Source organism: Myotis myotis, unplaced genomic scaffold (assembly GCF_014108235.1).
Source record: "Myotis myotis isolate mMyoMyo1 unplaced genomic scaffold, mMyoMyo1.p scaffold_m19_p_4, whole genome shotgun sequence".
Lineage (NCBI taxonomy): Eukaryota > Metazoa > Chordata > Mammalia > Chiroptera > Vespertilionidae > Myotis > Myotis myotis.
This window is the reverse complement of record NW_023416346.1, coordinates 40,891,910-40,955,291: the sequence shown is the minus strand read 5'-3', so window position 1 is coordinate 40,955,291 and position 63,382 is coordinate 40,891,910. Positions and strand designations below refer to the sequence as shown.

General features: G+C 39.6%; 1 protein-coding gene across 2 annotated transcripts; it reads right to left on the bottom strand.

The window, feature by feature from the left end:
- Nucleotides 1–15,102: 15,102 nt before the first annotated feature.
- On the bottom strand, nt 15,103–54,741 carry LAMP2 (lysosomal associated membrane protein 2). Of its 2 annotated transcripts, none has more exons than XM_036304117.1 (9): nt 54,549–54,741; nt 42,783–42,901; nt 41,480–41,693; nt 37,425–37,583; nt 36,072–36,259; nt 35,130–35,252; nt 26,566–26,629; nt 25,841–26,005; nt 15,103–15,682 (listed from the first exon to the last, which is right to left on the bottom strand). In XM_036304117.1, exons 1-9 carry the CDS (start codon nt 54,610–54,612, stop codon nt 15,543–15,545), a joined length of 1,236 nt encoding a protein of 411 aa, XP_036160010.1. In that variant the 5' UTR covers nt 54,613–54,741; the 3' UTR covers nt 15,103–15,542. The 2 variants fall into 2 exon arrangements, with proteins under 2 accessions (XP_036160010.1, XP_036160009.1); XM_036304116.1 differs by lacking the exon at nt 15,103–15,682 and adding an exon at nt 20,743–23,173.
- Between the last annotated feature and the right edge of the window lie 8,641 nt (nt 54,742–63,382).

The following is a 63,382-nucleotide window of genomic DNA, read 5'->3' as shown; positions in this document are numbered from 1 at the left end:
GGGACTTTTCTAGTATTCTGCTGAGTTCCTCCCTTGAGAGGGACAGCTGTCCTGGTTGCCTGAAAGGCCACTGGGTGACTGTCCTAAAGAAGGGCAGTGCTTCAGGAGTGTTGGCTATACACTCAAGCCCTGATCCTCGGCCACTTTCATCGCAAGTCCCCTTCCAGCCAAGAGTGGATGAAGAGCAAAAGGAATTCCAAGGCCAGACATTGCACTTCTCTTGGGAAGGCTAACTGGGTTAAAAATAGGCTGGACTGGGTGGGACAGGCACTCTGGAGAATGCTCCTTCCACTTGGTGTGTTCTGGACAGGCTCTCCACTCCTGAGGCAGCTGCTGCAAGGGGGCAGCCAAGGTGGAGCCGGGGGTGGGGGCAGGGAGGAGGAGTTAGATCAGCCTCCTGTTTGAACAAAAGGTGTCCTAGAGTTTCCCCCTTGAGATCTGCCCAGTTCATGTTCACCCTTTGTTGAGGTTTCTCTGATTCTAACTAGAAATAAAGCGTGTGCACTTTCCTGCTGTGTCTTCTGGGTAGTGTGCATCTCAGGGCAGGTTTGCTCAAAGGCTGCAGCTTAAATCTGCATCTTCCCTCCATCCCACTGAGGTGAAAGGTCAGTCTCATTCACTACTGAAGGGCCCTCCTTTTCCCGAGAGTTACTCAAGAATGGGAGCGGGAGCCCTGGCTGGCATGGCTCAGTGGTTAGAGCCTCTGCACCAGAGGACTGCGGGTTTGATTCCTGGTCACAGGAACATACCTGGGTTACAGGTTTGAGCCCAGTCCAGGTGTGTGTGGGAGGCAACCAATTGATGTGTCTCTCTCACATTGCTGTTCCTCTCCCCCTCCCCACCCTGTTCTCTCTCACCCCCTCCCCTCTTTCCACGCTCTGTAAAAATCAGTGGAAAAAATATCCTCACTCCTAGGGTGTCCAAGTTCACATAGTCCTTCAAAGGTGGGCATCTCTGCTGCTCTTGGGCCCATGGGGCACAAGAGATGAGGTATTTTTACCTAGACTCGGAGACCTAATGCCTGGGGTCCAGCCTCCCCACGTGCACCCAGAAGCCATTTCCCCAAGGCCCGTCCCTATTGATAGAAAGTTCTCTTCTGCATTTCTGTTTTCCATGGCACTGTCCCCTCCTTCCTGCGCACAATCCCATTAAAGTGCGCAGGATTCTGAAAAACAGCCAGGCTTAAAAATGCTCCCTGAGGCAAATGACTACCTGCTGGGTACAAGGGCAGCAATGGGGCAGAGCACAGAAGTGATCCTGCCCCACCAACTTCCTCTCTTCCTTCAGAGGCCTGATTACCTGGATGCTGTGGTTACTTGGGAGGGCACTGGGGAGGAATGGAATCTTCAGGAACATCAAGCCAAAGCTCCGTTTTCAGGATTGGGGCTGGCTTTCTGATAGTCTTGCGTGTGCTGATAGCTTCCTGGAATTTGGGGAGGATGGGACACAGATAAGAGTTGGGAATGTTATAGTACATTTTAAGCTGGTGGTTCTCAATGTGTTGTTTCTGGACCAGCAGCATCAGGATCACCTGGGTACTTGTTACAACTACAATTTCTTATGCTCCACCTCAGACCTTCTGACTCCGGAAGTCCTGGGCGTGGGGCCTAACATGTATTTCTGATGCCCCCTGAAGTGTGAGAACCTTTGTTTGTAATCCATAGAATAATATTAACAAATTTCATGGTTGGTTAATTTTAGGGCTTCACAACACACTCTGATGTCCATTGAAATGAATGTCTGTAGATCTCTGAAAGCAGAATCATCCCTGGGCATATCTGTTCCACAGTTCAATCTGATTATCCAGTATTTCAGAACTCACTTTTTCCATAGCAACCTGAATGAATCTTTGGCCAGAATCATTGATATTGGCTGTCAATTATCCCTTCGTTCTGGGCTGGACACATACAGGTAAGGACAGTAAGTTATATAAGGGAAGAGTCTGCAGCCAGAGTGGCCTGGTTTTGTATACCTGCTCTGGCATTCACTAGCTGTGTGACCTTGAACAAGCCACTGAATTTCTATGATCCCCCCCAAAGTATTGGCTCCTTTCCCCTAACCTCAGGGTTCTTCTGTGATGATTAGGTAATGCATATAAAGGATGCCCATTTAGTGCCTGTCATACCACTAAGTGCCTACTATGTGATACTTTATGACCATAATCCCATTGGCCACTATCACAGCCCTGTAAAGTATAGGTATAATAGATAGCTTTATTAATAGTTCTTCAAGGATATTTTACTCCCATTTTACAGATGTGTTAACTCAGTGATTTACCCAAAGTCACTCAGTTGGAAGTTAATGAAGCCTGGTTTCTAACCCCAATTTGCCTGGCACCAAACTCCACTAACTTTCTACGGTATCACAGTGCTTCAACCTTTTGCCCTCACCAATTAATAGCAGTTAACAGGGTCTGTCAATACCTTGACCAATAAAACTGATTATAATGGAAGGATTCTGAGTCATAGAGGCAGTGGGGGAGAGGAAAGTGGGTGGAGATGGCAAAAGAGTCAGGCAGGCGTGGACACTGTGGAGTGTTGGTGCTCAAAAAGAAGATCCTGGAAGAAGATGATTGTGGACATGGATCCTAAAGATGTCAGCCTGGTGAAGCCAGCAGAGATAGAGATGCAGGAAACAGAGTAGCATGTGGTGGTTGGTAGGTTCCCCATCCCACCTCCACAGAGCCCCTTGCCATCAACACTTCCACTCCTATTTATCTCAGATACTAAGTAGTGGTTCCAATCCTGACCCTTCTTGTGGGGACCTCTGCAGGAGCATGTGCAAAAGTGTAGGGATGGGGAGCAGCATCTCTCAGGTGCCACAGGAGGCAACAACAGACCAGTGATAAGTGTGCCTCTGTATCCCTTTGAGGGCCAGAGAGCTATGCATGATGTATGGTAAAGGCAAGGTGACTGGACTAATGAGCAATGTAAAGTAATTTTTCTTTATAAAAACACTAGTGGCCCGGTGCATGAAATTCGTGCATGGGGGGAAGGTGTCCCTCAGCCCAGCCTGCACCCTCTCCAATCTGGGACACCCACAGGGATCAGGCCTAAATCGGCAGTCGGACATGCCTCTTTCAATCCAGGACTGCTGGCTCCTAACGGCTCACCTGCCTGCCTGCCTCATCACCCCTAACCACTCTGCCTGCTGGCCTGAAGCCCACAACTGTCCCCCCCGCTGGCCGGCTCGGCCCCAAATGCCCTCCCCACCAGCCTGCTCACCCCCAACTGCCCCCTCTGCTGGCCAGCTTGCCCCCAACTTCCCCTCTGCTGGCCTGATTGCCCCCAACTTCCCCCCTGCAGACCTCACCCCACTTGTCTCCCCCTGTTGACCTGCTCGCCCCAACTGCCCCCCCCACCAGACTGCTTGCCCCCAACTTCCCCCCCTGCCGGCCTGATCTCCCCCAACTGACCCCTCTGCCAGCCTGATCACCCCTAACTGCCTCTGCCTCGGCCCCACCACCATGGCTTTGTCTGGAAGGATGTCCAGAAGGTCTCCCAGTCTAATTAGCATATTACTCTTTTATTAGTATAGATGTTTCAAATAAGGGGAAAGCCTTCATACCTGTAGGAATGGAGGCTTTGTCCTCTCTCAGAGCCAGCTGTCCTTTATAAGTAGAATGCAGGAGAGAACTAGGAGATTCAAAACCCACTCTCCTGGGAAATCATTTTCCTGTGGCCCTTTCTGATTATCAAAGTAAACTGGATTTACCAAAACATAAATGTAAAAAACAAAATCATCTATGATCCCAGTACCTGGAGATGACTGCTGTTTATATTTTAATGTACTTACTTTGTATATATACACACATGTACATATCTACGTATACACCAAGTCAGGATGTGGTACATACTTTTTTGTAGCCTCTTGGGCTTTAGTAGTGGCTCCAATGTGGACCCTCCCTTTAGTGGAGTCTGCGCCCAGCATGGGGGAAGGGTAGGAATAAGGAGAAGCACCTCTTGGGTGGCAGATGAGCAGTTTATATATATACAAGTATATATATATGCCAAAACAGAATGGTACATTTTCTTTTCAACATTCCTTTTTTTAGAATTTATTTTATTAATTTTTTTTACGGAGAGGAAGGGAGAGGGATAGAGAGTTAGAAACATCAATGAGAGAGAAACATCGATCAGCTGCCTCCTGTACGCCCCCTACTGGGGATGTGCCCGCAACCCAGTTACATGCCCTTGACCGGAATCGAACCTGGGACTCTTCAGTCTGCAGGCCGATGCTCTATCCACTGAGCCAAACCGGTTAGGGCTCTTTTCAACATTCTTAACAGTAAGACACAAATATAGTCTCATATTTGTATTATTTGAGAAAGTGATTTTAAATGGCCATGTAACATTCTGTCATGTCAATGTTTCAATTTGCTTAATTAGTTCTATTTTATTAGGCATTTAGATTGTTTTCCAATTTTTATTTTCACTCTCAACATTATGTTAGTGTACAGTTTCCTTTACTGTGGCCAAGAGTAAATATCATCATTAAAAAGACCTTATCTAGTTTAAGGATATATCATTTTAATTTATATTTCTTTGCTTACTAGGAAAATGGAACATTTTTCAACTTACTTTTCTTGTTGTTGTTAATCCTCACCCGAGGATATTTTTTCCATTGATTTTTTTTATGTTTATTTATTTATTTTTTATTTTACAGAGGATGGAAGGGATCATCCCTGGGCATGAGGAAGGAAGAGGGGCGGGGAGGGGGGGGGACATCTACCAGTTGCCTCCTGAATGTGCCCTAACCAGGGCTGGGGATCAAACCCGAAACTCAGATACATGCCCTTGACTGGGAATCAAACCTGCAACCCTTAGGTGCTCCCGCCGGCGCGCTAACCATCTAGCAACACTGGCCAGGGCTCAACTTATTCATTTGTATTTCTTCTGTCATGATTTAGCTATTCATGTCCTCATTCAAGTTTACTCATGGAATATTTATTGTATCTGATAGTAAGGATATTAACCTAATCCTTTGTCATACTTAAGATTGCAAATATTTTCCCTTATTTATAGTTTAAATTTGTATCTGGTAGCATTTTGATGGTCAGAAGTACTAAACTTTTATATATTGAGATCTTTCTTTTCTACTATCATTTTATTTTATTCTTAGGAAGACCTCTATTTTGAGATAAGATATACAACCACCTATATTTGATTCTATATCTTTTATAGTTTAAAAATTTTTTAACTCTTTAATCATCCTTGAGTTTATTTTGGTGTTTATTTTGATGATGATGTTTAAATGTATTTTCCTAAAGAATAATTAACCTTGTATCTCCGTATCATTTTTCAATGTTCCATTCTTTCCCTATTGATCTGAAAAGAACATCTTTATCAAATGCCAAATACATAGCAGTGTGTGTGTGTGTGTGTTTGTGTGTGTGTGTGTGTGTCTTTGTGTTGTCTGTTAAACTATTGGTGTATTCTTATATTCATCTAACATTTAATTATGGCTTCATAACATTTTAATAAATGCAGTACAAGTTGTCATCACTCATCATTCATCTTTTTCTAAACTTTCCTGGTAGTCATCACCTGCTTATTCTTTCAGTTGAAGCTTTATAATTTAACTCTCTATTTTTTTAGAGCCTCGGATCTACTTCCTTCAATTGGATACTGTGAGACTTACCATATAACTTTAAAATTCTTTCCTTTGTAAAAACCAGTTTGAGTGGATTTCTGTTCCTTGGGGTTTTATCTCAGCCCTATTCTCATTTCTTCACTTCCTCCTTTTGTGATCTTGTCTAAATATTTTACATCTATTGTCTTTAAGAAAAAGATCCTGATTTATATCATTAAAAACAGCTCACAGTTATTACTTACTACCATGTACTTGGTAGCATTATGTTATTTAATTCTCTTTAAAACTCTACAGGATGAGAAGTAGTATCATCTCCATTTTACAGATGGAGAAACCTAAGCTTAGAGAGGTTAATAACTGTCCAAGTTCACACTGCTACTGTGTAGTAAAAGCCAGGATTCAACTTCTATTCTGATATACCTATCAAACTATACTATCTAGCACTTCAAAGAAGAACAAAGGAATAGTACATATTGTCTGCTTTAAAGTTGAAAATTATAGCAACCACGGATACAGGATTCTGTTTTTGGAATTGAAACTGACACAAGAACCAGTATATCATACTAAAGGGAGGCTGGAATCGTAGAGTGCTTAAAGACTTCACCTCCAACGGCTTGGCTCTGAATCCCAACTGCATTAAATGGAATAAATGGTAGATGATATAATCCATACACAGCAATCTCCACAGTGCCTTAGAGTACAACTCTAAGATGTACATTTTTTCACATTTTAACAGGGTTGAAACCAGTAGGCCTCTCATAACCACAGTTTAATTGGCAATATTTATGTTACAATTGATGGCATCTTAGATTTGATGAAATAAGGTATTAAGTGCTTAATAAATGTTTAGCTATTACACAAGATAACCAGTCATCCATTCAGCAAATATTTATCCAGTGTGAATTATGTGGCAGGCATTGTTCTAGGTACTTGGACAGAGTAGTAAACAGAAAAATTCCTGCTCTCATGGGAAACATACATGGAACATGGATTAAGTAAAATATATAGTGTGTCAGATGGTGATAGATGATAATAAATGAACTAATAAGGGAAATGGACGTCCTGGAGGCGAGGAGTGCTATTTTAAATAGGGCACTCCTCACTGATTGGGTAACATTTGAAAAAAGTTTTGAATGGCATGAGAGGGTAAGCATTATAGCTGCAGGATCTTTCCAAGTAGAAGGCAGAGCAAGTACAACGGCCTTGAAGTGAGAGCAGCCTTAGGATTTGTGAGGAATAGCAATAGGGCCAGTATGGCTGGAGTGGAGTGAGTACAGGAGAACAGTAGATGAGGTGGTGAGGGTAGCACTGCAGACTAGGGTTGGAAACTTTAAGTATGTGGGTAAGGATTCCTTGAAATCTTTTCTAAAAGGCTCTAGATCAGCGGTTCTCAACCTGTGGGTCGTGATCCCTTTGGCGGTCAAACGACCTTTTCACGGGGGTCGCCTAAGACCATCCTGCATATCAGATATTTACATTACAATTCATAACAATAGCAACATTACAGTTATGAAGTAGCAACGAAAATAATTTTATGGTTGGGTCACAACATGAGGAACTGTATTTAGAGGGCCAGAAGGTTGAGAACCACTGATCTAGATCTAAGTGTAGAAACTGTGTATTGGGACTCAGAACCATGCAGCAAGGATTGCTGTCATGGCTATACTGCACTTAAAGCCACAGGATGACTTGGGGTGGGGATGCATTAATTTAGGGAAAGTGAGGAGAGAAATAGTTCCATTTAGTCTCTTAAACATACTAATGCACCGTCAAAATGACTCATGGTGCAGAACAGTTTGAGGGCAGAATCATAAGGTACGTGATCAGAATAACCAGATGAGGCTACTCTGAGAAAAGTGACATTAAGGGCTTAAGCATTACTGATGAGGCACAGCACAAACTGGCCATGGTTTGTTCTTTCAAAAGGCATGCTGCCACAACATCTGTCTGCCCCTCCAGTGAGCAGAACAAAACTCGTTATTTTAAGAATACTGAAGAATATTTATGGGTGACTACATCATACAGGACAGAAGAGTACAGAAGTCCGATTTCCATAACCATTTAATATAAGGCATAATTTTTTTAAAAAATTGGTTGTTTCTTAAAAACCAGGATGCAGAGTGGTTTTTTCCTACTAAAAATGCATTGCTTACCAAGATTTCTTCTGTTCATTATGCATAGGTCTTAAAACAAATGGACTGAGTACATAAAACACTGTCATCAAAATACAAACAGTAAAAGCAAAGAACCCTGGCCTGGTGGCTCAGTTGGTTGAAATGTCATCGGGTACACCAAAAGGTTGCAGGTTCAATGCCCGGTCAGGACGAATATGGGAGACAACCAATTGATGTTTCTCTCCTCTCCCTTCCTCTCTGACTAAAATCAATAAAATACATATCCTCAGGTGAGGATTAAAAAAATACAGATAGTAAAAGTAAAGAGAAAGTAGAACATTTCTCTAGAGTTCTAAAGGTAGTTCTAGCACTCAGAGTGTATGCATCGAACTTAAGACAAACAACCAATTTGACTTTTTAGATACATGGTAACCCTTATAGTGATATACAGGGTGGGGTCAAAAGTAGTTTATAGATGTGAGTACATAAAACACAAGAGCTTATTCTTGTATTATTATTTATAAATTATTGTATTATTTTTCCCTACAAACAACTGTAACCCTACTTTTGACCCACTGAACCACTCTTCTTGCTGTCAGTAATCTTAAAGTGGTCCTTACAGAGGCCCTGAGAGGTGCATGGACTTGTGAAGTATATTCAGTGAATTAGCTGAGACAATAAAGACAGGTTCTATTGAGATCCTCCTCCCCAGTCCCACAAAGCAAGGTAAGGCCATTTTTTTTTCTTAATTAAAAGTCAGTAAGTGTCTAACAATCAGAATACAAAACCCTATTACTCAGAAACTATGGAGAGAGCCAATGTTTAAATCTTTCTGCCACCAAAAATGTCCCTTATTTAAAATGGAGTGTGTTGCCATTTAATCCAATCATATAACACTTGAGCATTAGACTATGTTGTAAGGCAGTGGTTCTCAACCTGTGGTCACGACCCCTTTGGGGGTCGAACAACCCTTTCACAGAGGTTGCCTAAATACATCCTGCATATCAGATATTTACATTATGATTCATAACAGTAGCAAAATTACAGTTATGAAGTAGCAACAAAAATAATTTTATGGTTGGGGGTCACCACAACATGAGGAACTGTATTAAAGTGTCGCGGCATTAGGAAGGTTGAGAACCACTGTTGTAAGGAATTTGAAGACATTTTCAGAAAATGGATAGCTCTTCCTTTGCCTGGCTACATCACTGAGGTCTACCAGTATCTTGGTCAGGATGGCATGAACTTCAACAATGAGAACGGTTCATCAATGCAGATAGATATACGCTAAAAGTACATTTATATAGAAGCTGTTACATTTGCCAGACCCAGATTTGATTCAGAATGTTTTCTAGGAATATTCATGATCAGATAGGCCCTCATACTTGAGGTATCTGAACTAAAGGTTCTAATGCCTTCTTAATGATGGCACTTAATTTGCAGGCCTATGAGATCATATGATTCCTATTGACAATTCAAAAGACTAGAAATTGAGGAACTTAGATTACACAAATCAATCCAAGCTCTTAAGGCCAAGTATATGAATAAAAATGAAGTTATCCACAGTGATATGGATTGTATGATCTTTATTATTTTATAATCCATTGATTATAAAAATCACACATATCAGATCGAACCGGAGTACCACGGTATGCTTTATTTTGCAGGTATTAATTAGTTCCTTAAATTGATATATCCAAAACTTTAGTTAGCCACAAGCATCAGTTCTTCCAAAGAAGCTTAGGTGAAAAACAATTCTTTTTATTCACAAGCTCAAAGTCCTACTGTCTGATCTACTGTTGTACTGATATAAAAATGAACTCAATAAGCAAAGTTAACTGAACACTCATATCACAGATTTGGGGCTTCCTGTATTTTATTGGAGTTGAAGCAGTGTTTGTTTTAACCCTCTATTAATATTTTGTATTTTAAACTTAATTCTCAAACAAGATTAAACACACATTTGGTAATTATTTAAAATAAAGCCATGAAACTTAATGAAGAAATAGTGGTATTAGTTCCCTACCCAAAAAGTAGAACACTTTTAAACAAACCTATAATTTTGAATGTATTTGAATTTACAATTCCTATACTTACTAAGGTCACAATCTGATTTAAATAACCTGGCTTCTAGCTAATTATCTCAAAAATGTTTATTGAAATGAAGCCACTGTTCTTTATGGTGCCTTCATTTTGGCCAAATAACAAATAAGCAATTGTTTTTACAGGAGAACATTTGAAAATAAAACATTCTTTTTTGTTAATCCTCACCCGAGGATATTTTTCCATTGATTTTTAGGGAGAGTGGAAGAGAGAGGGAAAGACATAGAGAGAAACCTCGATGTTAGAGAAACACATTGATTGGTTGCCTCCTGCACCAGGGCCCAGGCTGGGGAAGAGCCTGCAACCCAGGTACGTGCCCTTGACTGGAATCAAACCCAGGACCCTCTAGTCTGCAGGCTGACGCTCTATACACTGAGCCAAACTGGCTAGGGCAAGAAAACATTCTTGATATACTTAGCAAATAGGGGAGAGCTTGACTCTGCAAGTCAGAACTAGAGTGTTCGAAGGGAGAAGTGATTGAGCAATCTGACTTTCTGCTCCAGTTTGGAAATATGCTTTTGAGATGCACATATGGTAAGATAGTAAAGAAAGATGTTGATGAATTTTCTTTTTAAAAAAGTGTTATAGTTCCAGTTTTTGGCAGAGTTCTGGCAGCAATAAATGGCAACAATACAGTGGTAAGCATCTGCATTGCACTGAGAGGTAGATGGGAACTTGATCCTTGGATTTAATAACAAACTAACTTGAGGTTTAAGCTTAATTATTCCATGGAACATTTTTGAAGTGCAGGCAGATCTTTGGAAACTTTTGTTTTTAGTCATATAGAGAAAAATAGCTTGATAAAATAAACATCTGCCTTATACTAGCAACAGGTGTGCAAAGCAGCTACTTGGGCCCTAGAGAAATACCACACAGTGCTTCTAAATCAAAGGGAAATCAACAGCCTTGCCAATCAAACAGATACTGGGATGAGTAGTCTCTAGACTAGAATCTTACCCCCAAAAGCTAGAGGTCTCTACAAGGATATAAATCTATATTGAGATCAACAAATTTACAGAATAATCCCAGTCCAGCTTTGGCTAGGCAGCCATCTAACTGATGACACATCAGGGCCCACTAGCCTCTAGACTAGAGTCAGCGCTTGCTGCTTTAAGAAAGAAAGAAATACATTAAAAGTATCCATTAGAACTTATTCACATAGGGAATGGGAGAGTACAGGAGGCACACAAAGTACAGACGTTTGTTTTTAATGATGGATTAACTTTCTGAACAAGTTAAGGCTCTAAAGGAAAAAAAGTCTAAATCATAACCCTAAAAAAACCATAACCCACTCTATATCAACACCTTTAAAAAAAACCAAAGATCTTACTTCATCCTTTGGCATAAATGTCAAGTCTGTATAATCAGTATATTCTAAACTCCAAAGGAAAAGAAAAAAAAGGCATCCTCATTAAAAAATAGTAGCCACTAACAGTGAAGAAGAGAGCCAGACTTTTGCTATTGAACACAGTTTTGTGAAGCCATTTCTTTCCTTCCTTTTTTAACTAGCAGAAAAACACAGATTTAAATAATTCTGATCAGGAAGTTGGGAAAGGAAGTCTTATTATGAACCAAATTTTATGTTTGCCTCCCATGAAAATGAATTCATTATTTTCTTGAATTTCTTTCCTGAAGCAAGTTAAATTCTCTAACAGCTTTGATTCTGCAAATAATGTCAACGTAGCAAAATACAAATAATGGCAACATATAAAATTATACTTCAGTAGACATGCTGCTTTCATAATTAGATCCAGAGGCTTAAAATTATTTCTTACTAAAAAAACATATTCTAAGCCACACTTTTTCTTTCAATTATACTTTAACAAAGGAAGGAAAAATAGAAAAACAACGGAAATGGGTCTTAATACTTTTTTTTCTTAAGTAAGTGCTACTCATGCCCAAGTTAGCTAGCAATTCACTGAGGTTAGTCTGCAAATCTCAATCAGTTGCACTAAATTTAATTGGCTACACAGACTGATATCCAGTACGACTTTTCCTTCTTCCAATCATATAAGAGATAAAGACAACAAGTATAAGGAAGCCCAAGGCCACACCCACTGCAACAGGAATAAGAAAGTTGAGGTCAGAGTCCACAGAACATTCTTCAGCTGTTAGAAAAGGACAGAAAGCAAGAACAGAAATTAGTAAGGAATGAAATTAAGCAGAAACAAGCAAACAAGCATTTTGAAAGTGTATGTAGGTTAGTCTTTTAGAACATTACCCCAATTCTCTTTTCTCTGTATCCACCCGAAGATTTCTAAGCAGCTGATCCCCTTATATCTCTCATCAGTTCATCTCAGATCACACCAAATGTCTCAGTACACAAAGCAGAAGTTAAGAAGGGGGAAAGGTCCAAAACACAGAATCGTGCTTGCCTAACATGGGGAGACTTGATGTTTAATTATGCAATGGCACTGGGGAAAAGAACTATCATCTACACTTAAGACCACTGCCTGAGTATTTCCCCACTTCCTTTCTCCCTTGCCACAACTATCATCCTATATCAGTGATGGCGAACCTTTTGAGCTCGGCGTGTCAGCATTTTGAAAAACCCTAACTTAACTCTGGTGCCATGTCACATATAGAAATTTTTTTATATTTGTAACCATAGTAAAACAAAGATTTATATTTTTGATATTTATTTTATATATTTAAATGCCATTTAACAAAGAAAAATCAACCAAAAAAATGAGTTCGCGTCACCTCTGACACACGTATCATAGGTTCGCCATCACTGTCTTATATAATAAAAGCCTAATATGCAAATTGTCCCCTTGATCAGGAGTTCAACTGCTTGCTGTGATGTGTGCTGACCACCAGGGGGTGGCACAGAACATGGCGGGCATCAGTGGTGCAGTGCTGGTAGTGGGTGGCAGTGGAGGCGCTGCCTGCCCTGACGGCCCACCCCTCCCTGCCCCCGACGAGAGCGGGACCCCGGTGGGACGGTGGAGCAGGTGAGTGGGTGGCACCACTGGGCAGCCTAGAGGCCCATGCTGAGCTCTGGCCCGTGGCGTCTGATAGTGCTCACCACAGGTGCTGCCCAGGGCCCAGAGGTCAGACGCTCACGCTTCGATCACCGGCCAGGCCGAGGGACTGTACCCGTGCACAAATTTCGTGCAGTGGGCCTCTAGTCCTATATAATAAAAGCCTAATATACTAAGTGTCCAACCATTTGACCGTTCGACCAGTTGCTATGACGCACACTGACCACCAAGGGGGCAGATGCTCTGACTGGTAGGTTAGCTTGCTGTTGAGTTCCGACTGATTGGGACTGGGCAAGACATGCCGGACATGCCCTAGAGCCCTCCTGCAGTCCCTCCACAGCCCTGATTGTGTACCAGTGGGGTCCCTTGGCCTGGCCTGCGCCCTCTCGAAATCCAGGATCCCTCAGGAGATGTCAGAGAGCCAGTTTCAGCCCGATCCCCACAGGCCAGGCCAAGGGACCCCCACCAGTGTAGGAATCCATGCACCAGGCCTTTAGTTAAAATATAAATAAGAACTCTGTATGAATAAAATTTAAATTGAAAAGGACTTAGGATAAAAAAATGCAGTATAAATTTTTCACACAGGCAATAGGTAATTACAGGATTATATACAGTTATTTAGCTGAGCAGTGGCCTGGAAGAATAACAGAAGAATCCTATACATTTCAGTTCATTCCACTGGACCACCCAGAAGGCAATGTGTGCCACATAGATTTTGAGCTCTGGATTCGGACAGAACTGAGTTTGAATCTTGACTCCATCGATTACTAACTAAAGGACCTTGGTCAAGTTATTTAAACTTGGATTCACTTTTCTCATCTGTAAAAGGGGGATAATAATACCTATTATAAGGTATTTGAGGATTATATATAATTGCATTTCTAAAGCATCTGATACACATCAGGTGATCAACAAGTGTTCTTTCTCTTCCGTTTTCCTCCCATGTTTGAGATCCTGTCCAAGGAGGTTTAGGTTTTGAAGTAGCAAATAGAGATCAAAATAGGAGTGTTTCAGTATATTATTATTATTATTATTGAAAAAGCAAATATTCACTGCTTTAAAAATACTTAAAAGAAGTTGAGATCCTGTGTTATTTACTCAAAGTAGTACAGAAGTTCAAAGTGCCTCATTCTGATCATATAATTTCAAGTTTAAACTAGTTTTACTATTCAGTGACTACATTTCACTGGGACAATTTTTATCAAAATACTAATAACGGTTTTGTTGACCACTAGATATGTAAATTCATTGAAGTTACTTCCCTTTCTGTAAAATTATAGGGTTAGAGTAAATAATCTTTAAGGTCTTTTCCAGTATAAGTCTAATGCAATTAATAAAATGTGATATTTGGTATGATTTATGATTAAATAACTTGCATTTTCCTCTAAGTTTATCTTTTCCTCCTCTTGTACTTTTGTCATTCATAAAAAAAGAAAAACAGTTGCTAAGGTTCTGAGTATATGAGTTTAAGTAATTACGGTAGTGTTTGTTGAAAGGTTTCCTGTATTTTACGTAATGAAAGCCTTCAGAGACTGATAGCTGGGTACCAAAATACTGTAATAAGTGAGTTACAGAAATTCTGAACAAGCCAATATACACATAGAATGAATAAAATAATCATTTCAATGTGGCAGTCTTCTCAAGTCTATTGATTAAGAGTCCTTCTTGTTTTTACATTCAATGTCTGTGCTGCACTTATAGTAAGGAATATGCTTCAATAGGGGCGGATTATCAATAGCCCCTATTGAAGCATTTTAATAATGCCAACAGCTTCTCTCTACCCTCCATTTATGCTCTGCGCCCCAGGGACAATCATGAAGAAGCATGCTTCACTGCATCCCTTCTGAGATTGCTGTTAGCTTACATTTCATAGGTGCCGGTCTGATGACAACACTAAATAGATTTTAATGCTCTAGAGATCAACAAAATGAGGTACAGAAACACAACACAATCTGTCGTAATTAGTTCATAGAATATTTCCATCTTTCAATGCTAATCAGGCATCCAAAGACAAGAAAAACAAGAAAAAAAAGGCAAGTGGTTAAATATGCTTGAATCTTTTCAGTGTCTATTGAGGAAAAGGAAACATTAAAAAAAAAAACACCAATTCTCAGGCCAGGTTAAGTTCTGTTGTGACCTTTTGGTTCTATTATTTACCTAGAAGGTAAAAGTCATAAGCCTGAGAGACTGACTTCATCTGTAACTTGGACTCAAAGAAATCAACAAAAAATCACATAACCTAAAAAATGCTGATGGCCCTGAGGACATTCAACTGAAAAGCAAGTTTGAGTATATCTGATAGACAGTCATGCCACATCAATATTTAATGAACTGTATGCAAAGACACTGTAATGAGTTTAAAGCAGTATAGTTCTTATACATTGAAACAGAATGCTAGTAGTGAAATAGTATTTATTAATCCTATTAAGAGACAGCTACATGTTTTATTCTTATAATGACCATGTTAATAAGTTTAAGGCATTTTAGGATCAAAATTTGGCCACGGCTTAAGACAGACCTTAAAATATTGCACACCAATGTTCTTTTTAACAAGTTTATCTTCCAGATCAGCAAAAACATTTTTTATTTTAAGCTGATCAAACATACGTTTTTTATTTATAAAGATTTATCTCAAAATGCTAGCACTGATTTAATAATTAATTTTAAGGAGTAAAATGTTTCAAAATTAAGAGGCAAGAAAATCTTGTTATGTGCATGTATTTTTATATAATCAATCAGATTGCAGGTTCTAAAATTGCTCATATCCAGTGTGATGGTGCTTGAGGCCAATTAAGTAAATCAGCAACACTAGAATAAGTACTCCTGCCAACGCTGCTCCCACTGCTATGGGCACAAGGAAGTTGTCTTCATCTGCACTGCAGTCTTGAGCTAGATGTGGAGAAAGGAAATTGAGACAGAAAGTGACAGAACTTCAAATCTGTAAATTTCAAGTTAAAATGACAGCACTTCTCAACACATATTTGTTTTTTTACACCAAAGTAATAAGTCATTGGCATTCATTACCAGCAAATTAGATGTCCCACAAAAGTGATTTTCCAAGTAACAAAATCACACATTTTTAAGCACCCCAAAAATGCAGTCATTTTGGATGAAAGTTATATAAAATGATCACATGCTTCCCAGGTTTCTTAAACAGAAGATAATGGATAAATATAATTAGCTTTTCCTTGATGATCATGCTGTGAGCCTACAGAGGCAAACTGTTATGATGTTGAAGCACAGTGGAACACTGCAGGTTGTAAAGTATTAATGAAATGAACCAAGTGAACAACGATACTATGCAGACCTAAGAACTCACTGCATAACAATCTGGAGTCATTTAATAGTGGGAAAAGATGCAAACTAGCCCTGGTGGCATAACTGTCTGTCTCAAGATAATCAGTCCAGTGTAAGAGTCAGACAGGAAAATCAGTGATTATAATTTTAAAATGGGCTGTAATAGAGGCAGGCAATACACAAAGTGTCATGGAACTGTTCAGAAGCATACTCAACTCAGCCTTGTTACACAAAACATACTTTAAAAAGAAGTGACACTGGAGCTTTTTTAAAATAAGCTGATGAACAAAATAGATCCAGAGACATAGAAGCATGGAACAGACCGATGAATCTCAGATGGAAGGCAGAGGTGGGTGGGTGGGAAGAGATTACCCAAAGAACTTGTATGCATAATCTATGGACATAGACAATAGGGGAGTGAAGGTCTGGGGCAGGGGATGGGTGGAAGGGGTCAATGGGGGGGAAAAGAGGGACATCTGTAATACTTTCAACAATAAAGATAAATTTTAAAAAGAAGAATAGGAATTAACCATGCAGATAGTGAGAAAAAGACACTCCAGGTATAGGGAACAGCACAGACAAAAATAAGGAAGGTATGAAAACGTAGCACTTCAGGGGAAACGCAAAAAGGTTGGCATAACTAGAACATCGGATCAAGAGGTACTCTTGGCTGGAAAAGCAGTAGGAAAAGGGTACTAGGACCAGCTCTCAAAGGCATTGTATGCTCTAGTAGTTTTGGCCTTACACTGACAGCCAAAAAAAAAAAGTGCAGCAGGAGTTTAGGCAGGAAGTTATGGCAGATGGAAGACTGGTACTATTAAGTTAGGAGGCACCTCTATTGCTAGAGTTTAGATATCCAATAATATGGTCCTGAACTGGGTTAACAAAGTGGAAATGCATAAGGGACAAGCTAGAGATCTGATTAGAAGGCAGAGTTGACCAAATGGATGTCAGAGGTGTGATAGGAGGAGATAATTTGAATGGTTTCCAATTCCACACATAGCTTGAGTGACTGGCTATGTAGATACCGGTGCTAGTTAATGACGATAGGGAATACAGGAGGAAGAATATATGCATTTCAGTTTTGTTTGTAGTTATTTTTGTGTGGGGGTTATTTTTTTAAATTTTGTGTATGGGGGAGGATGGAGAGGGATATGTGCAAGATGGGGATGTTCAGTGTTAGATCTGCTGAGTTTAAAATACCTGTGTCTGAGTCAAGTGGTTGATGAACCTAAGTGGTAGTTAACAGACAAAGATATTTCTCAGTGACAGAAAGTAGTAAAAAGAGGACCAGAGGCAAAGCCCTTGGGAACACCACTATTTGAGGGATCAAGGAGCAGGGGAAAAAAGTAGAAAAGGCAGATAGAAAATAGTGCCACAGAAGTCAATGAAGGAAACAGTTTTGGGTAGTATGGGAGAATAGTGTAAAATATTAGCGAAGTCTGAAAAATTGCAATTGGATCTAGCAATATGGAAGGTGAGGGCTATGAGTCAAATTGCTGCAGGTTTAGGAGTGAACAAGGAGTGACTGGTAGGAGATCAAGAACTTGGGATGGGGAACACACAATACTCTTTTCAAGAAGTTTAGGAGAACAGAGAGGACAATAGGGAGGTAATTATAAGGGGATATGGGGTCAAGAAGTGATATCTTCAAGGTGTTTATAGGATGAGGGAAAGGGCCATTAGTATTTGACAGGTTGGAGATGCTGAAGAATACAAGGTTTCCTAAGAGGTAGAAGAAAAGGGATTCCAGAAGCATTGACCAGGAAAAGAAAACTTACTGAGACTGGAGAAAGGAAGGAACAAGTGGTTCAGATAGGGATACGTTTGCAAAAAGGGAAGGATGAGATGTTGAATCACCACTTCTTACTATTTTTCCATTTCCTTGACTCTTAATGCCCTAGATCTCCTCCTAGCTTGCAATTTACCAGGGATGTATAAATCAGATAATTAAACTTATTAGAATTTGTGTCAAAAATAAGAATGAACAGGCTGCAAGGCAATTCTGAGTGTGCTTGTATTTAAGAAATGTGCCAGGCTAGCCTCTGGGGCAGTAACTGGGAACAAGATGCAGTCCTGGAGTTTAGGACTTTATGACATCAACTGTGGCTACCAGCTCAATTATCTTTATTACCTGCTTCTCTGTTCTATTAAAAATCCAGATAAAGGTTGCTAGATGTGACTTGTAAATAAATGGTGTTTGTTAAGAGCACCCAGTTAGCTCATCCCCTTCCATTTCCCAAATTATCACCCAGCACATAAACTATTAGGTAGCATACATCTTATAGTATTATGCCTTGGATTTAATATAACTTGGGTTTTTAAAAAAATTCATTAGTAGATTAGTTTTTAATTCTGGCAATGGATTCATAGTCATCTTTCCCAAATTGGCTATTTGACCTAGTACTGAAACAGTTTTCATAAATAGTGCTAATAAAGCTTTCATGTAAGACAAATATTCCCAAAGTAGATCAAAAGGCAATTGCACCCTTACAAAGATCTTTCTAAATGCTGTCACTTATTTAAAATGTTCTCAATTAGCATGTGAAGTATTAATTTATAATAAATAATGATTTTGTGCATTCAACCTTTAAGGATTCTTTAAGTAATGGGAAGATATTTTGGTAAAACAGGAATTTTAATAGGATCACATACTGAAGAAAAGAAAATCTCATTCTATAAGTCATTTTGTTCCAATTTTAGTATATGTGCTGCCAAAGCGAGCACTCTATAAGTCATTTTGAACTGATCTATTTGCCTAATGTACATTTGAGACGGTACTGAAAATATTTTGGGGAAAAGGAAAAGTGTATTTTTGGAAGAGTTTAATAGTCAGAGAAGCAATTAAGATTTTTAAAGATAAACTATTCATAGGCATTGAAATTTCAACTAAGTTTCTTGTAGATTAAAAAAAACCTGATTGGGGGAAGGGGTAATGAGGCTATAAGGACATATATGTAATACCTTAATCAATAAAGAAATTTTTTAAAAAACCTGTTATCTTCAAATTTCTGTTCAGAAATCTTTCAAAAATAATATTCAGTGTGAGTTGGAAAGCTGAGATACACATTTTTTGAGATACACATTTATTAAAAAATGTAAATCAAAAACTCCTCTTAAAATCAATTGTGTCAAATTTCTCTTTGTAAAAGTCAGTGTTAGGAATTACATTCTTATGTGACATCTTTTTTAAATTATATATCTTTTAGATCTATAACCAAACTGAACTATATAACATGAATCTGAAAAGATACTAGCTATTGAGTATCACCCAAATATGTCTATACTACTTTCAAAAACAAAATATGGCAATTTTGATGCAGAAAGTTAGCTACCACGGTAATAGATAAGGAAATGGGTGGGAGAGAGATGAGCCCGAGCCAATTTAACATTATCTACCTAAACAGAGATGAAATGCTATAATCTTAAAGAAAATATGTGTCTTATAAGAATTCCTCCTAAAAAAGAAAAGAAACAAGATGGTGCATTTTACACTGTATGTAAAGTTATGTTCTTGATACATAACAAGGAGCTTCTTATCAGATCCCTTCTACTGGTAAATATACTCAAATCTTCACTAACATGGAAAACTACCATTCAAAAGAAATAGAGAAATAAAGCCTTCAACTTTACGAGACCCCAGAAGTTAAGCAGCTTGGCCAAAGTGACATGGCAGCTAGTAGCAAAGGTGGGAGCTATGATGATTAACTGGCAGTCACATGGCTTAACTGGGTAATCCAGAGGAAAGTTATGAGCCAGATTGCTAATTTTGTGTGTGTGTGTGTGTGTGTGTGTGTGTGTGTGTGTGTGATATACACTAAGGTTCAAACATTTTAGAGTGAAAGATTGCATGCACACAATCCTATTTTGGTTCAGATCAATAGTTTGGATTATATGGCTGCAATGCACAGCTGCTATGTATAGATATGAAATATCAGCCTCATTTTAGGAGTTGAGAAAAAATGCACAAGATACTCTGATGCTTTTTAATATTAAATAAATATTCTTTTTTTGTTGTTGTTAATCCTCACTTGAGGATATTTTCCCATTGATTTTTAGAGAGAGCGGAAGGGAGGGGGAGAGACAGAGAGAATAATCGATGTGAAAGAGGCACATCAATTGGTTGCCTCCCGCACACACCCTGACCAGGACTGGGGAATCAAGACTGCAGCCAAGGTAGTGCCCTTGACCAGAATCAAGCCTGGAACCCTTCAGTCTGCAGGCCAACGCTCTATCCACTGTGCCAAACCACCTAGGGCTTAAATGAATATTCTTGATTGCTGGTTCCACAATTGGCTACACACCAGATCTGGCTGAGGAACACACACACACACACACACACACACACACACACACACACACACACGTCTTATCTCAGACCTGCTAAATTAAATATTAAATACTCTAGGAATGGTGCCTGGAACTTGAATTTTTATAACAAGTTTCCCAGGTGATTCTTATACTGTAGCCAGCCCAGCATCAGTAGAGACCCATGTATTGGACCATTCTTCCAGATAATAACACAACAGGACATTTTGGAAATAATTTAGTTCTATTTCTAAGCATTTGTAAAGTTTTTCCTTTTGGAAGAAATTGACATTATGTGATATACAAAATCTTGACTTCAACCAATGGGAAATAATGTGAGCAAATTTCCTTAAGAAATAAAATAACCTTTATTGTTTGTTTTAGAAGCAATATGTGGAGCAAATGGACAAGCAAATATCTAGAGAAATACCATACATCAACTAGTGGCTTAAACATTTGAAAGAAAAACATGAGAAGTATTTACATGGACCAGTTTCTTTATATAAATGCTAACACATGAAAAACACTCAGAACCATAGAGTGTTAGACCATCAAGGTGTAAACCCAGTAAAGCAAATGAAACTACAAAAGGTACAAAGAGCATGAGGCTTAAATGACCGTATATAAACTGGCCCACGTAAGATACAAAAATATTCAATGAAGTCAGATTTTCTAGAAAACAGTGTTAATTAGAGATATTTTCATATGAATCAGATATATAATTTAATGTAGAAACTTTTAGAAACATTAACAGCATTAAGCCAGTGCCACCCACTTATGCTTTAATCTCTTTTTTTTAAAAGCTGCTTTGTTTTGACTTGTGAGAAACATCTAAGACCTACGTTCTTATAAGCATTATCCATTCTTTTAAGGTTAACAATCTTACACTAACATACTATTTAAATAAAAAATAATTTTTAAAAATCAGATTTATATTTTTGTCTTTTGTCTTTTAGAAGTGCCTTAAGCTGGCAATGCAGCTCATTGTAGCTTTAAAAGAGGGGTTGATCAGGAATCTGATTCTGAGCCAGTAAGAATTTCAGGCTACTCTAAACAGAGAGCAAATTTAAGTGGGAAAAAATATTCAGCACTCCAATATAACTCGAAAGATAGTTATAGACATATATATGTTTACAGGCAATTGCTTGTGTGTGTGTTTTTAGTTAGACTACCAAATTAATTCAACATCAATAATACTTTGGAACCCAGATATCTCATTTTGTAGTGAATGGGGGTATACAATCTCCTACCCCCCCCCCACAAAAAAACTCAGGCACCTTTGGTATATGGCTGCATATTAACAATTTCTAAATATTTGCTCAGCCGTTCCAATAAAAAAACACCTAGAAACAGCACGAAATACTTGATATGTTAACTATGAAGCTGAAATGTTTTGCTTTCTCATATAAACATTAGGTGGTTCACGGTAGATGGACAACTGGTGCATCTCCCCAGAGGACAAAACTGAACACAAAATACATGAATTAATAATGATTCTACCATAATGAACAACAATACTGTAAGTTTTGATTAGCATATAACCATTTAAATAGGAAAGCCAAATTAGTAAATGTTGTAGTAATCACTTTAAGCTGGAAACAAAGAACAACTCTTAAAAACAAAACAAAAAACCCCAAACATTTTAATGGAGAAGACTGAGACTTTTGGGTTATGTGCAAGTTACTTTATAGGTATAAGTGCCCTTCTTTTCTAGGTTCTAGGACATACTGGCATTTCTTCTTTAAGGAAAAGAAAAGATAAAAAAGGAATAAAAGATACTACTACCACCAAGGACACTGGAAGTCTACATTAACTTTAGCTCTGCAGGTAGAGACCAATTTACAGGTAAAATGACTAAGGCCCGAAATTGGCACTGCCTAGCAATTATCTATAAAGCACCTAGAAAATTGAAATGCTCAGCTGGAATAGTCTTGTATCTTGCAATTTAAAAGATTGAAATATCTAGGTTTTTTTAGAAGGGATTAAACAATAAGCTTAACACCTATTCTAAAATTTCAAAAGCTTTGCATCTTTTGTCATTACAGCCACATTAAATACAAATGTATTCAAAAAGCATTAGGAAAGCAGTCATTGCTACAAACATAATATTAGACTGTTCACATCTACTGCCATATCTCTATTAGGTCAAATATATAGCAATGTCAAAGCAGCTAAGTTAACCTGCAAACAAAATCACAGAAAAAAATGCAAAGGGAGCAAGTACAAATCCACTGTAGAATGTACTGTCTCAATTCAACCACATGCAAGAAAACAAATCTCTTTTAAAAACCTGTTTTTCCTAAACTGTATATCTCTAGTCAGAATGACTAAAGTAAAAACACTGAAACACTAATTTAAGCAAATAAAATAGAACCTATAATCCAGGTGATTTTGCACATGCCTTTGGCTGAAGAAACAACAGATTTAAATGCCTTGGTTAGGAAAACCAAATTCACATAACCAATTTGTAGTTAATAGTTTTGGGGTGTTTGTATTTATTTAAGTACAAAATCCCCCATACCACTGGTTCTAAGATCAGAACTAAAAGTAAATATATCTTAAATTGAATAGTATTGCATGTTGGAACTTGTACTTGCTTTATTAATTTGGAACAGAGATCACATATGCATTAGTGTTACAGAGTCTGATATCCAGCATAACTTTTTCTTCTGCCAATTAGGTAAGCAATCACTATAACGATAATCAAGCCTGAAAGACCAGCACCAACTATAATTGGTATTAGAATGGTGTCATCATCCAGCGAACACTCCTGGGCTGTAGGTGAGAAAAAGTGTGTAACAAATAATGAGTATAATAAAAAAAAAGAATGTCCAAAAGTAAAAGATGTTGACTCAAAAGTCAGAAGTGCTCTTACAATTTCAACTTTAAGTAATTAAGACAGTATATTTTAAAGATAAAGCTATAGAATATTATAGATTGCTCTAGAATTAAAATCCTAAAACTCATTTGTTCTTTTATTCGTATATGATTGTACGTATATTCATATATATGAACACATATATATTTGTATCTATGAGTAAATGCATACATGTGTACATGTTTTTTTAATTTATATTCAAAGTCCTTTCCAAAACAGGAGTATTACTTTATTTAAAATGAAGTGAGCTAATCTAGCCCATTTCACATGGCAAGACGAGCCTCTCAGTGGTAGAGTGAATGTCTTTTGGGAGACTGGGACCAGATCAGGATGGTTTAATCATGGGATTAGGATGGCCAGACTAGTTCTGGAATCCTTTAGACAGAGAACGGCAAACTAGCCCATGGGCCAAATTTGGCCCAAGAGCTAAAAATGGCTTTTAAACATTTTACAATGGTTTAAAAGAAACAAAAAAGAATATTTTGAGACATGAGAATTATATGAAATTCAAATTTCAGTGTCCACAAATAAAGTTTTATTGGAACACAGCCACACTCATTTGGTTATTGCCTATGGCTGTCCTTGTGCTACAATAGCAGAGCTGACTAGTTGTGAGAGAGACCATATGGCCTTCAAACCTTAAACATTTATTGTCTGGGCCTTTATAGAAAAGTATACGGATCCCTGACTTAGAGCACATGATTTTAGTGGCTGCAAAAGTCAAGAAACTGGGACCTCTTACTACTTTGAGTGTGTTTATTACATTAATCATACATTTATCAATCTGGTCAGGATTGGCAGTCCATAGAATATTTTTTTTTCTTTTCCTAGGGAGTAGTCTGATCCAGTAAAATCCAATCAATATTCTTTTACCTTACTACAAGTTTATTTCTTTCTCCTATATAGTCACGTATTACCACTGTGTTGTATTTATAGGCACCTATAGTCAAGAACATAGCCCAACAAATTGGTGATACATTCATCATCAAGACAGGGATTGGCAAAAGCAGATTACAGTTGTTCATATGGAAAAATACAAAATAATAATACAAGAATAAACTGTTTCGTGTACTCACAACTATAGACCTACTTTTGCCTACCCTTATATTAAATGCTGTATACTCCTTTGGGTGAGATTTTAAATTACATGCACATAAACAGCAAAGTTTCAAATTAGAGAATTTACAGAGCTCATCTCTATTACAACTGACTAGATATACAGGCTTGAGCTGATATTATACTGCAAATAACTTTAAATTCTAAACACATATCTGGACCTAAAATTAAGGTAATAATGTAGAGGAGCTAGATAAAGACTCAAGAAGAAAATCATTAAAGGATCAAAATAATTGAAGTAAAAAAGAAAAAAAAACAAAAGGGAAAATAAATGTTTTTAAAAGTTTAAAGTGTGATTGACCTCTCTTATCGCAAGAATGGTAGTAGGGCGAAGAACCCAATTTATTGTGACCTAACCAAGTCAGGCTAGGTGTTCAGCACTACTGCAAAAGTAGCTGAATTGCTCAGAGCATATTGATTTTTAAACACAGCTTCTACATTTTTTTCTAAACCAGGGGTGGGGAACCTTTTTTCTGCCAAGGGCCAGATGGATATTTATAACATTCGTGGGCCATACAAAATTATCAACTTAAAAATTAGCCTGCTATATTTGGTCAAATATTTATTTAATTCACCCTAATGCCTAAGCAGGGCCAGACCAAATGATTTCGTGGGCCTTATACGGCCCACGGGCTGGACGTTCCCCACCCCTGTTCTAAACCATGGAATTAATAGTTAAAAATGCTGTGGATGACTGGATAGCTGTGCTCAGTAGAGCTGCAATTCACAAATCAACAATTTTAGGTACAGGGTTTAAAAGGGCAAGTCAATTAAGGAATTTTATGTACTTTTTCCTTCATGCAAATTTTAATCTTGCAATGCCAAATGCATCTTTCATACTCATATAAACACTGTAGTGAGCTGCTTGCAAAGGTTTCATTAAAAATCTGATAAACACTATCATAAGGACTGAGTAGATCTTCAAAAGGGCTCATTCACACTGGCACATGATTTTTAAATTCTCCAGATCATTCTGGCTGGCCAAAGCATAGTTCCTGATATTTGAGGCTTTGCTACCATAATCTTTTGTCTCAACAAAATATGACCAAAATGCTTTTATTCAAGTATGAAAATGTTTCCAGCTGGAAGATGGCCCCAAGGCAGAAGCCAGATGCTCAAAGCTGCTGTTCCCAAGTGCCATCCTTCTCACAAACTAAAACCTGGGGCAACGTCCCTACCTTACGTAAATTTGGCTCATGTAAAGCTTTTATCAGTTTTTAGCTTTAAGAAGTTTGTTGCAAATGGTTTTCAGATAACACAAAAATCTATGTTGAGCAAAATGATGAGCCAAATATAGAGTGACACAACTTGCTCAAGGCTTTGAGAACTCTACCATGGAGTCAAGAGGCGAGTTTATATTTCTCTAGTTCAATGCTTAAGTATTCATGACTCAAAGGAAAAGTCAACATAAGACCATCAATTATTAATAATTCTGGTTTGACTCTTACCTGTAGAATACTTTCCTTCTATCACATTGAAAGGCTGAACCCTTAGATAAAAGGTATTTATCTGAAATGCTCCAGACACTGAAACCGTCTGCTCTTTGTTGCACATATAAGAACTTCCCAGGGGGGCATCCCAGTAGCTAAGGTTGTTATTTGCAATGCTGAAAACTTCAAAGAAAAAAATACGTTAGTAACATCTTATCCTATTAACATAAAAAGTGAGACTGAACTCAGAATTTTTCAGTGAAGTATAAGAGCTTGGGGTACAAAGTCTACCTACAAAAAGCAATTCTTCCCGTCACTAGATTCCCTTTCTTTCCTTTTTTTCTAAATTTAAGTAGAGTTGGTATACAATATTATGTTAGTGATATTAGTTTCATGTGTATAATATAATGATTCAACATTTTGTACCTTATAATATAGTAGTAATCAACTCACTAATTCTATTCATTATCTGTCACTGTTCCCTGCTTTTTCTATAGATGTTTCTATAGTCTAAAAATCAGTCACATCCTTAACTATTACCCACCATGATTTGAAAATATGGTATACTGCAAAAGATAGACTACTATAGTTCTAAGTTACTGATTTTAAGTTGTAAAGTATGATTTTTCACACAAAATCTTCTGTCCCATTAGGTAAGGCACTATTTGGTAACAAGACAATTATGGTTTCTATTCCTTCAGTGTAACACACACTCTTTACCCTGAGGCCAATATTTTGCTTACCAGAGCCATTAACCAAATACATGCTGACATTCACTTCCTTCAGATAGAATCGGTTTTCATTTTTCTATTAAAAAAAATGAGTTTGCAGTTAATCAACACATCATAAGGACTGTTTCATATTAGAGAATCTACAGAGCTCATCTCTATTACAGCTGACTAGATATACAGGCTGGAACTGATATTATACTGCAAATAATTTTACAGGTAGTTACTATCTACAGAATAAAATCAATCAAATACCATTACCCAAAAGATACAACTATGAATTAAAACTCTATTCAACATAAAGTATTATTCTACAGGTCTAATTGCTGTGCTCGGCAGAGATGCAATCCCCTGGGGGTCTTGGAATGTTTCAGTGGGTGTTGGAATTTAATATTAGAAAAAATTGTAACTAAGTAGAAAATATAAAATGGGACAGAAACCCTTTCCCTCTGCATTTTGTTTCCAATTTTTGGACCAGAGATATGGTTCTCAGACACTCAATTCATTTCCTCCATTTTATTCCTCCTGTCACTTGCTAAGCCCTCCCCACCTCTAGCTTGAATCATAATAGCCTCTAACTGAGCTCCCTGCCTTTCAGCCTCTCAAACTCAAGCTTTCCTTCTCTGCTATTATTTTTCTGAAGCACTCATCTGATTAGCCCATCATTCCAATTATGTCAGTGCTTAGTATGTACAAGGTAACATATTGAAGTGCTCCAGGGAGCTAGCAAAATGAACCAGATTTAAATCCTGCACCCCCCGCCCCACCCCTTGCCCCGTTTGCAATCTGCCAGGGAAGATAAGATGAATACAGTAGTCCCCCGTTATCCAGTTTTGCTTTCTGCAGTTTCACTTTCCACGATTTTAGTTGTTCATGATCAACCCCAGTACACAAATCTTAAATGGAAAGTTCCAGATATTTGTAGAGAGAGAAATCACATTCACGTAACTTGTATTACAGTATATTGTTCTAACTGTTCTATTTTATTGTTTATTGTTAATCTCTTACTATGGCCAATTTATAAATTAAATTAATCATCAGTATGTATGTATAGGAGAAAACACAGTATATATAGAGTTTGGTGCTATATGTAGTTTTAAACATCCCCTGGGGGGGGGGTCTTAGAATGTTCCAGTGGGTCTTGGAATGTAATATATTCACTGGCCATATAGGTACTATAACAGAGGAATGATTTGAATGTTAGAAAAGGAAATATTTTTTGTAAACCTTTCTAAAATATAATTAGATATAATCCTCAATTATTCAGCATATATTCCATAGAGAAAAAAGGTTTTATGTTCAAGAAACCTAGTTCAGATATGAAACAATTAACAGACCTAAATTTATATATATATATATATATATATATATATATATATATATATATATATACTGTACATAAATAACCATATTACAAAAAGAAAGTGATTAAGTTATGAAAATGAAAAGGAGAAAAATTACTTCCAACTAAGGGAGGAGCAAAAGTAATGCAAGCTTAAGGATGGGCCATTTGAATTGGGTAGGATTCAATTAGAAAACAAACAGAAAAGGGTATTCAAGAAGGCAACAACATGAGTAAAGGTAGAAAATAAGTGTAATCATGCCCTAGCTGGTTTGGCTCAGTGGATAGAGTGTCAGTCTGGGGACTGAAGGGTCCTGGGTTCGATTCTGGCCAAGGGCACATGCCCGGGTTGTGGGCTCAGTCTCCAGTGAGGGGCATGCACGAGGCAGCCGATCAGTGATTCTCTCTCATTGATGTTTCTATCTCTCCCTCTCCCTTTCTCTTTGAAATCACGAAAAATAAATTTTAAAAAAATAAGCATAATCACAAATATACTAGTACCTGAGAATTTACTAAGTGCTAAGCACTGTTCTTAAAACTTTACATATGAAGCTTCATTGAATAATTACACCACCCCATTTTGAGATGGGGTAATCAAAGTGAAGAGATGTTAAGTAACTTTCCCAGAGGCTATATGGTTAGTAGTCAGTGAGCTGGGATTTGAATCCAGGAGGTCTGGCTGCAGAGCCTGTGTGCTGGTTACTACCTATCTCCTACCTCACTGGATTGTGTACAGAAAACAAGATGAGGAAAGCATGAGATTCATGAAGAGGGAACGAAGGAAACAAAGCTGGATTGCAGGTTACATTTGCACAGTGTCAGGGAAGGAGGCTAGAACTAACTACCCTGCCAGGGATTTAGATGTTATCTTATTGGCAAAACAGAACCACTGGAGGTTTCTGAGGAAGAGATGTGCTTCAAGAAGATTAGCCGATGCAGAACATTGAGGGAGGAGAGGAAGAAGAGGGATTAATTAAGAAGACTGAATAGTCCAGGTATGAGGTAATGCAAGTTGGAATCAGGACAAAGGCAGTAGGGAATGAAAACGAGGGGGCAGACTCAGAAATTTCAGAAGGAAGCATAAAGGAAGACTTGACCACCTCTTCACATCTCTCCTCTGCTTAGGCTATGTCCTGGCTCAGCATTCAAGGCTCTCCATAATTTGTCCCAAACACTATTCCATATTTATCTTTTACTAAACATGCTACATGCCTAATTTTCTTGGCTGGTCTTGACTGGGTTCCTTTATCCAGAGATAACCTGTACTTTTGTACTCACTCTCCTTGTGTACAAATCTGACCCATCCTTGAAGGTCCAGCTCAAATGTAATCTATTCCATTAAGCTTTCCTAACTCACCACCAGCCAGAGTTAACCACTCCAGCCTCTGTACTCCCATAGCACCTTGTATTTTCCTCTGGTCTAACACTCATCTCACTTTGTATGTACCTTCTACAATACTCTATTGCCCACAGAATCAAATTCAAAAGTCTCAGCATGGCATTCAAGGTCTTCCTCAAAACAGTAATTACTTGTCTATTTCTATCTTTACCACTAAACTGTGGGCACCTTGAGAATATATGCCTTCTTTGTATCCCACCATAGCATCCTGCAAATAATACACTGGAATTCAATAAATTCTCCTTTGGAAGCATCTATCATGAAGGTGAGATGGGCCCCACTGAACTCTAATGATATTACAGGTTTTTCCAGAATTTTCAAAGTGCCTGTAGCATGGTTAAAATAGAACTATTCTGGATTGCACTTTAAAATAATCTGTTAGGCAAATTAAATATTGTAATTATTAAATATTTTCCCATTAGAGTCAGAAGAAACCATGGTCCTTTTAGGATCTTACCATATATAGAAAGATCAAACTCAATCCCTCAAAAGGGAATAAACCTAAAATATTAATTTCCTCATTCTTAGTGACTATAGTATAATCACCATGCAACTTTAAAAGATAATGTGTCACCTGGCTGGTGTGGCTCAGTGGCTGAGTGTTGACCTATGAACCAGGAGGTCATGGTTTGATTCCAGATTAGGGCACATGCCCGGGTCAGGGCACATGCCCAAGTTTCAGGCTCGATCTCCAGTGTGGAGCATGCAGGAGGCAGCCAATCAATGGTTCTCTCTCATCATTGATCTCTCTCTCTCTCTCTCTCCCCCTCACTCTGAAATCAATAAAAAATATTTTTTAAAATAAAAGAGGATGTGTCTGGGGAGGCCTGCTCTTACCACATTGAAAAGGAGAAGTGTAACTAAATGGTTTTAATAGTAATTCACTGATCATATCCTATCTAATAATAGACAAATGTGGTAACTGACTGTAACTTCGCTACACCTCCCATTGGCTAATCAGTGAGATATGCAAATTAACTGCCAACAAAGATGGCGGCTAATTTGCATACTGCAGGCAGGGCAGGACAGCGCAGCCACCAGCGATTGGTGTGAACTACAGAGGAAACACCTTTTCTGACTACTCATTGGTTAAGCTCCCTGTAAGCCACCGGTAATAGTCTTAGTAACTTGGGTAATAAGAATCCAAAAAGGTGATCTAGGGTTTTTTACCACACTCCTGGCGAAAGAAACGAAGGTCGCTGCTGAAGGGCTAAGAAATGTCATATCCTGCCCTAGCCACTTTGGCTCAGTGGATAATGCCTTGGCATGCCGATGGCAGGGTCTGACTAAGGGCATGTACCTAGGTTGCAGGCTTCTCCCTGGCCGGGGCCCAGGTCAGGGCTCATGTAGGAGGCGACCAATCAAAGTGTTCCTCTCACTTTGATGTTTCTCTCTGTCTTTCCCTTTCTCTTCCACATTCTCTAAAAATCAATGGAAACATATCCTCAGGTGAGGATAAAAAAAAAATAATAAAGAAATTATTATTATATGAAAGACACATCTTGAAAATGCCTAAAGAGAGTTGTCATTTTTTCATGGTAAAGGGACTGGAGTCCGTGTTGTTGAAAAAACCTTGCTGGCTGCGGTGACTGGCAGTGGCTGCAGCAGCGGGGTGATGGGGCTGGTGCCTTCCCCTGATCATTCCAGTCACCTCCCACAAAGGTGGGCCAGACTGCGGCTTAGGCCCGCTCCCCAAGGGGAGCAGGGAGCAGGCCTAAGCCGTCACTAGGACATCCCCTGAGGGCTCCCAGTATGCGAGAGGGGGCAGGCTGGGCTGAGGGACACTCCCCCTCCCCAGTGCACGAATTTCGTGCACTGAGCCCCTAGTACAGTGATGGCGAACCTTTTGAGCTCGGCGGGTCAGCATTTTGAAAAACCCTAACTTAACTCTGGTGCTGTGTCACATATAGAAATTTTTTGATATTTGCAACCATAGTAAAACAAAGACTTATATTTTTGATATTTATTTTATATATTTAAATGCCATTTAACAAAGAAAAATCAACCAAAAAAATGAGTTTGTGTGTCACCTCTGACACGTGTCATAGGTTCGCCATCACTGCCCTAGTATGTAGTATAACAGAGGAATGATTTGAATGTTAGAAAAGGGAAGATTTTTGTAAACCTTTCTAAAATGTAATTGTCTAATATAATCCTAAGTTTCTTGGCATTATATTCCAGAGAGAAAAAAAGGTTTTAGGCTCAGGAAACCAAGTTCAGATATAAAACAATAACAGATTAACTTTTTCTATATCAGATGTCAAGACTATTTTCATATCCCTTAGATACACACACACCCCTCTAAAAATTGTGGGAATAATAACTGCTTCTGAGAAGGTGAAAATAAAGGTTCCCAATGATTCATTTATGCTAGCAAGAAGTAGAGAATGTGTGCTTAACTTGGAACTTTCTGTTTAAGATTTAGACCTTGATACAAATATGAACAAAAACCTCAATGCTGCCATTATAAACTGTCTTGATTTAATTAATTAATGCATGCAAAGTATTTATACACAGCCTTATCGATATCAATTACTCAAATGTAGCTGTTATTACTGGTACTATTACAAATAGTATAGCTTCCAAAATGCCTAATATATTATAGTACACAAACATGAGAGTTTTCTAACCAATAATAGAGAAAAATAGTATGGATATTACTTTATTTTTTATATCTATACTAGAGGCCCGGTGCACAAAATTGTGCACAGGTGGGGTCCCTCGGCCTGGCTGGTGATCAGGGCTGATCGGGGCCATCTCGCCCAGTCCTGACCAGGCTGATCGGGCCGCCAGCCAGGGGGAGGAGCCACGGGAGGTTGGCCGGCCATGGGAGGTTAGCTGTGGGAGCGCACTGACCACTAGGGGGCAGCTCCCGCATGAGTATCTGCCCCCTGGTGGTCAGTGTGCATCATTGCTACCAGCCGGTCATTTGGTCGTCTGGTCCTAATGGTCGCTTAGGGTTTTATATATATACTAGAGACCCGGTGCATGATATTCGTGCACTTGGGGGAAAGGGTCCCTCAGCCTGGCCTGTGCCCTCGCGCCAGCAGTCAGACATCCCCCAAGGGGTCCTTAGTGCTGCTGTGGAGGTGGGAGAGGCTTCCGCCACTGCCGCTGTGCTCACCAGCCATGAGCCTGGCTTCTGGCTGAGTGGCGCTCCAAGCACTGACCACAAGGGGGCAGCTCCTGCATTGAGCGTCTGCCCCTTGGTGGTCAGTGCGCATCATAGCGACCAGTCATTCTGCCATTTGGTCGATTTGCATATTAGCCTTTTATTATATAGGACTAGAGGCCGGGTGCACAAAAATTTGTGCACTGGAGGGGGGCGGGTCCCTCAGCCCAGCTTGCCCCCTATCACATACTGGGAGCCCTAGGGGATGTCCTACTACCCGCTCCCTGCTCCCCTTGGGGACTGGGCCTAAGCCACAGTCTGGCCTTTCTTTGTGGGAGTCAACCGGGCTGATCAGGGGAAGGCACCAGCCCCATCACCCCGCTGCTGCAGCCACTGCTAGTCACCGCAGCCACCAAGGTGTTTTCATCAGCACGGACTCCAGTCCCTTCACCATGAAAAAATGACAACTTTCTTTAGGTATTTTCAAGAAGTGTCTTTCATAGGATATGACATTTCTTCCTTTCTTCCTTCCTTCCCTTCCTTCCTTCCTTCCTTCCTTCCTTCTTTCCTTCCTTCCTTCCTTCCTTCCTTCCTTCCTCCTCCCTCCCTCCCTCCTTCCCTCCCTCCCTCCCTCATTCCTTCCTTTCTTTCATTCTCCTCACCTGAGGATATGTTTCCATTGATTTTTAGAGAATGTGGAAGAGAAAGGGAAAGACAGAGAGAAACATCAAAGTGAGAGGAACACTTTGATTGGTTGCCTCCTGCATGAGCCCTGACCTGGGCCTGGGCCAGGGAGGAGCCTGCAACCTAGGTACATGCCCTTGGTCAGAATTGAACCCAGAATCTACGTTGGGCAGGCCGAGGCATTACCCACTGAGCCAAACCAGCTAGGGCAGGATATGACATTTCTTAACCCTCCAGCAGCAGACCTTCCTTTTTTTCTCCAGGAGTGTGGTAAAAAAACCCTAGATCACCTATTTGGACTCTCATTACCCAAGTTACTAAGAATATTACCAGTGGCATACAGGGAGCTTAACCAATCAGCAGTCAAAAAAGGTGTTTCCTCTGTAGTTCACACCAATTGCTGGTTTAGCCCTGGGCCGGGGCACCCCCAGCTCCCCACCGCTGCCACCATCAACGATGGCTGGCTCAATGATCACTGGCTGGCTCCTCCCCGGCCCAAGGCTAAAGCCTCAGGCCAAGGTTTTAGGCCTGGGCCAGGGCACCTCCAGCTCCCTGCAGCTGCTGCCGCTGCCATCAAGGATCGCTGGCTGGCTCTGCCCTGGTTCCCCACCGCTGCAGCCATCAGTAATCCCTAGCTGGCTCCTCCCCGGCCCAAGCCTAAAGCCTCTGGCCGAGGCATTCGGCCTTGGCCGGGGAACCCCCAGCTCCCCGCCGCCGCCTCCGCCATCAACAATTGCTGGCTGGCTCCACCCCGGCCCTGGCCTAAAGCCTCAGGCCGAGGCTTTAGGCCTGGACCAGGGCACCCCCAGTTCCCCTCTGCCGATCGCTGGCTGGCTCCGCCCAGGTTCCCCGCCGCAGCCGCCATCAAGGATCGCTTGCTGGCTCCACCCTGGCCCAAGCCTAAAGCCTCTGGCTGAGGCTTTAGGCCTGGGCCGGGGCACCCCCAGCTCCCTGCTGCCGCCGCCATCAAGGATTGCTGGCTCAACGATCGCTGGCTGGCTCCTCCCTGACCCAGGCCTAAAGCCTCAGTCCGTGGCTTAGGGATGACATATGCAAATTAGCTGCCATCTTGGCTGGCGATTAATTTGCATATCTCGCTGATTAGCCAATGGGAAGGGTAGCGAAGTTACGGTTAATTACCATGTTTCTCTATTATTAGATAGGATATACTAGAGGCCCAGTGCACAGATCGTGCACTGGTGGGGGCATGGCCTGAGAGGATCAGCCCGCTGTGGGAGCAGATGTTCATCCTGGTCAGCAGAGCAGTGCTCCTACTGTGAGAGCACACTGGCCACCAGGGGGCAGCTCCTGTGTTGAGCGTCTTCCCCCTGGTGGTCAGTGCACGTTATAGAGACTGGTCAACTGGTCATTCTGGTCGTTCTGCTTTTCAGTCACTGGGCTTTTATATATATATATATATATACACACACACACACACACACACATATACGTGTGTATATATATATATACATATATATACACACACATATGTATACATACTTTTTATATATGGAGCGATTAGACAGTTGTTTTTTTAAATATATTTTTATTGATTTCAGAGAGGAAGGGAGGGGAAGAGAGAGATAGAAACATCAATGATGAGAGAGAATCATTGATCACCTGCCTCCTGCATGCCCCCTATTGCAGATCAAGCCCACAACCCGGATATATGCCCTGACCAGTGACCTCCTGGTTCATAGGCTGATACTCAACCACTGAGTCACACTGGCTCGGCTAGACAGTTTTTTTGATGTGGGTTGATTCTTACTCCTACCCTAAGATCTATATAAATGCAGAATAGCCACAATTGGTGAACATTAATGTAAGAGTCCAGCCACAGACCATTGAGGTGACCCTGAGGGATTAACAGGAATCAATGGACTACACTCTATAATTAAGTAGTGTTGAAATGGAAAATAGAGCTAATTATCTCCCCAAAACACACACACACACACACACACACACACACACACACACCTATTTATACTTTCAGATGTCTTTCTGAGAGAATAAGCCTAATTTTAGAAAAATCTATTACTCACCACAGCAAAGACAAAGTCAAGATACTTAATGTTGCTGCCGTTCAGCCTAAGTAGAGCAGTTTGAGAATGGCAGCTGCCAGTGAAGTCAGTTGTATTGGGTTTGATGTTAATAACTGTAACAACCTTTAAGGGAAGAAGGGGGGAGGAAGGTACAGATTAGCCACAAATGTCTACAACAAAACCTTATAATCTAATAAGACCAACTTTAGTGGAGAACAAAAAAATCCTTTTGTCTGGATACTTAAGTTTATGATGTCTTACTTTCAAACAAAGTTGGCACAGGCCTTCAAGCTGTGACTCAGATGACTTTAAAAAAAAAAGAAAAACAAGAGGGAAAGCTTCCTTAGTAAGGAGCCAAATGAAAATACACATAATTTATGGAGCAAGAGCTGTCTGGCTTGTTTAAGTCACAGGTCTCTGGAAATGGGATTTGTTTGTTGGTACACCCTCTGTAGCCTCAGTGGAACACTGCAACTAGAAGTTCCATGCTGTATGTGGACATATCTATATGATTCCAGTCATCAAACAGCTGGAGAAATAGATAGCTACACTGTTCTCATACATCAACCTATAGCGTATGTTTTTGATGAAAGTGTGAAGGAATTATATTTAAACTGACTGAAATAACGATCAACTCTGATATTGCCTAATCTATTGATGGCAAATGGAATCTAAACCCAAACAGTCTGTTAAACTGCGAGGTTTCCCACTGCCCGAGATAACACCTTGAGAACAACATTAACTCTTCATGGTTATAGTAACTCCAAACTCACCAAAACTCAATGAGTCAACATCAAATCTCCATTTAAAATGCCATCATTCTAATAACACTACGCTTGAGCTGAATGTAGGCTATACTACTTGAAAGGAGATGCAAATAGAATGTAGCATAAAAATAAACAACCATACTTTATATTGAGTGATATCTATAGACAACTATACCTTATCTTGAGTCATGTTCAACTGCAGCCCCATGGTAGCCAGAAGACAAGTGCCATTGGTATTATTAACTGAATAGGATCCAATCTCTGGTTTTTCCTTTTGAGCAGGTGTTGTAGTAGGAGATGGTAAAGTGGTGGGAGTAACGGGCACAACAGTGGTTGAAGTTTTATCTTTATCACACAGAAACTCTAAAACAAAGGACAAAATAAATTAAAGTAGACTTTTTCTTAACTCATGAAGGCCTAGGAAGAGCAAACTATTTATCACAATAGCAGTCCAAAAGAAGGGGAGGGAATACCTCGATAGATATTTTAAAATAAATGAGTCAGAGTTCTCAAACTGCTGCTTCATATGCAGACAATCTCTAAGAGTTATGACACAGCAAACAGGCTTGACACACACAAATGCTTTATCTACTCAAACATGGCCAGCTGCAAATCCATCATTTCAGACACTTAAGTCCCTTTATTCCCAAAGAACTTCACTGCCTCTTATGTGAAAATCAGAGACTTAAGTTTGAAAACATTTTGCTCCAATGTAGGCCTGCCCCCTTCTCTCCCACATACAACCACTATAAAGATAGTGTTTACCAGAAGAAAGTTTGGAGATTATTGAAGGATTTAAATACAAATGAACTTTTTATTTGTGTTACCCCTAGAGCAAATCATAGGTATTTCAACCTCTTTTTAGGAAGTATTGGTAGTTTCCCAGAACTGATGAATGAGAAATTGTTACAGTTATATACAGTTATATGAAAATTATAAAACCAATTTATAAAATTCAAGATTAGAACTCAGAAATAAAATTTCTATGCTTTGGACTTGCATCATCAAAAGTGAAAGAGCTGATGATCAAATACTATTTGAGGATTTGATCAAACAAAGACTAGGTTGTATCGGCTGAAAACACTATAAATAAAGCATTTTAATATACCATTCCAGCCTAGCTGGCATGGCTCAGTGGTTGAACATCAACCTATGAAACAGGAAGTCATGGTTCGATTCCTAGTCAGGGGACATGCTCAGGTTGCAGGCTCAATCCCCAGTGGGGGGTATGCAGGAGGCAGCCTATCAGTGATTCTCTCTCACCATTGATGTTTCTATCTCTCTCTCTCTCTCTGAAATTAATAAAAATATTTTTAAAATACCATTCCACAAGAGGTACATTATAAAATTAAAATTATAAGTTCCATAAGAATAAGAATTATTATTTATAAAAATATTATAGTCCAGTGTAAACTATGAATAAATCTTAGTATATGCTTGCTTGCAGGTAACAACTTCAACAAAGCTACCTGGTATACTCATCTTAATTTAGGACCCAAGTACAGGAACATATACTTTAAGGAGTCACCTTTTGTGCTCACTGTGCCATTTTGGACAAAAGCTTGTACATGAACATCCCAATAGTGCTGGATAACATCTTTCTTTTCTGCAGTCAACATACTATTGCATCTAAAGATGTCATTCAATGGAATTCTGAATGCCACAGGTTCATGAACAGTAAAAATTCCTGTAAAAAAAGATTAACAATAGCTGTTTTTAGGAAGGTAGGAAAAAAAGTGATAATATAAATATGCATTACACTTTCTTCTCTTCTGCCCCATCTCCAAAGTGACAGAGGACATGGCATCTTCAGGGAATGACACATTCCCTATGGATGAAACACAGGGTACAAGAGAAATGGAGGTTAGGAAGGGAAGACAAGCTGCAGGTGGTCACACTCTGAAGCATCTTATATGATTAAAGGACAGGTTAATGGGGCTTTATTTTTTAGCAGTGGGAGGTCAGCTCCAGTTTTTAAAGCTGGAAATAAATAACACATGTACAATTTATTTTAAAGGCGATAGCAAAATTATGAGATAGGCAGGGGAGAAAAATGTTAGGGAAAGTCATTTAAGAGGGAAACCACTTAGAAGTCTGATGACATGGTTAAGGTAAAAAGCAAGGAGGGGGATGCCTAAACTAAGATGGTGAGAGGAAGAGAGCAAAGAGGCAAGGCTGAAAACATATCTAAGGTAGAATCAACAGGACAGTGACTAAAAAGGAAGACAGATGCATTAATCAGGGATTTTATAGTAGATCCTTATTTCTGTGCTACTATCCCAAAGTAAGTTATAGTAAGTACATGAATTTTTGGAACCTCTTCTTGGATAGAATTTAAAGACTATTCCATTTCATGAAATCTTCAGAATGTGAAAGCAGTAAGTTATAGCCATTCTGTACATAGTATTTATTATAATTCCTATAGTAAAACTTCAAAAGACTGTGACCACACTTATCCACCCAAATGGCTTAGTTTCTTTTGGAGAAGCAGTAAGGAAGGTACTATTCAAGGTCCATAATACAGGCTGCTTTTTGTGCCTCTCCATCATATAGCCCAGCAGCCAGTTAATGCTGCCTTGGCGCCCCCTAATGACCAAAGAAAAAAATTTTAACCAATAAACTAGAACACTTGTTTTTACCCTTAACGTAAGTGAACAGCTACATGAACTCGCTGTATTTAGACCTCAAAAAACAAATTAATAAAAAAAAACAAGTTGTAGAAATATTGACTTACAGTATAAAACTATCATTTTAAACTATGTATTGTTTATGAACATATCTACTGACATGTGTATTAGTCAAGAAGGAACAAATAGACAGAAAGGCTATACTGCAAATTCATGAGAGTGGTTACGTTTCAGGAGGCAGGGAGGAAAATGGCTCTAGACTAGAGAGTGGGTACAAAGGAAACGTCAAATGTATTTGTAAGATTTTATTTATTTAGCCCAGCCAGCATGGCTCAGTGGATGAGCATCAACCTATGAACCAGGCGGTCACAGTTCAATTCCCGGTCAGGGCACATGCCTGTGTTGTGGGCTCAATCCCCAGTGTGGGACGTGCAGGAAGCAGCCGATCAATTATTCTCTCTCATCATTGATGTTTCTATCTCTCTTTCCCTCTCCCTTCCTCTCTGAAATCAACAAAAATATATTTAAAAAATAAAATTAAAAGATGAGGCAAAATGTGAAAAACAATGGCATTTACTAATTCTGGGTAATGGGTACACGTGGGCCTGTTATATTATTCTTGGTACTTTTCTGTATTTTAATCAAGAAAAAAACTCTTTAAAGAAAACAGAAATTTCCAAGTCACTTCAATTATCAGAAGCCTAAAAAGAAAACACAAAATTATTTAAAAAACCATCAACAGTCCATTTAAGGAAGCCCTTTTAAATTCCAAATAGTTTCAAAATATTACACAGATGCTAGTAATAAAAAAAAATCTGCATTCTCCTTATTTAAAATAAAAGGTGGATGAAATAGGTGTTAGCTTTTAGAGTCCAAAGTTTTCCCATCAATCTGTCAGATTAAACCCCACCTCCTTTTCTTGCCACCCATTTGGTCCAGGCACTCATCACATCATACCTTAATTACTATAATAGCCTTTGAAGCTGGCTTCTCTGGATGCAGTCTCCTCACTTCCAAATTAATTCTGCAGAATATTCTTTATAAACTAGTAGTCTCTGCTTTGGTTATATTGCTCTCCTGGTAAAAAACTAAAATGGTTCCCCAGTGCCTACCCTATCAAGCTAAATGCCTTTCCTTGGCTTCCAAGGCTCCCTATAACTTAGACCCATTGCCACCTGGCCAACTTGATTTTCTTGGCTGCTACACACACAGCCTCTATTTTAATCTGGCAGCTTTTCAATTACTGCCACACACACGATGCTTCCCCCTGCTGGAAATACTCTGCTCAAAATTCTCTGCTTACTCTAATTCTACATTAGCAGAGTTTCAGCTCAGGTCCTACTTTTTCACTTCAACACACACTGACCTCTCCTTTCTCTGTGCTCTTTCTTAATCAGGACTACTTATAAGAACACTTTAAATCTGACCTCTTAACTGCAGGCATGCACAGATGGGCTCAGGGACTATGTACAATATGCAAAAGTCACTCTGTATTTTGAGAGAGAGGGTCTAGAGCATCGGTTCTCAACCTGTGGGTCGCGACCCCTGAAAATACATCCTGCATATCAGATATTTATATTACAATTCATAACAGTAGAAAAATTACAGTTATGAAGTAGCAACGAAAATAATTTTATGGTTGGGGGTCACCACAACATGAGGAACTGTATTAAAGGGCCGCAGCATTAGGAAGGTTGAGAACCACTGGAGAGCTTCTCTCACATTGTCAGAAAAGATGTATGAGTCCTCCAACCTCCCAAGCACAAACAACAACTTCACACAGATCTCAATGCCTTCTAATTTTCCCATATAAATTGAAAAAATAATTTCACTTTGTCTCTCCAACTAGTTTTTAAGCTCCTTGAGGGGCAAATCTTATACTAGCTCTGAAATACAATGTAGGGCACAAAACTAAATATATATGATATCTCATAACAAATTTGCTTTAGTTATCCCCCTCAAACTAAGAGATTGGTAAAAAAGAAAACTAGGATTTGATTTCCAAATCTAAGTCTGCGATAACTCCCATTTTATATGACCACATTCACTTCTGAGTCCTTAAAATATGATCTTTTAATATCCATATATCCAAATGAGTTATTTATCTCCAGGTCTAGGCAACTGAAGTCTCTGTATCTATTTCTGGGGTCAGAATGAAATATTACTGGTGAGAAATGCTAAGCTACTACAAACATCATGTTAACTCAACCTCAACAGAGGGGGAAGAAAGGAGAGAATTATATCCCTAACACAATGGAAATCTCCATTATCTATGCCTTCAAAACATTTTAATACACATTTCAGTTCTAGTAGTTACAGTGGTAACCTAATTGCCAATGCTTTCCCCAAGTTCTTTTTGACCTGATATTTCTCAAAATAGCAGTAAATGTTGACTCCAGTCATTTTATCTTTAATTAATCATCATTTACTTGTTGGCAAAATCCTATCAAAATGCTAGAAAGATTTGCAGATGAAGCATTTCTGCTCCTTTTAGATTACTGAATTTGTACACATTTAAAATAGTTATTAATAAAGGATTTGCTCATTGATTCAACATTTATTGAGTGCCCATTGAATGAAATAAATAGTAATAGTTAAGTGTGTAGCTCAATAGACTTTGGTTCAAAAAAACAGCTCACCCACTTACTAGCCTGTGTGACGTTTGGGAAAGTAATTTAATATCATCAAGCCTCATTCCTTTTACCTGTAAAGTTGGGAAAATATCTACTTCTCAGGCTTATTGGTAAGGATTAAGGTACTATCTGATACAAAGCATAGCAAATATCAATGCTGTGTTGAACACTGTGCTGTACGTGGGTGTGGGAAGGATACAAAAGCATAGTTTCCAGTGTAGTTAGGAAGACATACATGCATTAGCATAATTTTTAAATTATTCACATTTTTATTATTAATAAACAGCAAGAGAACATAACACAAATCCAATTATTAAGGTTACCTTTCTTTTTAGCATCAGGAAATGTTGTGCTATCATTAGTGTCATAGGAAAATGAGATACTTTCAATTAAATAAGTAGACTTCTCCTTTGTAAAATTCACAGTCCAGGAAAAAACAGATCCAAATTGCACCTCAATTTTGGGACCATTCTGGTCATCACCACAGATACTTCCATTGTATGTTGCATTGCCAAGGTCTGAAATGGTTACAGTTTTCTAAAAGAAAAAGAAGTTTGATTTGTGGATGATTAGGTAAAGATGTGGTACATACATACAATGGAATACTACTCAGCCATAAAAAGATGAAATATTGCCATTTGCAACAATATGGATAGGTTTGGAGAGTATTATGCTAAAATGGAAAAGGACAAAAACCATAAGCTTTCACTCATATGTGAAATATAAAATAAAAAGCAATAAACTAACCAAACAAACAAAAACAAACTCATAGATACAGACAACAGGGGAAAGAGAGGTGGGGACGGCAAAATAGGTGAAGGGGGTCAAATATAAGGTAATGGAAACTAGATTGAGTGTTGAGAACACAATGCAATATACAGATGATGCATTATAATTCTGTACACCTGAAAATTACATGATGTTAACCAATAAACCACAATAAATTTAATAGAAATATAAACAAACAAACAAGATGAAGTTGAAATAAAGAAGTTTGGGAGTAAGGAACACACAGACAGTAGTGAGCATCAAGCATTTTCGCGGGATGTGCCACTTTAGTCTACATCACACATCCCCCATGGCTAGTTTGCCCTTTGCCTGATTTGCTGTGTAAACCAGTCTCAGATTCCTCAGCTACACACCAGGTTTCTGGACAAATTCATGTACTATGTCTGAAAGGAAAAGGAAAACTAGCCTGAACTTCTCTTCTTAAGTTGATTTTTTAAAAATCAGGTTGTAAGCAGGCAGGACCTTAACTAAAAGAAAATAAAAAGGCAAAGGGGTTGAGTAGTACTGCCAAAAGGGGAGATTTTTAATAGCAAGCTATTTAAAAAGGGACAAGCTTTGATGTTAATACATGTTAAAAACATTACAGAAGCAGTTAGAACACCATAGAGTCTTCAGATCATTTGCCCTTAAGCAACTCTAAAAAAACTTGAAAGAACCAATTAAAATATTCCTTCCAACACTGATCAGAATACATTCAAGGACACAAGTTTTTTTAAAAACCCACAGAACTTAAGTCAGTTAATATATGAAATCTTATTTGTATAAATGCATGTAAAGGATAAAAAGAATAGAATTAAATTCCTGCTATAAAACTCAAAGAAGAAGAAAAATACTTACATTACTTTTGCTTGTAGTCTCATAGCCTATAGTGAAATTCATCCGCCATTTTGCATAAAGGCAAGTGGCATTTTTTGAATTCGTCAAATTAAGTTCTAATGCATAAGACGAGATAGCTCCTAAAAAGATTAAAAAAGAGTAAGATTTTTAACTTGTACTACAAAAACATATATAAGAACAAGCTCTATCCACCACTGAAGTTCAACCAGCTCTAAAATGAAACAAAGTATTTTTAATAGATATGGTATCTTGGTCATTGTTTTTCTTTTTATCTTTAGTGGAATGTTATTGATAAAGTTAGCGTTTCCTCTTCCCAAAAGAATAATTGCCTGACCTAGGATGTATAGGTAATGGCACAGGTTGGTGACATTAATCTGTGCCTTGCTGGCTTTGTTTTAGGCAATTATAGTTTGCCTGTTCAGATTTTTTGCCCTTTAAGATAAACGAGGTAAGGGGGAGCTTGGAAGGGGTATTAAACTCCTGCTGCTCTCAAACCAGCTCAGGGAACTCTCTCTGCAAAAATAATGATAGATCTGATAGTCAATCGTCTTGTTGCCTTAAGGCCTGTCAGAAACTACATGAACTATGACACACGGATGTCTTGGCAAACTACTTTCTTCTGATGGAAAGAGGTGGGATAACTCTTTTGATGCATGTCTACCATGTGAGCAAAGGAGCAGAGTTGCAAAAGTTGTCTGATCCATAAGCAAAAGGTTATTTTTTTTTATAAATGTACTACTGGTTCATCACTTTTTGTTTCACTTAAAAATCCTATTAATTAGAAAGGCTGATGGATCCTTTGACACGGACTCAAAATCACTTCCTGCGTTGTCAATCTGCTACCTCTTTAGGTAGAGAAACCATGCAGGAGACAGACAAGCCCTTGAGTCTTTTCCGCTAATTTGAGTAAGATCTAAACTAAGCTAAATATAGGGAAGATATTACCTATTATCCTGGAGAGACCGAGGACTCAAGTACTATATGCCAGCAAACACACCAGCAGCTTAAATGATGGGTAACTATCTAAGGATTTTTCTTCACTATTTCACACATTACCCAAGGGATGAGCTGTTTCCTGTTAAGATAGCTGCAGATCCTTTAATGATATCTGAGCAATCTAGAATAATCTACAAGTAGGAACATGTTACAGACTATAGAGAATAAAGTCCTAAGAGGAATACTAAGAAGGTATGCCTCAACAACAGCTTACAAGCTGTACACAAAAGCCTGTCGTCAGGCTCCAGAGCCCAGGCTGCCTTGTCAAGCCTGAATATTGTGCTAAAGCTTGTGGTTACTGACAGTGCCTAACTGTACTGGCTAAGGCTCGAAAAGAACTTGTTAGGCCTAAGTAGGTTTTACGGCCATTCTTTTCTAAGTACAATATGGAATGGAGCTGTCATCACTGATCCAAGGCTACCCAGTAGTAGTGCTGAGAATTCCAGCTCGTAATTTTTCTAATCAACTGGAGGCCTGCTTTTTATATGCAGCCTCTCTCAGTCTTGTTTAAAGTCCCTAGCTTGAACATATTCTCCTTGTATTCAAAGCATTCAAAACTATTAGAAATAACCAAGAGAAGCCTCATACGGATTAATTATATACACTTCAAAGATATTAGAGTAATAGAAAGAAAACAGCATCAAATAATAATAGTATCAATATGGGCCGAGGTGAAGATTTATGAAGCAGAAGGTACAATTTGTAGTCCAAATTTTCCACTACATTATATTTACCACTAAATATGAGATCTGAGAAACACTGAGCTCTGGCACATTTGTCCTAGTCCCTTCACACCCTCTCTCCCTGTGAGAGCTACTAGTATTCCTTCCACAGAGCTTACTTCACTGTCTGGCCTCTATCTCCAACTGCACAGGGACTGCTTTTACTGGTACTCAAAGACCTATTACCTCAAATTCAACAATTCCAAAATGAAAATTCATTCTTCTACTTCCTCCAAACTGGTCCCCTTCTCACCCTCACTAGCTCTGAATGAAAGGCGATACCACATCAGGCTCAAAAGTAGGAGAATTACCTTCTCCTTCATTTTCTTTGTTAAGTCCTATTGATATTTTTCCCTTCAAATGCTCTCTTAAATCCAGTCTTTGACTTTTATTTCTACTCGCAATTCACCACCCATTCCCTAAATTACTAGACACCTCCTAGCTGCTGCTCCTGGAAGTGTTGCCAGATTAATGGTCCTTGAATACCTCTTCCTCTCAGGACACATTCTTTTTTTTCTTTTTAATATATTTTACTTGTGTGGTTTTTTTTTTTACAGAGAGGAAGAGAGAGGGATAAAGAGTTAGAAACATCGATGAGAGAGACACATCCATCAGCTGCCTCCTGCACACCCCCTACTGGGGATGTGCCCACAACCAAGGTACATGCCCTTGACTGGAAGCGAACCTGGGACCTTTCAGTCCGCAGGCCGACGCTCTACCCACTGAGCCAAACTGGTTAGGGCTCAGGACACATTCTTGTTCACAAACTTTTATTGGCTCTGAAATTCCCATATTAAATTTGAATTCCTCTGCCTGGCTTTCAAATTAATCCTTAATCTTTCCCACCCCACTCCTTCAACTTTTCTCTAGCCATTTTCCCAGAACACACCCTTTGATCTAGTTAAACTTGTTCCACTGGACCCAAATGCTATGTTGTATTCAATCTCTACCCCTAGACACTGTACCTAACATTTGAAATTTACTTTCTTCTACTGACCTAAATATTCACCTCAGGAAAGATTTCACTTTGAAACACCCCCTCCACTGCCTTCTTCTTCTTCTTTTCTTTCTTTCTTTTTCTTTTCTTCCTTTTTTTTTTTTTAACAATTTCTGGCAGACATCACTGCCTACTTTAAAAGCTGAAAATGTCAGCCCTAACCGGTTTGGCTCAGTGGGTAGAGCGTCGGCCTGCGGACTGAAAGGTCCCAGGTTCGATTCCGGTCAAGGGCATGTACCTTGGTTGCAGGCACATCCCCAGTAGGAGGTGTGCAGGAGTCAGCTGATCGATGTTTCTCTCTCATTGATGTTTCTCTCTATCCCTCTCCCTTCCTCTCTGTAAAAAAATCAATAAAATATATATTTTTTAAAAAGCTGAAAATGTTAGATACTTGCTTTCCCAAGCCTCCCTTGCAGCAAGGATAGGATCTTGTGCTAGGCTCCACCTAACAAAGGCATCCACACCAGAATTTGTATAGGAGCCAGGAATGGAACTATCTCCCTCAGGTGGAAGTAGTTACAGCAGGATTAAGCTCCCAGGAAACAAGGCAGGCAGAGCTGGTAGTGGCAGTGGCCAGTGGTGCAAGCTGCAGTTCAATGCTTGGCAATGGAAATGCAGTTCAAGAACATGATTTGGGATACTGAATCAGACTTTGGGATATGTAGCCAGGACCTCCAGTAATTCTGCATTACCTAATATGCATATTTTATAAAGGAAAATTGTATTGATGTGCAACACGCATATGGAAAAGTATGCAGCATGACATATAGATGGGAAAAGTACGCAGAGCCCAACTGGTGTGGCTCAGTGGTTGAGCACTGACCCTTGAAACAGGAAGTCACGGTTCGATTCCTGGTTAGGGCATATGCCTGGGTTATGTGCTCAATCTCCAGTGTAGGGCGTGCAGGAGGCAGCCTATCAATGATACTCTCTCATCATTGACCCCAGAATTTCTAACTCTCTCTCCCTCTCCCTTCCTCTATGAAATATATATATATATCCTATATAATAAAAGCCTAATATGCTAAGTGTCTGGTCAGCTGTTCAACCAATCAAACCATAATATGCTAATAATATGCTAAGGTTGCTCAACTGCTTGCTGTGATGTGCACTGACCACCAGGAGGCAGACGCTCTGACTGGTAGGTTATCTGGCTGCTGGGGTCTAGCCAATCGGGACTGAGCAAGATGGGCCAGACACACCCTGGAGCCCTTCCACGGTCCCTCCCCGGCTGGCCAACCTCCCGCGTCCCTCCCTGGGTCTGATCATGCACTGGTGGGGTCCCTCGGCCTGGCCTACGTCCCCTCACATTTAGCCTGACAGCAGAAGCTCCAGTTGCTATGAGGCACACTGACCACCAGGGGGCAGACACTCAATGCAGGAGTGCGCTGGTGGTCAGTGCGCTCCCACAGGGGGAGCGCCGCTCAGCCAGAAGCTGGGCTCATGGCTGACGAATGCAGCACTAAGGATGCTTATGGGGGAGCGGGCCTAAGCCATCAGTTGGACATCCCCCCCCCCCCCGAGGGTCCCGGCCTGTGAGAGGGAGCAGGCCAGGCTGAGGGACCCCCCCCCCAAGTGCACAAATTTTGTTCACTGGGCCTCTAGTCTAGTATATAAATAAAAGTATGCATAACATTAAGTATACAGCTCAAAGATTTTTCACAAACTGAACCCACCTGTGTCAACAAACAGAATATTCCAGTACTCTCAAAGTCCTCCCGGTTCCTCTTTCCAGTTACCATTTCCCTCCCAAGGGTAACCATTATCCACTATCCTGACTTCTAACAGGAGAAATTAGTTTTGCCTGTTTTTCAACTTGATATAAATGGAATCATTCTATGCTCTTTCATGTCTGGCTTCTTTCACTCAGTATGTTAGTGAGATTCACTCCAGTTGTGTGTAACCACAGTTTGTCCATTCTCACTCTATGTATAGTTTTCTATCATTGGGTGACTACTCTACTATTCATCTATGCTACTGTTGATGGGCATATGCATAATTCCCAGTTTGGTTCTATTACAAATGAACACATCAGTGAACCCATGTGTATGTGCATCTATTGGGTATGGGATATACCCTGATATCTTTTTAATAAATTCCTTTTCTGCTTACAATCAATTGGATTTTATTTCTATTGCTTTCAATTAAGAACCTGGACTGATATGCTATCCATTTTATCAGCAGCCATTTTTTTCCACAAAGATTTCCTTGACTATAAATGCCCTGGAGGAGCAGTCACATGGCACATCCCAAAATTTTAATATATCTTATACTATCCTGAATTATTCAGTTATTTTATGCCTGCAAACCCTGTCTTCCATATTGTCATAAACTCCAAAAACAGTCTTCAACTATCACTTCCCAACAAACTGATGTGCTATGGTAAATTATAGCATGCAACAAGTAATTTGTTAACTAATAAAAAAAGTACCAAAGTCCATGAAGGAATGATATATATAAATTCAAGATTTCTTTTGATAATGTCTCTGCAATTCCTTTGAATTCCAATATACTCCCTTAAACAAATTATCTTATCTATGCCACAGCCCCTAGGAGTGTGTCTTTTATATGAATGTCATCCATCATGGGTGTCATGATGGTGGGTATTATATCTATTACCTATACTCTATCTCCTATCATTCCTAGTAGTGCTGAATATATATTAGATTCTCAATAAAAACTGATTGATTAAATCAAGATACAAATACCCTGCAATAAGGACCTGAAATATAGCTTAATCTGATTATAGGAAGGCCAATCTTTTAGTTCTTCCAAATCATGAAGCCAACCTGTCAGCCTTCTGGATGCTCCTTCAACCCCCATGTGAGTTTCCTCAACAAATTTTGACATAAATTCCAGGCTAGGAATAATGCTTTTCTCATAAGGTATGTTTATAGTTGAAACATTTACACTTTGGTAAAAAATCTCCAGCATTTTCCATCCTGATTTCGGTGTTTGATTTTAGAACAACCAAGCCATTTTTGTTTAAAGGCTTTATGCCATTAAAAAACCACAGCTGAATATATCCTAGAGTATGTAATTATAGAGCTGAGAGTTCATTCTCCAAAGAAAAGAAAAAGACAGTCCTCAAAATCAACTTTCTCAAATTCAAATATCCTCTCTAATTTGTTTCTAAAGAGATCATGTATAGGTTCTTTTAGAAATCAGAACTTACTTCTCAAAGCATAAGATACTGCAAAAAATGGCTAGGTTTTTACAAGTCTATTTGGCCCAATGTAGCTGAAAATATGCATTTATAAAGAAGATGGGGTGGGTGGAATCATAATATTGGTGGTAAAACAAACAATGATCTAAGGGGCAATATTATGAGGTGATTAAGAGCCCCATCCCTGGAATTGAAGAACTAGAATTCAAATCAGGCCATCCAATTTACTACCTGTGAGACTCTGGGTAAGTTAATCTTGCAAAGAACTGTAGTGTGCATATTTCTCTAATAGGTTCTTCAAAAGCATATAAACCCTCAGAGCTAAGAGAACTTTGCCAAGCAAGTTAGAGGTTCCAGCTTACAAGCTTCCCTTCTAGTAAACACAGCACCTAAAGCAGTGGTTCTCAACCTTCCTAATGCTGCGACCCTTTAATACAGTTCCTCATGTTGTGGTGACCCCCAACCATAAAATTATTTTTGTTGCTACTTCATAACTGTAATTTTGCTGTTATGAATCGTAATGTAAATATCTGATATGCAGGATGTATTTTCATTGTTACAAATTGAACATAATTAAAGCATAGTGATTAATCACAAAAACAATATGTAATTATATATGTGTTTTCTGATGGTCTTAGGCGACCCCTATGAAAGGGTCGTTCGACCCCCAAAGGGGTCGTGACCCACAGGTTGAGAACCGCTGACTTAAAGGAACCCTTCCCAACATTTAGGTTTATGTTTACTTTCATCATATTAAAGTTATGGATTCTTGTCCTCACACTCACCAATTCAGAATGATGTTGAGCACAGAGTCTTTTTTAAAAATATATATTTTATTGATATTTTACAGAGAGGAAGGGAGAGGGATAGAGAGTTAGAAACATCGATGAGAGAGAAACATCAATCAGCGGCGTCCTGCACACCTCCTACTGGGGATGTGCCCACAACCCAGGTACGTGCCCTTGACCGGAATCGAACCTGGGACCCTTCAGTCCGCAGGCCGACGCTCTATCCACTGAGCCAAACCGGTTAGGGCAAGCACAGAGTCTTAACAAAAGAACAGTACATAGGCATATACAGTACTACCTATTTACTCTTTCTTTTCTATTCATAGGTTAAAGTCAGATTAACTGTTCCTCATTTACAGTTCCTCACTTATAATTCCTAATATAGGTACAATCATCACATTCAGTAGCTGATTTCTGGTAAATCTCTCTTTTTTTAAATATATTTTATTGATTTTTTACAGAGAGGAAGGGAGAGGAATAGAGAGTCAGAAACATTGATGAGAGAGAAACATCGATCAACTGCCTCCTACACACCCCCTAACGGCGGATGTGCCTGCAACCAAGGTACATGCCCTTGACCGGAATCAAACCTGGAACCCTCGAGTCCACAGGCCAACGGTCTATCCGCTGAGCCAAACCAGTTAGGGCTCCGGTAAATCTCTTAAAAATAAAAGTACTAATATGATTGCAAGCTACAAAATAATTTAATGTTTTTAAGGTCCCAGAGTGGATAAGGAAATAAGATTCAACATTATCCAACTAATGTAAAGTGCTTATTGCTGAGTGGTATTTGGCAGACCTCCAGAACTCTCTTGCAACACATAGCAGGATACCAACAAGTACTCATAACGTATACTTTTGGATAGGAGATCTCTGATCACTATAATACAAAGTTATGACGAGAATGCTTTTGTTACTACATGAGGAAAATTAGCCTTCCTGCACCAATGGATCACTTAAGTCAGACACAGTACTGTAAAACAAACCTTGACCACAAATTCCACCCAGGGATACAGAGGAAAAAAGCTGCGCTCATAGTAAATATTTGAATATCTACAATCCTATCAGATGTGATAACCAATGATAGCCTGTCCTTTCAAGTCACACTAATATAGCTAGAATAATTTTTAGCAGAACCTTGAAATCAAAGTTACCAGTTTAACCAAATGTGGTTAGGCTACAGAAAAATCTCAATGCTTACGTTCTCTTTAAGATCACCCACAAAAGGAGAGAGGTTGGTTCTTTGTTAAAACCATATTCTCCTTCTCACCAGACTTCCTTGTTCTTCATGTTACCTTCACTACTATGTAGGTATATCTGAAGGGGTACAGGTAAGATACTATCATTATTATATGGGATTATACTTTAGTAAATAGGTTTATAATTATCTGTACTGCTTAGCACTAATCTCGACGTTCTCAATTCAAAGACACACAAAAACAACTTCTTTCAAAACATAATTTAAGATTCAAGAGGAATAGGAAGACCAAGTTGGTCTAGTCCACCATCATAACCTCAGTGCCCATCAATGAGTACCCTCAACAAATATTTACGGAGAGTTAAATATGTACCAAGCCCTGTGCTAGGTAGGCACAGGGAAATAACTGTACATAAGATAGTCTCCACTCTCAGAAATGAACACCACTGGTACTGTTAGGGAAAAAAAAGAGTGGAAAATAGGCTAGTGTAATAAACTAAGAATTTGGGAAAGTCAAGATTTATTCCTGTTCCTCCAGATGCTCACCTGGCTGTCCTCCTTCCAACACTCAGGTCTCTGCTCCAATGTCAAACCACAATGAAAGGCCTTCTGACTCCATTACCCACCCCTATCATCTGCTCATTCCTTTTCCACATTACCTGCTGCATTTTCTTCACACTACCTAGGACTATCTGAAATTCTATTATTTACATGTTGGACTATCTTCCGCTACTAAAATGTAAGCTTCCCAAGAGCCGGGACCCCATCTGTCTTTCCCTTTGCACTATCTATCCCTTTCACCTAGTATAGGGGCTGGTACACAATAGGCATTCAAGAAACATTTGTGGGAAGGAGGGGCTCCAACCAGTGAAACACACACTCAGGGTATTTCTATGAGGTTTTTCCCTCCCAGAAAAGGTTCAACCCTATAAAAACCAGAAGTCACTAGTTATAAGAATCAAAACCACAAAATTCTGAAATCTCTGATGTCACACGACGGGAACACAGTTAGGCAATGATGCTAGGAAAGGATTTTCATTTAGTACTCTCTTTATAATGCTGCCATGTAGCTCTTCTCCAGAAAGTACTCTAGTCAGTTACAATTCAAATAAATATCAGCCTATTTAACTCTGTGGAAAAGGCCAATACATAGACTCGAAAAATTCTTTTCTGTACTTCCTCTAAAGCAGCTGTTTTTAAAAAGTAAAGTTACTGGTGAAGCTGGAATAGAGTTATAAAGTCACAAAGTGGCACAGCTAAAACACTAATGCTAATGAGGCTATAAATTCAGAACAGATCATCCTTCACCACCCTCCTAGAACCCAGGAACAGCATGGGATCCATAACAGATACTTTACAAATATTTACTGAGTTTTCAAAAACTTATTCTTGGTAGCCATTTTGATATCTAAAATTTCAAGAGACAAAACCACATGGAAGGAGTTAGTGCCACACTGAACCAACAGCTGTCAGAAAAAGCAGCTGTATAGAAGACATGGTTTCTATTTCATCCTGGTACCTTTTAAAAATCTGATCTGGGTACATTATTAACATTTACTCCTCGAAATCCTCTTTTGAACTTGCAAGTGGAGTGAATCAATCTAGGAAATCTTCCCAGAGGGTGAATCTAGTTAGTCCCAATCAATAAATGGCAAACTAGCAGATGAGCTGATAGGTTCTTTTATGTTTCTTTTGCCTGTTTATTTTCTGCAATGAGCAAGCATTGCTTTTGTAAAATCAAAACAAAAGAGCTTTCATTAAAAAACAAAAAAAAATAATGACAAATTAAAACCAACAAGTAAGACAACTATTTTTTTCACTTTCTCTAAACAATAACAGTGTTGTATTTGTGCAGATTCAACTGGCAGTGACTTACTGGTTAACAGATGCTGTGGTTCGATGCGTTCTAGTCACTGATAAGGTGCTTTTCTGGTAAACAATCCTTTCTTAGGGTCTCTCAGTCCTCAGTAGCATGAAAGCTTCAAACTATGCTTGAGCAAAGCCTCACCCACCCGCTTTCAGAAAGCCTACAGAAGAGTTTCCTGCTCTGTGTGGACAGCTGGACTAGATCAAAGATTCACAAATGTTTCAGTGTCAAGACCCCCTTTACTCTCTTATCCACCGAACACCTCAAGTAGCTTTTGTTTATGTGAGTTATGTCTATAGGTATTTGCCATAGAATTTAAAACTGAGAAGTAAATAAAACATATCAGAGTCATCAGGGTGATGCCATCACTCATTATGTGGCTTCTGGAAAACTCCACTGAACACCGGTGAGAGGATGAGAGTGAAAAGGACAAATAATATCTTAGTATTTTTCTGGAAATAGTTTTGATCTGACAGACTCCCAGCAAAGATCCTTAAGAATCAGTACATCAGATAATCAAGAATCCTTCCAAAGCTATGGATGAGGAGCAAGATTTCTCAGCTTTGGTACTACTGACATTTTGAGGTAGATAATTCTTTGTTTTGGGGGAGCTGTCTTGTGCATTGTAGAATATTTAGAAGCATACCTGACCTCTAACCACTAGATGCTAAAAGCAATTCCCAGTTGTGACAACCAAAAATGTCTCCAGATATTGCCAAATATCCCCTGATTGAGAATCCACTGTTCTAGGGGGCTCATTTTATTCTACTGAAGTGTAAATTATAAGATGTGTACTCCTCACTATCTTCTCAGGACCCTAGTATCTCTATTTCCTCTCTGCTACCATCTGATCTGTTCCTTCAGTTTTTGTTTCTTTTTTAATTAGGTCACAAACAGCAAGAGTCCGTGGGTAGCAACAAACAGGATGAATCAGGTCAGGAAAAGACATTCTGGTCAAAGTTCACCTTTCAGGCATTAAACTGATTGCTTGGAGGGGGAGGGGGGGGGGGACACAATCAGCCAACATTCACCCAGCCATTCTGAGGACATGGTAACAACCCAGTCCTTAGCAAGTTACCTACCCTCCTCCACCTTTTCCTCCTCTGAAAACCAAGTAATAGGCCAGTTGCATGATACAGAAGAAGAAAAAGAGCTTCTGAAGGCAAAGAAGCATACAAGACTCAGATACAATCTCAAATCCTTGGATCTGGAAGGCCCTTCCAACTGAAACATTTGAGGATGGATTTAGGGGCTGGGAAAAGTAGCAAAACTAGTAGAAAACTGACATCTTCAACACCTCCAAGTCAGATATTCACTCCCTATCGAAGTATCCACTCATTCCTTTACTCTCCAGAGGTTGAGCCTGAGTTTTCTTGCCTGGAAATTGCCCAGCCACCTTAGATCCCTTCCCCCTCAGAACTCCAACTACCAAAGTCAAATCCAGAATCATTCCTCATCTCTTTAATCACCCCTCCACCAAAGCCCCCAACCCTCTCACTGTCCCTCAGAGTCAACTCTCATATCTGCCCCACTTCCCTCAAGTTCTTCACGCAGGCAGTCTTTTCGTTCCCCAATTTTCTCTCTCGCCCCATACTTTTCCACCATCTTCAAAACTCTTCCCTGATCCTAGGAAGCCAAGGCTTTCCTAATTGTCTCTGCCACCCTAGAATCAGCACGTATCGACTTCCTAAGCTCATTCCTTCATAGTTTCCCCAAATGAGTCTTCCTACCCCATCTGCTTCACTCCTCGCTTTTTCCTACCTACTCTCTTGGCATCCAGCCCACCCTGCTTACTTGCCCTTTCTTACTCTCACTGGCCCTTCTTCCTCCGCCATCCCTCCCGTCGGGTCTTCTCTAGGTCATTGCTTGTCACCTGAGGCAAGCGCCACCGCCCAGCGTCAGCTGTTCAGCCTCTCAACCCCCACCCCTGGGACCAGTTCGGCAAGTTGTGGCCTTTGAACTGGGCGCCCCGGCCCAGGCGGGGCGGTGGGGGGGAGGGGGGTGTACTAAGCAGGAGGGCCCGGCAACTCACCCAGAATGAGGCAGAGCACAACGAGCCCCGAGCCCGGCACCGGAGAGAGGCGGAAGAACACCATGATCCGGAAGAGCAGGCAGCGACGAGAGCAGCACCACCACGGAAAAGGCTCGGGGAAGCGGAGGAAGACAGTTGCTGCCCACCGACCACAGCGCTAAAAGCCGGCACTGGGAGCTTCAGCGCCGGTCATAAGACTAGGGGCGGGGCTCTTTCTTGCATTCAGCCAATCTCTGAGCTTCAAAGCAGCGAAAAGGGTAGTGATGTAGGGCGGGTGGGCGGGACGACCACGCCCTGGCTTTTTGGTTCACGATCATTCTTACGTTCTTAAGAGATATGCGCGGACGGCCTTATCTGAGGCATAAGAGAGAGGATGAACTTTTAGGTAGTGTAGATGGTAGAGATTATTTCAGTTCCGATTCCTTGAACAAGAGAATAATTTTGCTGGAGTAAAAACGGTTGCTAGGCATCACAACGTAATACATATAAGAATTATATACGATGATTCTTCAAACACTGTTGTTACCTATGCAGTTCATGCTATTAAATGGGCAAGTGAGCTAGTGGGTAGTATGAAGTCACTGACCGCCAGAACAGGACGTGGTCTTGAAGTTCACTAAGTTACAACACCCAATTTCAGAAGGGGAAATTCAACTCAGAAAGAGGAAGACTCTTCTTTAAATGGAGAAAGAAAGAAAATGAGATAGAAATAAAATAGAAAGGGGGGAGGGACGACCGAAGATCATCCATATACCTACTACCCAGATACAGTGTTTATCTATATCCATCCATCATCCTTCCAGTTGCTTTTCCTATGCATATATACATGTAAATATCCTTTAATGAATTCATACTAAACATACTATTTGGTATATTTAACAGCTGAACAGATGAAACCTAAAATATTCAACAAATGAAAGCATTCAAAAGCTATAAAAATTTCCAGTTGAAATAAAGTACTGCTTCTCAAATGTAAGTTTCCAAAAGAATCATCAGGGTATTTTTAATAACATACAGATTCCTGCGCTTTATTCCCTCAGAGATTCTGAAATAGTAGGTCCAATTTTTGTGTGTGTGTGTGTTTTGTTTATATCATTATTATTATTATTGTTATTATTATTACCAAGAGCTATTTCTCAATCCTGTTGGAATCACTTGTGGGGCTTTAAAACCAGAGGTGCCCCCTTGGTCCCGTCCCTTGAGATTCAAATTCAGTTGGTATAGAGTGGGGCCTGGACATTGTATTTTTCTCAAAACTCCCTAAGGCAATATTAATGTGTCAGAGATTATCTCTAAGTGGCTCCAACTTTATAATTCTAGGAATCAATAAGAGTAAATGCTCTTTTATTTAAAATACTAGAGGCCCAGTGCACGAATTAGTGCATGGGTGGGGTCTGGCGGCTGGACTGGATCAGGGTGATTGGGCAGAGCAAGCTGGGGATTGGGGGGAGATGTGGGAGGTTGGCTGGCCAGCCCTGCCCCCTGGTCAAACTCCTGGTCGAGGGGACAATTTGCATATTAGCCTTTTAGTATATAGGATAAGGAAGCAAAGTGCCTCAATGAGTCAAAGATCTGGTTTAATAAATTGTTGCCCTTAACCTCTTGCAGATGTCATCAAATTAAAAAATGGAACACTCGCTCCCGGTTTGGCTCAATGGATAGAGCATCAACCTGCGAACTCAAGGGTCCCAGGTTCGATTCCAGTCAAGGGCATGTACCTTGGTTGTGGGCACATCCCCAGTGGGGAGTGTGCTGGAGGCAGCTGATTGATGTTTCTCTTTCATGGATGTTTCTAATGCTCTATCCCTCTCCCTTCCTCTCTGTAAAAAATCAATAAAATATATTTTTTTAAAAACTAAAAAAAAAAGGAACACAGTAAGATAGAGCAGCCTTTTATACTAAATCCACATTGCAACATTTTCCCCTGCCATAACAAATGCTGGTTTCTTGACTGGGACAGAACAATGTTTTGGAAGTCATAGGTAAGTGGTGGGTATTTTGTAAAAAAAGAAAAAAGGCTAAAAATACTTAAAGCTTTGTTCATTCTGAGCTTCTATACTTAGAGTTGTTTAATGTTCCTCCCCATCTCAAACCTTGTGAAAACTACTTACTTTTTTTAAAATAGGTTTTTATTGATTTCAGCGAGGAGGGGAAACATCAATGATGAGTGAGAATCATTGATCAGCTGCCTCCTACTGGGGATTGAACCCACAACACAGGTATGTGCCCTAACAGGGAATTGAACCATGACCTCCTGGTCATGAGTCGATGCTCAACCAACTAAGTCACAAAGGCTAGAGCTGAAAACTACTTACTTTTTTATGCACTGTCTTTCATTACCCCAGCCCAGTTGAAGGAGCTTTCCCCAGGCTCTTCTGCAGTACAGTCAAGCCTGTGGGACTAGGGTCGATGTTTGAGGAGCTCCAGAAGATCCCTTCCAATCTGAGCTTCATATGTGTTGACTAGATTGTTGATAGTGCTGCATCCAGAGTCCTTTCATGTGCACTTCCTCTCCTACCATACCTCACACCTCCCCAGTGGGTGAAATTCCTCAGCAAACACACACATACACACACACACACACACACACATGCCCAGTTAGATTATGAGTCTTTGGAACCCTTTGAGAGCTCATGATTCTTTGGCCAGGGAGTAGGGATCACTAGCAAACACTTCCTAAATGTGAAGACACTGAATTGTGTAAGAAATAATGAACTTCTCACATTTGGTAAATGATAGACAATGAAATGTGTAGGTCAGAGGAACAGAAAGAGTCTGTCCACCCAGCATTAGCAGAGCCAAATGCTAAACACTGAAAGTTGCAGTGGAGAAATATTAGTTATTTTATTATAAACTAGAGGTCCAGGGCACAAAATTTGTCCAAGAGCAGGCCTTCACAGCCCTGGCCGCCCTTGTAGCCCCAGCCACCCTTACAGACCTGGCTACCTCGGCCCTCGCAGCCCCAGGTTCATCCATCTGGAAGGTCGTGGGGATGGTCATTCCACTGTTCAGCTGTTCAGTTGATTTGCATATTACCCTTTTATTATTATAGATGACAACACCCAGGAGAATGGGAAGCTGATGTTCAATACCCCCAACTGCCTGATGGCATGTAGGTTACAGGTAATAAAGGGCAAAAACACAAGACACTTGTATGTTAGGGGTTTAGGGTCGTACTGGGTGCTGATTGATCAGAGGTGAGGTAAAGGTAATAAATCATTTCTTCTAGTCTTGAGGATAGTTCTGAGATCTGTTCCTGTGTCCTTCTGTCTGGTTTCTTTGGAAAGTATCCAGGGGATCATTCCACCTGAGGTACTGGAGCCGAAACATAACTTAGGTCAAGATGTTATCTTTAGCTTGCCAGAGGTCCAGACCTTGACACCATTAGTCAGGACTGAGTTCTATCTTTTGCTGCCTCATGGGTTACTGATTTTGGGGCAGGGGGCAGGATAGGTCTCGGGGGGGGGGTATATATACATATACAGAAAGAGACATGATTTGTAGAGCTATGATTTCAAGCTAAATTTAATCAATGTCATAAGGCCCCTCAGTTTCATAGACAATGAAATGTGTGAGTCAGAGGAAGGAAATTAGCAAAGATACAGAGATTTATAATTTTAAAATGATAAATATGAATTAACTCAATGAATGAGTGGCCCTAAGGTGTTGCTGTCATCTACTTGCCATCTTATGGCTTTTTTTTTATCTTCATTCTCTCTCTGCCATTTTTCCTTTCTTGACTCATCCTTGTTTAGTTTCTTCTATACTCCTCTTACCTTTCTCTTTCTTTTTATAAAATATGTTTTTATTGATTTCAGAGATGGGGGAGACAGAGAAAGAGAGATAGAAACATCAATGATGAGAGAGAATCATTGATCAGCTGCCTCCTGCACGCCCCACACTAGGGATCTAGCCCACAACTCGGGCATGTGCCCTGCCCGGGAATTGAACTGTGACCTCCTGGTTCATAGGTCAACATTCAATCACTGAGCCATGCCGGCGTGGTTCTCCTTCTGACATGTTCCCCTTTTCTAGATAATGCCTTCAAACTGTGGCAGTACGGTTATCATTTAACCCCAATGTAGAGGTCACAGTGAGCTCAAGGGGCTGCCAACCCTTGACCAAGAGCTCGCTGGGTGCATAGGGACATGTCATTTTGAATTATTAGTTTTCCCCAGGAGGATTCTTCTCAAATCCCCCTTCCCCACCCCCCAACACCACCACCAAAGATCTAGTCTAACCTGCTAAAATGAAATGATTCTCAACTTTGAGCATGCATCAAAATTACCAAGGGGCTTTTTAAAATACAGATTACTAGGCCCCGATATGGAGGTTGAGCAAATCTGGGGTGAGATATGAGTATCTGCATTTCTAGCAATTTCTCAGATGATCCTGATGCTGCTGTTCTGGAAACCACACTGAGTAACCAGGCCCCAAACTCATGTCCGTGGTTAACTGTCCTCTAGGGATGGGATTAAGAGGTGGGAGAGAAGGGACTTTTATTAACTTGTGCTGTATTGAAATTTTTACAGCAATTGGATTGTGTTTGTAATAATGATTTTTAAATTAATGTATACAAATCATTAAAAATTGAAATACTTTTACCTAGCTGGCTTGGCTCAGTGGTTGAACATCGACTTATAAACCAGGAGGCCACAGTTAGATTCCTGGTCAGGGCACATGCCCGGGTTGCGGGCTCACGGGAGTCCTCCCACCCTCATACCCCCACCCCCAACCCCGTGCAGGAGGCAGCTGATGTTTCTATCTTTCTTTCCCTCACACTTCCTCTCTGAAATCAATAAAAACGATTTAAAAAGATTGAAATAATTTTAAAAGATATAAAATCTAAAGGAAATACCCTTTCCCTCCCTTGGACCCCAGTCCCACTCCTCAAAGTAATAACTGTTGCCTGGTCTGCATGGTTCAGTGGTTGAGTGTCGACCTAGGAACCAGGAGGTCATGGTTTGATTCCCAGTCAGGGCACATGCCCGGGCTGTAGGCCTAACCTTGGCCCAGAAGAAAAATTTAAAAAGTTGTTCTCTAAAGCCACTTGGTGTCCTTAACCAATTGCATCTCTGCTAAGAAGCAAGAGGCATTGTTGGCTGAATGAATAGAGGTATGTTTCAGCCCTGAGATATTTGAGTTGAATAGCTTGATATTTATTGAGCATTTCTCTGATGATTTTTCCAGTTACCCCTGAAATTTCTGTGTATTGTGTTTTTGGGAAGTGAGGTGTGTTCAGTTTTAAAATCTAACAACTACTTTTGGGGACTTGCCCACATCTCTGGGATTTGAATGGGGGTTTGTGTCCCATTTTGCTGTCTTTTAAGTTTACGTTTAACATGTTTTTCTGCATCCCTTGCCCACTGGGGACTCCTCTTTGGCTCCTTAAAGTTTGCTGCTTAGAGTGAAAGTTCAGCAGGCAGGTGATCATGCTGCAAATTCTTTTTGGCCTTCTGACAAAGGGAGTGATCAGTGAAGGCCATCGCTACCTTGAGATCTGCAAGGCTGGGTGTTTTTGGTACCTGCTGTCCACAGATCTCCTCTGTTATCAGAATACTTTGCTAGTGCACTAATCTCTTTGGAGATAAAATTCATTAGCGTGGTACTAAATGTTAATTTTCTTTTGCAGAATATACGTACCATGTCTGAATTAATTATTAATATCTAAACTATTTCATTCCTTAACACCCTTCATTTGCTTTGCCTACAGCCTATTCAGTTCCTTTGTTTGGCAGAATTCTGCAAAATGTGTGTCACCCACTACTGAGCTTGTTCAGCCCCTGATGTAATTGTATTGACTTGTTGATGGTGGTAGTTTGTCCTAAAATGTGTGTAGAAAGCAGGTATTTTATAATAAATTGTTGTGTAATGCATTCTCTGTGTGAAATTCAAAGAGACGGGGGGAAAAAATGGACACATATGTAATACCCTTTGTAATACTTTAAGCAATAAAAAAAAATAAAAAATAAAAAAAAAGAAATTCAAAGAGAAACCCAGATTCAGTGATTAACAATGCCAAAAATGCAAGTAACTAGCCATCGTTCAAATAACAGTGGTGCTATTTTTCTTTTGTGGCCTTTAGACTTCTGTTGCCCTAAAATTCCATTTTATTGAAAACCCATTTTCCACCTGGTCTTTCTTGACAGGGTTTTTTTTCTTTTTCTACTTTAAGCCGTTTCTAAATAAAATTCTGTATTTCAAGAAAAAAAGCAATAACTGTTAATAGTCTCTTTTTTTTACATGCTCAGGTAAAAAATATGCATATATCTGCATATATATATATATATATATATATATATATATATACTCTTTTTTTTTAATTAGACAAATGCAAGCCTGCTCTTCATATTGTTTAGTGACCTGCTTTTCTCACTTATTTACATATCTTGAAAATGTTCCTTAAAACTTATATGGCTTTACCTCATTCTTTTGGATGGCTGCATAACCTTTAATTATGTAGCTGTACCACAATTTATAAAAATACCACAAATATTCTTAAACTCCTGCTTCCCCAAATTCCTACATTTGTCTGCAGCATAACCACGTGGTTAACATAGGGATTGCATGACAGCACACCACCATTAATATAGGGGAATTTTAATAAACCATTTGGATTTATGGCACTGATTTGAAAACCGGATACTTCCCATAAAATAAGCTTTGCTGGTGTGACCAGATCAAAGCGGGCCCCAGCAGTTGGGATGCTAAAGTGGATTTTTGGAACCCATTCAGCCATCAGATTGTCATGCAACCTTAGGAAATTTACTTTCTGCTCTTTGTGCATCTGATCTCCCTCTCAGCACACACATGAAGACTATCCTGCCCTAGCTGGTTTGGCTCAGTGGATAGAGCGTAGGCCTGGGGACTGAAGAGTCCCAGGTTTGATTCCAGTCAAGGGCACATGCCCAGGTTGTGTGCTCGATCCCCAATAGGGGCCATGCAGGAGGCAGCCTATCAATGATTCTCTCTCATCACTGATGTTTCTAACTCTCTCTCCCTCTCCCCTCCTCGCTGAAATAATAAAAATATTTTTTAAAAAGATTATCCCTTGACCCGCCCCCAAGCCCACTTGGAGGAGACAGAGACATAGTCAGCTGATGGCAAGCAGTTGCTTCTTATAAGAAGAAGGAGTTAAAACACTAGTTGATCTCTTGTGTGTATCACTTTAATCTTGTGAAGAGGGGCAGTACAATGTAGTAGTCACAAGCCAGGGCTCTGCCATTGGGCTATTTGGATTTGATTCCTGCCTCTACCACTTAATAATTGTGTGACCTCTGGGCCTTAGTTTTTTCATCCATGAATAAAGATGATAATAATTGTGTTTATCATGGAGGATTATTGTAAGGATTAAATGGGGTGCCTGGAAAACACTGACATGTAGTAAGAACTCAACAAATACTCTCATTACTGTTATTATTAATAAAAATTGCAGTGTTCTTTTCTCTCCCTGTTAGTGTGTCACAAAGCTAAGTAAGTTCTCATTGGTGCTCACTGATTAAGAGAGGGCCATTGTTAATATTATTTGGCCATAAAAAAAAGAATGAAATCTTATCATTTGTGACAACATGGGTGAACCTAGAAAGTGTGCTAAGTGAAATAAGTCAGTCAGAAAAAGAAATACCATATGATCTTACTTATACGTGGAATCTAAAGAACAATATAAATGAACAAACAAAACAGAAACAGATTCAGAGATACAAAGAACAGACTGATGGCTCCCAGAGGAACAAGGGGTTGGGGGACTGGGTGAAAAATGTGAAGGGATTGAGAAATACAGATTGTTTGTTACAAAATAGTCATGGGGATGTACAATACAACATAGAGAATATAGTCAATAATATTGTGGAGGTGGGGGCAGAGTGGAAGTGGGTCAATTGGGTAAAAGGGGGACATCTATAATACTGTTAACAATAAATTTTAAAATAATATTATAATTACTATATATGGTCCTAGGTGGGTATTGGAAATGTCAGGAGGAACACTTTGTGAAGTTTATGATTGTCTAACCACTATGCTGTACATCTGAAAGTAATACAAAATAATATTGAATGTAAACTGTAATTGAAAAAATTTTGAAAATAGATAGCTATTGCTATCCTTTATATTTTAACATTATTTCTATATAAATGTAATATATGTCCAGTGAAGAACATTTGAAAAACACTGCTAAGCACAAAGAAAATAATTAAAATAACCTGTAGTTCTACTTCTGCCTAAAGCATTCCTTTTTCTTCTACCTCCTCCAACACCAGGCTGGCTTTTGCTTCTCCTTCAGGTGACATGACTTTCTCCAAAGAAGCCTTCTTTAACAAACCAAGGATGAAATTTGGGAGGTTTCACCTAATCCCTGGACTTCCCTCATCATGGCATTCATCATACTGTAATTGTCTGTTCGCTGGGCCAGAACCCATAGCAGCCTGTGAGCTTCTTTAAGATTGAGAACATGGCCACTAGTCTATTCTCATAGTAAGTGCTCAGTAAATGTTTATTGAATTAATAAATAAATGGCAGGTCTAAGAATAGGTTCTGGCTTTTGGAGACTATATTACCTAAGTGCTGAGCTGGTGGAATGGCCTTCCCAGCAATTTTCCCCATCTGTCTCACATCAGAGAAAGTGGCAGGATATATGCCTTCTTTCCACTAGACTTGGCAGCTGACTGTTGACATACTTCTGACTTCTGCTTCTACCACTTTCTCCTTGTCTATAATATATTTCTCTCTTTAACTCTCTCTTTACTGTGTTCTCTCTCTCTCTCTCTCTCTCTCTCTCTCTCTCTCTCTCTCTCTCTCCACACACACACACACACACACACACACACACACACACACAC

Bases quoted from the DNA above. Each gene is read 5' to 3' on its own strand.
- LAMP2 (XM_036304117.1), bottom strand. From the start codon at position 54,612: ATGGTGTTCTTCCGCCTCTCTCCGGTGCCGGGCTCGGGGCTCGTTGTG. The intron at 41,694-42,782 runs GTAAGTATTTTT...TTTTTCTTTTAG, and splicing joins AGACTACAAGCAAAAGTAAT to AAAACTGTAACCATTTCAGA. The intron at 36,260-37,424 runs GTGACTCCTTAA...CCTTTGTTTTAG, and splicing joins TGGCACAGTGAGCACAAAAG to AGTTTCTGTGTGATAAAGAT.